This window comes from Marmota monax, unplaced genomic scaffold, assembly GCF_021218885.2.
Source record: "Marmota monax isolate L192 unplaced genomic scaffold, Marmota_monax_Labrador192_F-V1.1 WCK01_AAM20220418_F8-fsc00073, whole genome shotgun sequence".
Lineage (NCBI taxonomy): Eukaryota > Metazoa > Chordata > Mammalia > Rodentia > Sciuridae > Marmota > Marmota monax.
Window position 1 is genome coordinate 1,559,357 of NW_026692846.1, and position 70,513 is coordinate 1,629,869.

General features: G+C 52.4%; 1 long non-coding RNA gene across 2 annotated transcripts; it reads right to left on the minus strand.

The window, feature by feature from the left end:
* Positions 1 to 31,602: 31,602 nt before the first annotated feature.
* LOC131424350 (uncharacterized) lies at positions 31,603 to 33,644 on the minus strand. Of its 2 annotated transcripts, none has more exons than XR_009227207.1 (3): positions 33,307 to 33,644; positions 32,470 to 32,606; positions 31,603 to 32,264 (listed from the first exon to the last, which is right to left on the minus strand). It is a non-coding gene; the product is annotated as an uncharacterized LOC131424350 (long non-coding RNA). The 2 variants fall into 2 exon arrangements; XR_009227206.1 differs by having other exon boundaries at positions 31,603 to 32,267.
* Between the last annotated feature and the right edge of the window lie 36,869 nt (positions 33,645 to 70,513).

The following is a 70,513-nucleotide window of genomic DNA, read 5'->3' on the forward strand; positions in this document are numbered from 1 at the left end:
GGCAGCCAGGGCGTGGCTGGCGGAGGTGGGCATGGGGGTCGTGCCTTTGGGGTGTGTTTTGTGAGCTGAGTTTAGTCTGTCTCTGCTTCCTGGTGCCATGTCCCCAGCTGCCCAGCTGCTTCCTCCACCACACCCTTCTGCCGGGATGTTCTGCCTCACCTCGAGTCCCAAGGAATGGAGACTGCTGCCTAGGGACTGAGACCTCCGAATCTGTGAGCCGCCAATAAACTTTCCCTCCTCCAAAATTGATCTTGACAGGTCTGTTGGTTGCAGCAGTGAGAAGCAGTCAGACATCCTATGGCTACTGTCAGGTGGACCCCTGGTCACCGGGAGCCTGCCCACCTGGGGGTTCTGGACACATGCCTGTGAGGGAGCAGTCTGGAGCATTGCCTCTGAGCTGGAACCTCCCGGGTCCAGAAATGTCCACCCCAGCAGGGCCCTGGGACCTGGGGGGCCATGGCACGTGTGGCAGCCCTAGCTGGCTTTCTCTCCCAGCTCCTCCTGTCCTGGAGGTCTGGGTTTGCATTCTGCCATCCCCCGTGTTTGAGGACAGGACCTCTGGGACCTCTTGTCTTCAAGAATCCCCGTGGCCTTCGCAGACTTGGCGTCTCCTCCAAGGGCTTCTAGAAGGTGGCCAGCCTCTGTCTACTGGATTGATAGGTCTTAGTATTCCTCTGTCCTTGCCTTGAGGACTTTGAGTTTGAGAGGTGCCCTCACCCCTGCGCTGGCCTTGGCCCCCTCCAGGCACACACACCAGGGCAGGTTCCTCCCACTGTCAGAGTGGACAGCCTCCTGCCCTGTGGTGGAGACACCTGGCACCCCCTCTGCGGCCTGCTGTGTTGGACTGTAAAAATTAACTTAGTGATTTTCCTTGGGGGAGGGTTTCCCTCCCCTCCTGCTGGCCACCATCCACTGCTAGGTGCGTTCCCAGCAGGCCCCCTCCTGAGAAGGTCCCAGGTGGAGAGCAGAGAGTCCAGCCAGCAGGCCCTGGGCCAGCTGCTCCCCCATCCCTCCCCCAGCACCCAGGGCGGCAGCAGGTCCTGGTGGCCCTGGAACCACCTGGCCCTTTCTACCCCTGGATTCTGCCCTCCCGACCTTCAGAAGTCAGTCCTGTCCCCAAGTCTCCCTGCCTGGCCCTTCCCTCACCTCCCCCAGCGATGCTTATGGATGTCCTGGTGCTGCTAGGCAGCTGGTGACTAGCAGGGGTTGTACAGCAAGCCACCATGGGGCTTTGATGGGCTCTTTAAATTCTTTAAAACCCTTCGGAGGAATTTAAAGGAGACACTGTAGGAAACATCAGAGGCCCAGGCCTGGGGGGTGAGCAACCCCGGGCGGGCAGGGCGCTCCTGGGGCTGACAGGGGAGGGCAGCAAGAAAGGATTCTCAGGGCTACCCCTCACGGTCCTGTAAGGGCAGGTGACGCTGTTGCCGAAAGCTCGGTCCTAGTCCCCGATGCAATCCAATAATGAGGAGAGGAAAAAGAAAAAGGTTTATTGCTTTGCTAGCAAATGAGAAACTCCTGTCCTAGAGGCCATGATTCTGTCCATCAGCAGGAACCCAGGCTTTTAAAGAAGTGGTTCTGAAGTGGCACCCCTTTCTCCACCATGGCTGGCTTTAGGACTGTCAGCAAAGGAGTCTCTGCAAAAGAGTCCATTGTAGACAAACTTCCTATTTTCATGTCTCCCTGTTTTACCTGGCCACTGGCCAAGAAGACACCAGCACTCCAGGTGCTGGACATCCCCTTACTAGTTTTTCACAAACGTATCCTGTATGGTAGTTTGTAGAAATGTGCAACAAGGCCTCTGGCCTTGAGCTGGGCTTCACAAAGATGTCTACATTTTTAAGATAAGTTACAACTGGGCTCCATGGTAACAGCTGGCAGGGGGAGGAAAGAAGGGGAGAAGAAGCTCCCCCCTTCTCAGGTGTTGTCCTTGAAGGGTTAACTTGCCCAAAACAGTGAAAGAAAAAGCTGCTTTTATGTGAACTTCTGCAGACTGTGGACTTCTGAGGCCCTCCTCTTACATGCTAGGTATAAAACTCTGGAACTCCCTGAATTGGAGTTCAGGGGATTGATTGATTACAGCAAAAGCTGTGCCCTCTGAACCTGGCTGCAGCCAAATAAAACTGTTTCCTGCTGTCTTGGGTGCCAGGCCTCGTCTGTCCCTACAACAGTTCCAAGGCTACCTCCTGTTGGAGTTGTTCTCTGTTGGAGTTGCCCTCTGTTGAAGGGGTTGTGATTCACTTCTTAATTTGGGAGACACTCATAGTCTGAATTGCTTCATTCCTGTGGTCAAGGTGTGGACTCAGAGGCAGATAAATCTGCCTGGCGTGGGGAAGAAGGGTCATCCTGTTCCCCCTGAGATTAGGGAGGGGAGAGGCTGAGGAGGAGCAGGGAGAGGAAAAGAGAGAAACACGTCCATTTTAAAAATAAGTTGCAGTGGCCCAGCAGCAAGGGCTGTGTTCCAGGTGTGAAGTGGACACTTACAAAGCTAGGAGCTTGGCAGAGGGGTCTCCATGCATTTCAGAAGGGAGGCCCTTGGTGGTGCAGGAACACTAAGGTGACTTCCAACCTCAGTGTCCACATCAGCACAGGACGGGATTGAAGATGAAGCCCCCAGAATAGGGGGCCCACCATGACAGTTCCACAGAGGACCAAATAGGGCCAGAGCTCCTGGCCAAAGTGAGGGGGAATTCAACCCTGGATTGGCGGAGAGTGCAGAAGGCAGACCCCAGCACTTGAAGCAAATGTCTGGACACAGCTTTGTTCCTTTGTCATTTTCCTGCTCAGAAAGGACACATACACACACACACACACACACACACACACACATTCTCTCTCCCCCCCCTTCTCTCTCTCTCTTTCTCTCTCTCTCTTGTGCTATTTCCCTGAGCCTCACTTTACTCCACTATGAAGAAGCTATCTTGCTTGGTTTTGGTGTCAGACTTTCAATGTTCTTTCATCAGAACACAAGAACTGAGGTTTGGAGCATGTGCTCCCTGCTCTCCTGTGACAGCGCTGGGGCCTGGAGACAAGGCTCCTCGTGGCTGCTCTGGCCGGGCCTCCCCCAGGCCTGGGTGCCCGAGTGTGGGGAGCAGGCTGCACCCTGCTTGGAGGTACTTCCCGGTGTACACAACAGCAGTGTCAGGCTGCGCCGAACCCGAGTTACTCCGTGTTATAAAGCGGTGGTTTACCAGTGCATTTTGAGTGCCAGTGTCAAGGTGATGATTCTCTACACCTTGTTTGTACAAAGGAACAACCATCATCTGCTCTGCACCAAAAGGCACAAGCTAATATATAAATTAATCAGGCTAAAACGACCACCCACCTGGGCTAATGAATGCCATTCTCAAACCACCATAGAGGGTACTCTGTTATCAAAAAACGGACAAGGACCAGGTGTTTACTCACGATATCGTGGAGAAAGACGTTGGGCTCCATTGCCAAAAAACGGACAGGGGGGCCCAATGCTCCGGGGCCCATGACCACAAATATACGGGGCACTGTAGGAACCCAGAAACACCATGGAGGAACCCAGCAACACCATCAGGGTAGGGCCCAGGACACATTATCCATTAAATCCCTCATCAGACAAACCAGAGGGAATGCAGGGTTGGACATCTGTGCCCCCGCCAGAGCAGTACTAACTCCAGAGATGGGAGTTCAAATCATTCCCACAGGAGTAAAAGGACCTCTCCCCCAAGGAACAGTAGGCTTATTGTTAGGACGCAGTTCTTCTACTCTAAAAGGACTTATGATAAGTCCTGGGGTAATTGATCCCGATTATGAAGGTGAAATAAAAATTATAGCTAGTTCTCCAAGAGGTATATCAGTAATTTCACCAGGAGATAGAATAGCACAGTTACTAATAATACCCAGCCTACATGATAAATTTTCCAGTAGTAGTATAGAAAGAGGTTCCAGGGGATTAGGCTCCACAGGTGTGGATTGGGCTATGCTTTCTTTAAATTTAGATTCTCGCCCAATGCTAAAACTAAATATTCAAGGACATGAATTTAATGGACTACTGGATACAGGTGCAGACCTTAGCATCATCTCTCGTCAAGAATGGCCAAAACATTGGCCGTTACAACAAGCCACTCAAACGCTTCGAGGCCTAGGAGTGGCGACTAATCCCCATAGAAGTGCAATGGTATTAGATTGGAAGGATCCTGAAGGATGTGAAGAAACTACAGTCATATGTATTGGATCATCTTCCTATAAATTTATGGGGACGAGATGTCCTAGATCAATTAGGTTTGACATTAACAAATAACATCAATCCAAATGCACCCACTATTAGGGCTAGACAAGGTTTCAGGAAAGAAAAAAGATTAGGAGAACAAGAACAAGGTATAGCAGCACCAATTCATATAGATCAAGGAATAGATAGACAGGGATTGGGTTTTCAGGAGGGGTCACTGAGACAATAAAAATTACTTGGAAATCAGAAAGACCAGTATGGGTTCCTCAGTGGCCCCTGACTAAAGAAAAGACACAAGCAGCCCATGACCTGGTCAAACAACAATTAGCGGAAGGACATATACAACCTTCTGTATCTCCCCATAATACTCCCATTTTTGTCATCAAAAAGATACCTGGTAAATGGAGATTATTGCAAGATTTAAGAGACACTAATAATGAGATAGTTATTATGGGACCTGCTCAATCAGAGATTCCCCAATTGTCTGCTTTGCCAAAAACCCGGTATGTTTTAGCTATAGATATTAAAGATTGTTTTTTTTTTCAATTCCAATTCATCCTGAGGATAGTCCACGTTTTGCATTTACTATCCCTGCACTGAATCATGAAGGTCCTGATCAGAGATATGAATGGAAAGTACTCCATCAAGGGATGGCTAACAGCCCAACTATGTGTCAAATTTATGTTAAGAAAGCAACCCAGCCACTTAGAAATCAAAATCCTGAACTACAAATATTTCACTATATGGATGATGTATTATTGGCACATAAAGATAAAAACATATTGCTGGAATGTTATGCCACACTTACAAATTTATTAAAAAATTATAATCTAGAGATAGCAATAGATAAAGTACAATTAAATCTTCCAATTAATTATTTAGGAGTTCTATTATCCTCAACCATGGTCCATCCACCAAAAATTCAAATATGAGTATATCAACCCAAATCACTTAACGACTTTCAAAAGTTATTGGGAGACATAAATTGGATAAGGCCTTATCTAGGCATACCAACAGGAGAGTTGGGACCTTTATTTGATATCCTAAAGGGTCCATCAGATCCAAATTCACCCCTCATGTTAATGCCTGAAGCAAGAAAGGCATTAAAAATCATTGAAACATATATGGAAAATATGCATTTGGATAGAATTGATATAAGTTTGCCTTTATTATTTATTGTACTACCAACAAAAAATATTCCTACAGGGGTATTTTGACAAGAAGGTCCATTATTGTGGATACATTTATCTTATTCTCCTAACACTATTCTTAGTAGGTATCCTGAGGCTGTAGGACAATTAATACTCAAAGGAATAAGTGCAGCAAAGGGAGTGTTTGGAATTTCTCCCAATAAAATTATTACTCCATATACTATGGATCAAATTGATGAGTTAGCTAATGAGTTAAATACTTGGGCAATAATCATGTGTAAATCTAATTTTTCATTTGATAATCACTTACCATCTAATCCTTTGTTGTCTTTTTGGTCTTCGCATCTTGGAATTTTTCCAAATATGACAAAAAAAAAAAAAAAAACCCTATCATGAATGCTCCAAATATATTCACTGATGGGTCAAAAAATGGTACAGCAGCAGTAGTTACCCCTGATCAAACTTTTACATTTTTAGTACCCAAACAATCAGCTCAAAAGGTAGAGCTTAATGCAGTATTACAAGCTTTTGTGATGTTTAAAGATTCTGTATTTAATTTATTTTCCGATAGTCAGAATGTAGTTAACGCTATAGTATCCCTTGAAGATGCTGGTAGGATATCCCCTTCCTCTACTGTTTTCTCTTTGTTTTCCACTATACAAAGTCTAATCTGGGACAGAAAAGATCCATTCTTTATAGGACATATCAGGGCACATACAGGATTGCCTGGAGCCCTTAGTTTGGGCAATTAATTAGCAGATAAATCTACACATGACATACATATTTTCTCCACAATAGAAGAAGCTATAAATTTTCAAAAAAGGTTCCATGTCAATGCTAATACTTTAAAAAGCACTTTAAAATAACTAAAAAACAAGCCAGACATATAATAAAACAATGTCAAAATTGTGTGACCTTTTTACCACAAGTTAATCTTGGAGTCAATCCTAGAGCACTGATACCTAACCATATTTGGCAGATGGACGTCACACACTTGCCAGAATTTGGAAAGTTAAAATATTTGCATGTTACAGTTGATACTTCTTCCGGATTTTTGATGGGCTCCCTTCATGCCGGAGAAAAAACTAAAGATATTATAGCTCATTGCTTACAAAATTTTGCCACTGTGGGCGTTCCAAAACAGTTAAAAACAGATAATGGTCCTGGCTATACCTCTAACTCTTTTAAACAATTTTGCTCATCATTTGGCATTACTCACATAACAGGAATCCCATACAATCCACAGGGACAAGGCATAGTTGAAAGAGCTCATCAAACTATTAAAATGTACTTATTAAAGCAAAAAGAGGGAATTGGAAAGGGGTATATATCCCCCAAAGGTAAACTTAAAATAACACTTTTTACTCTAAACTTTTGAAATTTGGATTCATCAGGACTTAGTGCTGCGGAAAGACATATATATCCAAAAAATGTACATCAGCCTAAGGTACTTTGGAAGAATATTCTAACAGGACAATGGAAAGGTCCTGACCCAGTGATTGTCTGGAGTCAGGGTTCTGTTTGTGTGTTTCCACAGGGAGAACAGCAACCGATTTGGATTCCAGAGAGACTAACCAAAGTGATTTCTACAGACCAAAAAGAAGATGATTTGACTCAAATCCATAACAGCTGATATCCAGAGCTCCAGCTTGGCTATTCTTACATCTGCGACAGCGATTAACCAGGATGCTTTTTTCAATATCTATTTTATTATTGCCTTTTCCCACATCATAAAGTTCTATTTTATTTTTTGAGCTCATACAGACCTAGGTTAATGTTTTTCTGATCAGTTTTGTTTTTTGACTGTGGAGTTTTTAAACATTGCAATGGAGATTTCACCTATGTAAAGCTACAAGGCCTTTACTATTGTCTTATGTCTTGTATGTTATGTGTGCACACTTCTGTTTTGTGTTGTATGTCTGTAATAGTGTATGTCCATATATCATATATGAGGAGCGCTCATGAATAAATGGATCCAAATTTTTTTTATTATTCACATGATTTTAATGGTTTAATTTAAATTGGGTAAACAGCTGTTGAGGATTGTTTTAATTTGTGGACAAATAGGAGGTTAACAGATCTGTTTGTTTACTTTCACCTTTCCTTTTCATTATATTTAATAATTCTGTTCAGGATAATGTAAATTGTTCAGAAAATTGTTTTCTTAGTACTTGTTGAAATGTTACATAAATTTTTTTTTAGCATCATTGTCAGAATTCCTATCTTCATCCCAGTACCGGTGAAGACAAAGATGAAACCCAACTACAGCTTCTTCAATAGTTATCACAACAAACTGTATAAACTGATACATCAATGAATAATAATAACTCAACAAGTAATGCTCAATCAAGGAGTCGATTTACTTTGGGAGGAAATGGACATATTGATAGATTCCTCCACTTTGAACTACTTGCAGAACTTGCCTGGACTATGTATCACTTGTATGCATTGTGAACTATCTGTTGGTGCCGCAAATTGTGGTAGTGCTCGCATATCTTTGCTGATGGTGTCAACGGTGATACAATTTTTCCAAAGGAGCCGTCAATTGGCTTAGTGTCGTGGCATTTCTGTATCCTCCTCCCTTCTGCTAGTGATGGTCTAAAATTTGGGGGCCAACAGAGGTGAGGCAAAGAACCTCACACCCCCCCCCCGACTGGCACCAAGGCCAAATTTGGGGGCCAACAGAGGTGAGGCAATGAACCTCACCCCCCACTGGTGCATAGGCCTATCCACAGGTGTGGCTGTATGCTGGACCGGTAGTCAGTGACGGGTATGATCCAATTGCAGTGGTACCAACCTAAGACAGGAGGCTGACGCCTAGAGGTCAGTTTATCCGATGACGGGTAAGGACCATATGTTGTATTGGACAACCTAAGACAGGCACGGTCCCTAAGCCACATTGCTTGTTGCTTAATTAAACAGAAGTGGGGAGATGCTGAGAGCCATAGCCAAGTAGTAATGATGCATGGCATTTTTGGTTGAAAGGTGACGCCAACAAGCCATTGAGATGATATGATTATGATAAGATCTGCATTCAAATGGATATTAGACCCCTGCTGTCCACCTCGGTCTGCTACGGGACTCCTGGAGAGTTCCCATTGGTTGGGGAAGTGCGGTACGAGGGAATTCCAGAGGAAGGATTTCCTGTTGGTGTGTGTGTGTGTGTGTGTGTGTGTGTCGGGAGATTTCCTGGGAGCATACAGGGCATTGGCGGGAGTTTCAAAATAAAGTTTGTTCCTGTTTGAGTGGCTGGTGATTTTGTGCCCAGCCAGACTGCGCAGGTAATGCTGGAGTATCTTTGCTGATGGTGTCACCGGTGGTACAATTTTTCAAAAGAGCCGTCAATTGGCTCAGTGTCGTGGCATTTCTGTATCCTCCTCCCTTCTGCTAGTGATGGTCTAAAATTTGGGGGCCAACAGAGGTGAGGCAAAGAACCTCACCCCCCACCCACACTGGTGCAAGGCCTATCCACAAGTATGGCTGTATGCTGGACCAGTAGTCAGTGATGGGTATGATCCAATTGCAGTGGTACCAACCTAAGACAGGAGGCTGAGGCCTAGAGGTCAGCTCATTCGATGACGGGTTAAGAACCATATGTTGAATTGGACAAACTAACAGGCACGGTCCCTAAGCCACATTGCTTGTTGTTTAATTAAACAGAAGGGGGGAGATGCTGAGAGCCACAGCTGAGTCGGAATAGCCCCTGGCATTTTGCCAATAGTATTGATTGAAAGGGGAGGCATTACTATCCGCCTTGGACGCTACTTTGCAGTTCTCACGCTACTTTGAAGTTCTCATGGGGATTCCCGGGGATTTCTGGAGAGTTCCCATTGGTTGGGGAAGTGCAGGAGGAGGGTTTTCCAAAGGATATTTCCAGCTGCTGGTTCCTGGAGGAGCCGCGTGGTTCGGGAGGAGTTCCCGGGAGCGTGTGTGGAGCGTGCTGGTGGAGTTCAGAAATAAAGTTTGTTCCTGCTTCAGTGGATCGTTCTACCACGCGGCCTGCGCAATGGTTTCATTAATGAGGTTCTTGGCATAAAGTTAGTTAGAAGAGATCGAAATAAAACACACAGACTCAGTTACCTTATTTCTATTGCCAGGTCCGAGACAGCTCCCCTCTCTGGCTCCAACCTCTAACCGCCCAGCAGGGCAGCAAGGATTACTCAGGGCTAGCAGGAGAGAGAGAGAGTGAACACGCCAGGGAGTAGCCTTTTATTGGGGAACAAGAAATTCAGGGGATAATTCCATCCAATGAAGGTTGAGGGGGGACTGCACTCCAAGGTCAGGGTCAGTGATTGGGCCCCCAGGGTCAGTGGTCAGTCACACCCCCACACGGACGGGTTCTCTCATCAGGAAAGGGCCGGGAAAATTCTGACACAGCCAGAAGCCTCAGACCCTTAACGGGAGTCGCCCAGTCACGTGTCAGGATGGCTTCCCACAGATCGTGATTTGTGCCCAGCCAGACTGCGGCAGCCAAGGGCCAGTACTGCTGTCTGCCTCGGGGTTGGTCCCATTTGTGGGTGTCCACAGGGTGCTGTGCTCAGCTGAATGAGGGCGGGCAGGGGGGTGACCCAGGTTCTCTGGTGTTCCTCTTCTCTCGCACCCACCCCTGCACTGCAGGGGCACATCCCCAGGTGTCCCTGCAGAGGATGCACAGCCACAGCTAAATCAGGAAGGGAAACTGCAGGGCGCTGTGTGTGAGGAAAGTATGCCGTGTTTAGTGAAGAAGGTCGTGGAATGTGAGACCGTTGAGGGAAAGAAGGAAAATTTTAGCCAGATGCAGTGGTGCACGCATGTAATCCCAGCAGCTCAGGAGGCTGAGGCAGGAGGATCTCCAGTTCAAAGCCAGCCTCAGCAAAAGGGAGATGCTAAGCAACTCAGTGAGACCCTGTCTCTAAATAAAATACAAAATAGAAACAGGGCTGGGGAAGTGGCTCAGTGGTCGAGTGCCCTGAGTTCTGTTAGTTGCGGAGCAGGCTGAACAAATGTTAGCTGCAGGGTGGGCTGAACTCTCGCCCTCACCCTCCCCGCCTGGTTCCTTATCGCTTATTTGCTTCAAGTCTGAACACTCGACACCCCCCCCACCCCCCACAGGCTGGTGCAGCGGAACCCACATCTAGCCCCTGCCCAGTCGGCCTGAAGGCAGAGATGACACCCTTAGCAACTAGTATGATCCAATCACTGTAGCCACAAGGCAGCTTGCAACCCAGAGACCCCATTAGATTTTGGCTATAAAAACTCTCCTCCCGGGCCCCCCTCTCTTGCTCTCTCTTTCTTCTCTCGCTCTCTCACTCTCTCTCCTCTCTCTCCTCTCTCTCTCCTCTCTTATCTCTCCTCTCCTCTCTCTCTCTCTCACTCTCCTCTCTCTCTTCTCTCTTTCCTCTCTCTCTCTCCCTCTCTCTCACTCTCTCCTCTCACTCTCTCCTCTCTCTCTCCTCTCTCCCTCTCTCTCCTGTCTCTCTCCTCTCTCTCTCCCCTCTCTCTCTCTCCTCTCTCTCCCCTCTCTTTCCTCTCTTGCTGTCTCTCTTGCGCTTTGCCCCCTTGCTCTGCCCCTTTCCTCCTCCCCCCTGTCAATCACTCACTGCCACAATAAAGATCTCTCTGGGTCACTCTGAGTGCCGTGGCTGCTTTCCTTTCAAGTTCAATCCCTGCGCCCCCCCAGCCCCCCCTCCCCGGCACAAAAAGGCGAATTTTGATTCTAATAATAATCATGGTTCCCAAACAGAAAGAGGTGCAGTGTCCTCTAAGGGCTTGGACCAAGGGTGAAAGCTGGGAAGGGTGTCACCAGGTAGGGTCCTCTGGGAAGCCGTGGCCGTGCCAAGCCCCGCAGCCCCAGTTCCTGATGGGACCTGTCACTCAGAGTTACAGGCTGAGTTTATCAGAAGGGATAGGAAAGGGGACAGTCTCAGGGGAGAAAGTGGTCCTCTCCCAGAGGAGAGGCAGGCTCCTCCTGCCCTTCAGTTTTAGGGGTCCCAGGGAAGTTCCAGAGTCCTGCCCAAGTCCACCTTCTGACTTGACTGACAGCACAGGAAGTCGGTGGAGTGTTTAAGGAACCTGAGCCCCGCTGTTTTGGCTTTGACCCCCCCATTTATTACCCTTTGAATGGCCCTTCAAACTTCTTTGTGAGGGTCTTGAGGTTTTGCTTGCCCTGGGCTGGGAATTGTGGAGGTGTTGGTGTAAACAGGGTCCGGCCACCTGGAAGGGTGTGACAGGACCTCGAGACAAGGGTTTTCTTACTTGACCTTGGTCAGGACACACCAGCCCGTGCCCCATCTTCGCTCCTCTATGGAGTGTGGCTCCCTGTGGTTTTCATGGCCCTTCTAACGGTTACCAAAGGGTTTAGGACAGGAATGGATCTTGTGGGAGATGCTGTGTGTGATGGAGTTGGTGAAGCTCGAGGTTTTTCTAGACAATGGGCAGATTTCAGAGGCACATTTGTGCAAAAGGACAGTTTGATCCCATTAAATGACGAGAGTTTTCCTGGAACCCTGACCTCTGACCTACTTTTTCTTGTGTGTGAGTGTGTGTGAGTGTGTGTGTGTGTGAGTGTGTGTGGTGGTTCTGGGGATGGAACCCTGACCACTGGGCCACACCCCAGTCCTGTCATTTTATTTTGAGACAGGGTTGCTGAGTCGCGCAGGCTGTGCCAACATGCAGCTGGGTGGACTCTATCCAAACGCAAAAAAGCAGTTGGCCTCCAATGGCAGTGACCTCCTCGTGGGTTCAGCCACATCAGCGCAGCATCAGAACCACCAGGAGCATCACTGCAGGGGAAGGGACTGGACGAGGGTTTAGAACGAGCAGAATCTGCTGCAAGTGAAGAAAGACGTTCCTTGGAAAAGAATCTGCTTTTTAAAAGTAGGACCTGCAGAGGGAAGAGGGGAGAGGGTGGGCGACTGTTTCTAGAAAATTCTGTATGGGCAGAATGCGCGACGCCAGGCACAGGGCGGCTGCTCCCCGCGCTGGGAGGAAGGGAGGAAGCCAGGTGGGGAGGTCAGGTCATCAGAGTGAGGAGGTCGGTGACGACAAAATGGGCCGCGACTGTCAGCGTGGATGAGAGGGTGAGGACTGGTTTTCAGGGCGAGAACAAAGGGTGCTGAGGGTGTTTTTCCAACAAGCTCCGAGTTCCTGCCCGAGGCACTCGCGTGAGGAGGTGTTGAGGGCTGTGGGGGGGCGGGCTGTCCTCTGCCACTACGCTCGCCTCCGTGTCGGCGCCTGGTGTCCATTCCTCCTGGGCTCCTGGGCGCAGACCCCCCACAGGGGTGTGAGAAGGGACCCGGCGGCGCAGGGCAGGGCCTGAGGCAGTCTTGCCCACAGACAGCACCCGACTCGGCCAGCGCCCCAGGAGAGCACCCCGCAGCGGCAGTCCTTGGGGAAGAGGACCACAGCGACAGGAAGCAGATGGGCATGCTGCAGAGCCACCCCCGCCAGATCCCAATTCCCTTTCTGATGGTGAACTAAGAAATCAGACTGAGTCATGGCCACACAGCTATGGAACCTGCTCTCTCCCAAGTCTGGCTTCTTGTCCCGACTTCTGTTTGTGCTGGGGATGTGTGTACTCAGGGTGCTGTGCCACCAAGCCACATCCCAGCCCTTTTTATTTTGTATTTTGAAACAGGGTCTTTTTTTAAAAAAATATATTTTTATTTATATTTTTAATTATAGATGGGCACAACACTTTTATTTATTTATTTTTATGTGGTACTGAGGATCGGACCCAGGGCCTCCCATGTGCTAGGCAAGTGCTCTACCACTGAGCCACAGCAGCAGCCCCAGAAACAGGGTCTTGGTAAGTTGCTGAGGCCAGCCTTGAACCTGTGATCTCTTGCCTCTGCCTCCTGGGCCACTGGGATTTCAGGGATGTTAGGTCAGTTTGAGGTGCTAAGGGACAAAGCACCATGTGGGAGGCCAACCTTACGGGTGACTGAGTTACACTCCCCAGCTGGGTGCTGAGGCGCTCAGTCACAGAAATGGGTGTGTCTTGCTACAGCCCCATGGGTGGAGCTACACTCACCTGTTCCTTTATAATATAACCCCTTGCCCTGTTTAGGGTAGAATCTTCCATGGAAGTGCCTTGTGTGTGTCCCCTCCTCTTACTGTGCCCTTGGGTGTGGCCTACCCAGGTGTCACTCAACCTGCTGACAGTGGACATCATGAAGATAGACTCAGCCCCCTGAAACCTGACCCCTTGCCTCATTTGAATAGCTTCTCCTCAATAAAAGGGGTCAGCGCGTGCTCTCATTCTCTCTCTTTCTGTGGACCCTTAAGGTCAGAGGAGCCATTACAGCAACCCCAAAGAAAAAGGTATTTGTGTCTCTTGTGTGGTTATTTCGTGCAGCCCAGTTAGCCCAGTTTACCTGGAGTGACCCTGAGCCTTTTAGTCGCGAGAACAGAAACCCGGCAGCACCAGGCAACCCGCACGCGAAGGAACTGCCAATCAGGCACCAACAGACAGGCAGTGCCGGTGCTTCCTAACCACCTGTCAATCAGTGGGGTCTCCTGACCAATCCTGGAAGGACACGGATCTCAGCAAGACCTCTCGACCAGCACCAGGAGGACAAGGGACCCTAGAAACCTCCCTTTCCTGTCCCAAGCCCTCCCTCCCTGCCTTGAGCCCAATACAATTCCCATCTGGCTGAGCCTGGGTGCAACTCTCCTGGACCCGCTCTGTTGGACTGGAGGTCCCCCCCCACCCCAGTGAATCTCCATAAAGCCTGTTCAGCTGCTTTGAATCTGCCTCCCTCTGGTCACCAGTGCCTGACCTTACAGCGCCCTCATTCCCAGCACTTTCTACCTCTATTACAGATAATTGTGAACATGGGAAAGGGTTTTGTTGGATTTGTTGGGAAGGAACTCAAAACTGTCTGGCTTCTGTAACATGACCATCTGCTTAGTTCTCCACACAAGAATCTGTGTGCTACAAAACAGCGGGACAAGTCAAGTTGTCACAGAAAGCAGGGAGCTGAAACTCCAGACTCAGTTCTTGTGTTCTGACGAAAGAAGATTTAAAGTTGGACCCTAAAAGCCATGCAAGAGAACTTGTTATAAATGAAAGTGGAGCAAGGGGCCTCAAGCAGAGAGCACTCCCCGGGAGCACGGCCGTCTCCCAGCAGGACGAAGGAGACCCGCTGTCTCCAAACTGACCGTGGTTGGATGTTTACCAGGAGAGCTGTCTGGTCCGCCTTCACGTCGGGCGGTGGAGTTTTGGACCTTAGTTGGTCCTCTCTGGAACTGTCATGGTACCGTCCTGTTTAGGGGCTTCATCTACGAGTCCATCCCATATTAATGTGGGCACTGGAGTCCACAGCTGGCCAGAAGTCACCTTGGTGCACCTGGACTACAGGAGACTTCCTTCCCAGGCACATGGAGACCCCTTTAGCCATACATCCTCGACCCACATCAACATCCACGGGCCCTGTCAAGGGTTGGTCCCATTGGTCATTTTATTCTGCTCCTTTCCCCATTAGCTCCTTTGCTAGTTTATTTTCTACAGATTAACTGCCACCCTTTGCTTTCCCATCTACTTTGAAAGTAGTTTAAAGAAGACCCTGAATCAATTTTTTTTTAATTATTTGGTACCAGGGATTGAACTCAGGGCACTCGGCCCCTGACTGAGCCACATCCCCAGCCCCCTCCTATTTTGTATTTTATTTAGAGACAGGGTCTCACTGAGTTGCTTAGTGCCTTGCTTTTGCTGAGGCTGGCTTTGAACTCACGATCCTCCTGTCTCCCAAGCCCCTGAGATCACAGGTGTGTGGCACTGCGACTGGCGTCTCTGAAATAATTTAAAGAACACTTGTGACCTTGCCATGCATCTCACTGCTCATTGCTGGCTATTACCTAACAAAACCACCCACAATGATTTAGAGTAACAATAATTTGAACTCTGAAGGTCAGTTTTAATATTGAAAGGATAAAAGAAACTGAAGTTAAAATGTAAAGGACCAGGTATTGTAAAGTTTCTAAACTGCACTCAGAACCTGAAATTCCTGAGGCAGTTAAGACAATACCCAGAGCTGCCCATTAGATATGGGTCAAAATCCCCCCTGACCACTTAGTTGCTTAACAACCTGGACCCTGTGCAGCTCGGCACGTAGGCACCTCAGGGCCCAAACCAATCAGTTTGAATGTATCCCCTTCCTTAGGACTGATCTATCACTCTCGCCTGACCTGTTCCCTCCAATGAATGTGCTAATCATGTTTGAGAGTTGTTGTTTGATTTTCCCGTGCCTCATGATGATTTGCTCTGATGTATGCAAAGCCCCCGCCCTCCCCAAAAAGTGTACTTAAGCACTGCTTAACCCGTGCTCGGGGCTCTGGGCCGCTCTCCCTTCTTGAGTGGGCACGGAGCCCCAGCGCGCTGGATCCTCAATAAACCCCCTTTTGCGGTTGCATGAGTCGGTCTCTTGGTGGTCTCTTCCTCCGCCGTTCGCTGGTCCCTTACAATATTATTGTTATTATTTAGTACTAGGGATCTAACCAAGAGGGACTTAACCGCTGAGCCACATCCCAGCCATTTTTATTTATTCTTTTGATAGCATCTCACTAAGTTGCTGAGGGCCTTGCTAAGTCACCGAGGCTGGCCTTGTAATTGTGATCCTCCTGCCTCAGCCTCCGGAGTTGCTGGGATTACAGGTGTGCACTGTGCTGGTGAAAATCAGAATAGAGAGATACTAAACATTCCACTAGGCACAGGTGACCGTGGGTCCAGGGGACCTGTCAGTGGCCACACTGCTGGTGCCCGCAGAGAGCATGTTTGGGCTGCTGCGGAGGCCCCTGCCCTCTTGGCGGCTGTCTTCCTGGAGGCGTGGGGACTGCAGGTCGGCCAGGTGTGCTGTGTCACATGTGGACTCCACCAGAAGCAGAGGGTGGAGAAGAGGGCAGCTCAGAAAGGCCCGTGATGGTGGCAGCTTCAGTGGGACTTGGGTTTTTTCCTTGGTGGCCCCGATGACCAGCTCCCGCTCTGAAGATGCCTCCTGCCTCCCAGCCTCCCCTCCCAGCCTCCCCTCCCTTGGCGAGCCTCCCTGGCTGGGGCACTGGAGCTGTACTAGGCCTCTGTGGGCACAGGTGTGTGCCAGCCCGCGGGCACCGGGAACCGGAGGAGCTGTCTCCACGGGAAGGTCCTCGACAGCTTGACCTGGTGACTTGGGAGCTGGCTGCTGCGGCGGGGGAACCAGACGCCTCAGGCTTCCTGCAGGGAGCAGTGCCACCAGCCGCTGACCTCACCTCCTGTCACTGTGAGGCAAGACCGCCCTCCTGTCGCCAAGTGTGGCTTGCCTCCAGCCTTGAGCCCTGAAGCTAAGGACCTGCCAGCCCTGCTGTCCCCTGCCTGTGTCCCACGCCAGACTCATAAATGTGCTGATTTGTGACCTTCCTTCTGTGGCTGTAAAAGTTCCTGTTACCCTTCTATGTGGAATGTGTCACTCAGGGCAACTGAATCTGTGTCCCTAGGCCATGTCACTCTCCTTTGGCTCAGAATAAGCTATTCCTGGGCTGGGGCTGGGCTCAGTGGTAGAGAGCTCACCTACCATGTGTGAGGCTCTGGGTTCCATCCTGAAGGTATTGTGTCCATTTACAACTGAAAAAAAAAAAGCTATTCTTATTTCCCTTAAAGCAGGGTTGCTATTTTATGACTCTGAGTGGAGCTGGCAAGTGCCCTTCTCTGGGTCTGGCTCCCATCTCCAGAAAGTGCTCAGGGCAACAACGGTGGTGGAGGGTGTGCACAACCACTTTGGCCTCAGGCTCTTCCTCTAACTCACTCCCACCTCAGGGGCTGCTTCCAATCCTGGTGCAGAAGGTGGCTCCAGGCCTCCCTGATCTGCTTTCTTAGCTCCCTAAAGTCTTTTCTGACCTCTAGCTATCCCTCCCCCCCAACACACCATGGAAACACCTGGAACTTCAGTATGTTTTCTCATTGTCTCTCACCTCCCACTGGCCTTTAGGCTCCCGAGGGCTGGAGCTCATTCCCAAGTGCTCTCTGCAGCAACCCACATGTAGGCTTTGAATGGAAGCACAGGACAGATGGGAGTGTGGGGTCACAGGGCCACAAACCTAGGCTGTTAGGCAGGTGGTGAGGACAGCACTCAGGAAGCGCTCCCCAGTTCCTTCAGCCAGAGACTCCAGGGCCCTAGGACCGCGTCACAGATTGCTCCTGGCCAGGCTGCTGGGGCTGCATCTGTGGGTATCTGACCTGGTGACGTCTGGTCACCTGGCCTGCCTTCAGAAAGAATCCTGAAGTGACTCCATTTTTGAGAAACCAGCCTCCACCTCAGAGCAAAGCCTGTCCAAGGAAGGGGATGGACCCTTGTCCTTGGAAAGACCCACAGAGCACTCCTAGGCACATTCCCACCCTGCTGAGTTGTTTATCTACAAATAACAGGAGAGATCTGCTGCGCCAGGTGTCCCTGACTCAGTCAGGCTAGGTGGGGACCCATAGCAACCCCCTAGCAACCTCCAGTCAGCATGAGACAGGGAAATACCTGGGATGCCAGATGACCCCCCAGTAGTTTATGGTGGTTGATAACGTGTTGGGAAAACATGTAGTTCAGCACGTACTCCCCCGTGGCTTAAACCAATCAGTTCAAAGGAATCCCCTCTTGTACTAATCAATCACCCTTCCCCAACTTGTTCCCACCAGTGAATGTGCTAATCAATGTTAGGAGTTGTAGTTTGATTTTCCCGCGGTGTGGAATGATTTGCTGTGTGATGTTGTGACGCATAGAGTATCCCCCAAAAACCTATAAAATCTCACTGAACAAAGGACCAGGACTCACTCCCTGGGAACGCTGCGTTGGAAACGGTGAGTCCAGGCTGGAGCTTGCAATAAAGACTCTTGTGTGATCGCATTGGACTCGGCTCCTGGAGGTCTATTGGGGTCCTACGAGCCTGGCATCACACTGTGATGAGGGGACAGATGCACAACCCAGTCAGCTGCCATGGGCCCAGCTGAGAAGACACGCCTTCCCCTGGACCAGGTCTCCCTTCTCAGCAGTCTCAGCGCTGCCCCTGGCCCACCAGCGCCCTCCTGCCCAGGTCCCTCCTGGTCTTGCTCCACACTGGGGTGAAGTGAGCTGCTCTCTAGGGGCTGCAGGGCTGCAGGCTGGCCCTCCTGTCCCTGGCACTAGGTTCACAGTGGGCTCTGAGCACAGGTCAGAGCGTGGGCTGGGAAGGCCTCCTGCTGCCCTATTCTTAGGACTGGGTCCACGTTGAGTGAGCAGGTAGGGCAGGCCGGCCACTCCTGGCTGTGGGGCAGGGAGGTGTGTGATCTGTGTTCCAGGTTAGTGTCCCCACAGCCTCAGCTCTGGGACCTTCCAGGCCCATCTGTGAGCTTCCTCTAACATCCGGTTTGAGCAAGAAGGCTGCTAAGTCAATTTAGCAAGACCCCCGGGCACATCTGATCGCCCTGGGTATCTGACCTGCTGCCCCAGGTGACGTCTGGTCACCTGGCCTGCCTTCAGCAAGAATCCTGCTGGACACTGGAACCAGAACCCTTGGCAAACCTATTTCTCCTCTTGGCTGTTCCCCATCCACGCTCCGCGTGCTCCCGGCTGTGAACTTGCACCTGCTGAACCAGGGCTGAGCCTGGCCTCTGCCCCACTGCAGGACCTCCGTCCTGTGGTCCTCGTTCTGCCCACGCCCCGGCCTGAGCCCTCTTCCCTGTATCCTCAGGAAAACATTGCAAGATGCCAGGGGGACGCTTGAGATCTGGGAGAGCACTGGGCTGCGAGGGGTCAACAGAAGAGCCCTCGCCGCGGATCTCCTCCTCCACCTCCCACTTGCTTTCTTTCCTTACTATTGGGGGACTTGCAGCTTGTCCCTGAAACCTCCACCCTGGGCCCGCCCCCCCTCCCCGTGCACCCCCCTCCCCCGCAGCACCCCTGCTGTTGAACTTGGGCCACCAGTAAGTGACAAGCATGGGCACCATGAGAGGGGCCGGGGCTGGGGCCTAGAGTGCCCAGGCTCAGCAGACCCCAGGGAGCAGGAACATTCTACACGACAGCAGGGGACAGGGGGCTTTTCCAGAGGTGACTCAAAGGCTACCTGCCCTGTGCCCTCTGTTGGGGCTGTGATTCACTTGTCAAGTCGGGGACAGTCACTTCTGAGGTCTTCTGGTGCCATCCCCAAGTCTGGATTCCTATGATGGGGGTGTACTGGGGACAGATCACTGTGCCTGTTGTGGGGAGGAGAGGTCCTCCTGTTCCCCCTGAGGTTAGGGAGGGGAGAGGCTGGGGAGGAGCAGGGAGAGGAAGAGAGAAACAGCCCATTTTAAAATAAGTCGCAGTGGCCGAGCAGCAAGGCTGGGTTCCAGGTGTAAAGTGGACATGTTACATTTGGACCCTTCTTCCTGCCTCACACTTGGGTGCTGTTCAGAGTGGCTGGCGTCCTCCTCTACGGCAGCCCTGGTGTAACGGGGTTGCATGTGTTTTCTTTTCCCCAGCCGTCTCCTCCCTGATCTCCCTGACCTTCTCCTCCCCATCTCCCTCCCTGGTCTCCTTTTCTCTGACTCCCCTCTGGAAAAACCCCCTGTTCCTGCTGACGGCAGAACCACAGCCTTTGGGACGCGAGTCCCCTGTGTTTCTCCTTTGCTGGCAAAGCAATAAGCCTTCTTTTTCTCAAGACCTTGTCTTTGTTATTGGATTGGTGTCGACGAGGACTGAGCTTTCTGTTATACAGCAAAGGGACTGTGTCTCAGGGTGTGGCTCTTCCTAGGACTTCTCATGAAGGCTGAAGGATGCTTGGGGACAGATTCCAGAGGGACGGGCAACTGAGGTTCTGGCACTGTGGTTTAGGTTGAGCCACCTCAAATTGTGTGTGCATTGAATATGGCAGAGCACTTGGTGGCATTGGGGAAATGTCCCACTCGGCTGGCACAGAAGGAAGGAGAGCAGGAGACCAGGGGCACACTGCTCATGAGAACAGGGACAGTGAGCAACAAGGAGAAGAAACCCAGAAACGCAGGTCAAGCCCGCCTGTGGAGGGGGGTAGGGAGAGGAAGAGAGAGTGGGGGAGAGGAAGTACCTACCTACAGTAGGGAGCTGTCGGTCTTCAGCTGACCCACAGCGCGTGCACCCGCCAGCGCTGTCTGAAAGCCCTTCTTGTGACTCCCAGGTCCACTTCCTTCTGGGAGGTCTGACCCATATGCACAGCTGCAGTTACAGTAAGAGGCTATTGTCCTGTCTTTCAGGTCCCTGTAGGATTGGCTTTGGTTGCATCGTCCTGCAGGTATTTAAGGTCACGTTGGTCACACCCGGCCTTGTTTCTTGCTGTCCATTACTGAGTCAGCGGAGTTCTCTCAGAGGTCACTCTCAGGAACTGGTGAGAAGCCCTTAGCTTCTCTAGTGCTGTCCACCTGGATGGATCAGGATCTTGCTGACCACTGTGGCTTCCCTTAGGAGCATCAGGGACATTTCCCTCTCCGATGACATTCCTCTTTGCAGAATGTGCAAGTTGGCTTCCAGTTCTCCAGGGTCCCTGATCCAGAGGTAATGTGACCCAGAGATGCATAATGCTTTGGAGGGCAAGAGCCAAATATTGGCTATTTGTAAGGGTAAAAGAAATTGAAGTTAAAGAGTAAAAGTTAAAGGGTAAAAGACCGGGCATTGTAAAGTTTCTAAGCTGCAAGGCCTGAGTTAAAATGTAAAGGACCAGGCATTATAAACCTGCTTCTAAACTGCAAAACATGGGTTAAATTCCTGAGGCAGTTAAGACAATGCCCTACTGGCCATTTAGTTGATTTATAACATTCAAGACCCTGTGCAGCTTGTCACGTAGGCATTCAAGGCCCAAACCAATCAGTTTGAATGTAACCCCCTCCTTAGGAATGACCTATCACTCCAGCCTGACCTGTTCCCACCAATGAATGAACTAGTCATGTTTAGGAGTTGTTGTTTGACTTTCCCATGGTGTATGATGATTTGTTAAGGGAGACTGTGATGTATGTAAAGTCCTGCCCTCCCCAAAAAGTGTACTTAAGCATTGCACAACCCTTGCTCTGGGCTCTGGGCTGTTCTCCCTTCTTGAGTGGGCACGGAGCCCTAGCATGCTAGATCAATAAATCCCCTTCTGCCAATTGCATGAGTGGTCACTTGGTGGTCTCTTTCTCCGACGCTTCACCGGACCCTTACATATTTTTCCTTAGCCGTTTAATTTCCTTAACTTTGTTTTTGTTTTAACATCCAGCAGGCCAGTGTCACCAGTCTTAAAGTGGGAATAGTGGGTGTTAACTTTAATGTCTATAACTTTACACTTATTTATCCCTTCCATTTAATTGGGGTCAATATTAGTACTGGAAGTCAGCCTTATTGATAAACCCAGTCTGATTCCCTCTTAAATTGGGAGCCATCTTGCCACAAGACATAAAAAGCTAGTTTCAGCTTTACTATAAATTACTGCGAATTCTAAACTTGCTTGGAATGTCTGCCTGTGCCTTGAACTCACTGTGCCTGGCTCTCCATGACCAGATAACAACCCTCTCTGAGGCTCTAATGACCTTCATAAATTCTGATGTCTGGACCAGCAAAAATATAAACTAGCCTTTGTGTGATGCTCATCAGAGTTTTGTCATCTGTGACCCTCCTTTGTGTAACTTTCTGGGCTTTAAGCTGGGCTGTAAGAAAGCTGTGGTGCTGTCTTGTTCCTGCGGTTTTTGTGGGGAGAGGCAACGCGGCCCGTTGAAATAATAAGCTTGCTTTAATTTTATTTTAATCGTGGTCAGTGGTCTTTTCTTTGCGTCATGGTCTAACATATTTTGTCTGTTTTTTTTTTTTTTGGTATGGGGGATTGAACTCAGGGCACTTGACCACTGAGACACATCCCAGCTCTATTTTGTAGTGTATTTAGAGATAAGGTCTCACTTGAGTGGCTTAGTGCCTTGTCATTGCTGAGGCTGGCTTTGAACTCTCGATTCTCCTGTCTCAGCCTCCTAAGCTGCTGGGATTACAGGTGTGTGCCACCTTGCCCAGCTACAACTTTATTTTTAAAAATGTTTATTTGTTCTTTTTAGTTATACACAACAGTAGATTTTTTTTTTCAGATGGACACCATACCTCTATCTTATTTATTTACATGTGGTGCTGAAGATTGAATCTAGGGCCTCCCACGTGCTAGGCGAGTGCTCCACCGCTGAGCCACAGCCCCAGCCCCACAGCAGAATGTATATTGACCTCTCTTACATACGTGGAGTAAACTTCTCATTCTTGTGGTTTCACATGTTGTGGAGTTTCACTGGCCATGTATTCATATATGAACACAGGATTATTCTACTGTCCTTCCCATTCCCATCCCTACTCCCTTCCCTCTGTTCTGCCCTGTCCCATCCAGTGAACCTCTGCTCCCCGGCACCCAAGCCTATGTGAGTCAGAATCCACAAATCGGAGAGAACATTTGGCCTTTGGTTTTGGGGGACTGGTTTATTTCACTTAGCATGATAGTCTCCAGTTTCATTCATTTACTGGCAAATGCCATAATTTCATTCTTTGTGGCTGAGAAATATTCTATTGTGTATATGTACCACATTTTCTTTATTCATTCATCTGTTGAGGGGCACCTAGGTTGGTTCCATAGTTTAGCTATTGTGAATTGAGCTGCCATATACATTCACGTGGCTGTGTCACTATGGTACGCTGATTTTAAGTCCTTTGGGTATATACTGAGGAGTGGGATAGCCGGGTCAAATAGTGGTTCCATTCCAGGTTTTCTGAGGAATCTCTACTGCTTTCCAGAGTGGTTGCACCAGTTTGCAGTCCCACCAGCGATGTGTGAGTGTGCCTTTCCCCACATCCTCACCACATTTATCGTTACTTGTATTCTTGATAGCTGCCATTCTCACTGCAGTGAGATGAAAACATAGTGTAGTTTTGATTTACATTTCTCTAATTGATAGTGATGTTGAACACTTTTTTAGGTTTGTTAAATGATTGTCTTTCTTCTGTGAATTGTCTGCTCAGTTCCTTTGCCCATTTATTGATTGGGTTATTGGTTTTTTGGGTGTTAAGATTTTTTATTAACACATTTTAATGAGCTTAAGTCTAGCCTACATTGGAGCCATCCTAACTTGGTGTAGGGTAAGAGGCAGACCTACCTCAGGTAAGGCAGAGCTCTTGACACAATACAAGATTGCTTCTGAAACATGGATCAAACAAAAACTAAGAGTGCTTTTGCCAGGCACATTGGCTCATGCCTGTAATCCCAGCAGCTCAGGAGGCTGAGACAGGAGGATCAGGAGTCCAAAAACCAGCCTCAGCAACGGCAAGGTGCTAAGTAACTCAGTGAGACCCTGTCTCTAATAAAATCCAAAATTGGGCTGGGGATGTGGCTCAGTGGTTGAGGGCCCCTGAGTTCAATCCCTGGTACCAAAAACAAAACAAAACAAAAAAACTAAGAGTGCTCTTAACTTTGTTTTTGTAGAAAAATAAAGTGGCAAAATGTTTTCATCTTCCATATTGTTAACCTTTAATAAATTAGGCTCCCCTTATTATCTTCCAAAAATACATTTAAATTTTCATACTTTTTTTAAAAATATTTTTTAGTTGTAGATGGATACAATACCTTTATTTTGTTTGTTTATTTATTTATTCATTTATTTTTTATGTGGTGCTGAGGATTGATCCCAGTGCCTCAGGCATGCTAGGCAATTGCTCTACCACTGACCAGAACCCAGCCCAACTCTCTATAGGTTATTCATCAAGAAATGGCAATCTTAATGCTGGGCTCTGCAGTAGACATCATCAGTGCCAAGCAGACAGCCCTACGTCAACTCTAAGCCCTGCAGACACACCTCATCATGACAGGCTCATGACAGCCAAGCCCAGTGCCAGGTATGGAGTCTCCAGTCCAGCAGATGTGTGTCCACTCAGACCACAGTGATCAGGTCAGGAACTGGTGGAGCCTTCTCTGATCTCTTGCCTCTGACTTTATCAGGGCGAATGACAGTGACTTCACTCTGAGTTTTATCAGGGTTGTGGAAAGTGACTTATTTTATTATCAGGCTGTGCCTGATGACAATATTGGAGGGCTCCGTGGGCATGCCTGGTGGGAACTGCAGTTTTATTTTAAAATGGAGAATTAGGCTAAGGCCCTTCTTAGGTTAAGGCCATCCTTACACTGATAACAGAATATTTTTTTTATCAAATCATAAAATATTAAACAGCATAAATTAATCCCCACCTAAATCTGTTATTTCTACATAAATCTGAAAGAGACTACTGCTACAGACAATTTTAGCTTGGAGAATACCAGCTTGGCAAAGTGCTCTCCTAAGCTTTCCGTTTTACTTGAAGGACGTGAATACATTTAATATACAAAGAAGTCAGTGACAGCATCACACTGCATTGATGTCCTTATATTAACCACGCTTAATTTTTAAAGAAAAGTTTGGAATCCATAGGGTAGGGGAATAAACTAAAACAGCAGTCATTTGTTTAGCTAAAGTTATACAAACCCTAATTCCTTTAAGACTTAGCTTCCACGAGTAATAAAGCCTAACTAGACACAGAAAATTATCTTGATAGATAAGAACAGATCAATGCTCAGTCTTTGCTTTCTATTGTTAGGGGACAGACAGATGGCAGGAACATGAAGTTAAGAGAATAAGTTCATAAAATGGGCCCACTGTGCTGACCCCCACTGTGCTGACCCCCATGTGCTGACCCCCATGTGCTGACCCCCACTGAGCTGACCCCCACTGAGCTGACCCCCACTGAGCTGACCCCCATGTGCTTTCTTTTCCAAGAAGCAACTTACCTGCAGCCCTGTCTGGCCTAGTGGACAGGATATGTCACATTCCTTAGCAAACTACCTGTTATCGGCTGGAGAAATGCAGGCCCAAAGTAATGTTGATAAGTTACCCTGAAGGGAAGGGGGACACTATTATGACCAGATCCTGAAACTCTGGAAGATAAGCAGAGTCCCTCCTAACCATAAAATCTGTAAGAATGTAGTCAAGAATCCAATTAGAGGGCTGGGTTGTGGCTCAGAGGGCTCACCTAGCATGCATGAGGCACTGGGATCGATCCTCAGCACCACATAAAATAAAATAAAGCTATTGTGTCCACCTATAACTAAAAACAAATTTTAAAAAATATATATATATGTATATATATTTTAAAGAGTCCAATTAGAACCAGCCAGCATGGGCCAAGGTGACATAGATTTGTCATGGCACTGACATGGCACTTGAAAATCTGATGTCCTCTTGCTGTCAGTCAAAAGTGAAGAGATGGACCTGGGCAGAATTCTCTGGAAATTTATCTGAGATTCCCAATTAAACTTGTGTGTAGGAGAGGCATGCTGTCCCTCTCCTGAGAGGACCCACTCTCTCCCTTGAGAGTGTCCAACTTCCCCTTTCCTATCCCTTTAATAAACTCATTCCTGTTACTCTAAGGGACATGTCTGAAACCTTTATGACTTGATCACAAGAGTTGGGGTGAAGCCCCTGGCAGGCTGTCCTCGCCTGATAAGAGGGAAAGGCAAGAAGATGGGGTGGGGGGAGACAGCAGACCAGATGTTTCTGACCCCAGGGTAAATGGTGTCACTGAGAAATCCAGTGGTAGCTGATAAGGATTGAAAGGGGGGTCAAAAGCCCCCAAATGTAGTAAAAATAATAGAGCAAATGAACAGGGGTTCAGCCACCCGAAACAAGGATGCACTCGAGCTGGAGAGCCTGATGAGGACCTGACATCCCATCACTTGTCATCCTTCCTGAGCCTCTGCGTGATCCTCACCACTCTCAAACTCTGCTGGACCTTGGTGAGAGCTGCAACTCCTCCCTAAGACCCCCTCCTCAACCGGTTGTCCACTCCATGCCAGGAAAAGCCTGCTTGGTTCTGGACCTGGTCACCGCAGTCTGAGTGGGTGGGCATCTGCTGGACATAAAGCCTAAGACTTAGGACTTTTGAACTTATTCTGCAGAGGGGATGTCTGTCATTAGTCTATTGTGATTAAGAGTGCTTGCAGTACTTAGACTTAATCTAGAATTGTTTGCTGTGGATTGATTATGTCTATTGCAGTGCCCAGCATTAAGGATTGTCTTTTTCTTGATTAAGAACCTACAGAGTGAAACTGTATGGAGTGATTTGAGTGAATAAAGCATTGAAAGGGGCAGAAGCACATGGACATTCTTTATTTCTCCCCTGCATATGTCGCACTGTTGCCCCCTTGCGACACCTTTATTTCTCAGCTCTGACAGAAAACTGTCTGTGTTTCTGCCTGTCTCCTTCCTGTAGTGGGTGTGTTCAAGGGCAATTAACTCGGGGAAGAAAAGATAACACCGTCTCCCCTTGTTGGGGAGGGGGAGGGGGAGAAGAGAGAAAAAAAATAAACCTTGGAGCAATGAGGACCACATTCCCACTCTGAGGGGACCACTGCTATGCAATCACAAAGGCGGAGTGCGAGGAGCGGGATTTGTAGGGTCAGGCAGGGAGACCAAAAGGAGGCAGGCTTAAAAAGGCTGCTGAGCGAGGCTTTGTTGAGCTCTCGATCCCAGGCGGACCCTCAGGCCAGCAGGGTGGGTCCCAGGAGCAGGTGGGGGCTCCCCCCCCCCACACTGGAGTTTTTATTGGGCTTAGGGCAGGAAGGCAGGGCTTGGGAAAGGAAAATGGGTTCTTAGAGTCCCTTGTCCTACAGGGTTTGTTGGGGGAGCTGGCTAAGATCCAGCGTGGCCAGGAGACCCCGCCGATTGACAGGTGGTTCCGTGGGTGTCTGACTGGTGTTTCTTTCGCACACACGCAGGTTGTTTGGTCCTTTGTTCCTCAGTCACCTCCATTGACCTGACAGCCTGGCCTTTTTGGTGAATCTAATCTGTCTATCTCCTGCTGGCTGGGGCACTGGGGGGTGGGGAAAGGGATGGCTCGGGGGTCAGTTCCATAGGGAGGCCACTGCAGGGGTGTAGGAACATGGGTTGTAGGTCACTCTGGCAATTTCACCCACACACACAAAAAACATTTTAAAAAATAAACCTTGGAGCAATGAGGACCACATTCCCACTCTGAGGGGCCACTGGGTGAACCTGAGGAGGCAGGGAGCAGCCATTCATAGAGGTCCTACTACTAACAGGAGTGAGAATGGGGGTCGGCCATGCAATGGGGGCAGAGTTCAGCCAGCTGGCCACGGGTCAGGCTGCTTAAGAATAGACAGGTTCTCCTTTGTCTGCCGTCAGGAGGTCTAGGGCTCGACGGTGCTGTAATGAGACTTGGGCAATAGACGGGGAGCAGGAGAGGCAGCGGATGCCTCGACCGCCTCCCGAGGTTGTTGTGGAAGCTTCTGAGTAGCGGGTACTGCAGAACCAAGTCCTCCTGCCCCCAGTCCAGAGGCAGCGAGGGGGGAGGCCAGGGACAGTCCAATTACTTACTACTGGTAGGAAGACGGCCCTTCTTGTCCTGGAAAGGGAGGTGGTGACAAGCCATGCTAATTTGGCCTCACTGGACAGAGTTAATTGGGGACCAAGGTGGAAGGAACCCAAAAAAGCCAACGGCATGTTGAGGCTTAGATTTTTTGTTAAGGTACCATTGCACCAGAAAAAGAACCCCAGCAGAGCAAAGGTTGGGGAAGAAATTCAAACAATCTGGTCACAGGGTTCTGAACCAGAGGCAGTGTAGCAGCAGGGGAAATTCCCTGATGAGTTAGAAAAAAGAGGTACTTCCTCAAAGGCTGGAGAGGGGAGCCCTTGGGGTCTGGTTGAGATATTGAGAGGAAGGTCAATGGGAATCTCAGTTGATGGAGTTTGATCCAAACCTGTGCAGAGAAAACAGTCTGAAATGTTATTCACTTTGGACAAATTGAGAAGCTGAAGGCCCTGACATATTAGGGCCTCCCATGAGAAAGGGTCAGCTCTAAGATGGGCAGCTGCATCCAGCTGGTGTTGGAGTTCTCTCTCCTGCTCCTGGATGGTCATGTGAATTTGAGGGAGCACTTGTATATAAGTTCTCCAGATTCTGAGAGAGGCTGAGGGGTACTTGCAAAAACCCCAAGAATAAAATTAACCATCAGCACCAGAAGCCCATTTTGGGTCCCATGGGTCCCAAGTAGTTAACTTGGTGTATGCTCGACTCTCATAGCCAGGCTCATCTAGGAAGCGTGTCTTGCATGAATTATCAGGGCACCCACCTTAGGTGTCAGGCCGGCACTTACAGGATTCCTCAGTTTGGTCTGCTATGAAGCACAGCATTGCTGTGCACAGGTGGGACGAGGTGGCCCTGTTGAATCCAGTAACATTAGGGGTGATAGCCCGATTACAGCCAGTGAAAGGGCAATCGCCTTGGCCCATAAACTGAGAGTGGGTGGTGCCATCCTGCTGCCATGTCGCTTGGATGTAGAAGCGCCATCTGTGGGTTGGGAGAGAAGCTTGAGAGAGAGTAATGATTAGCAAAAGAAGAAGAGGGTTGGCGAGAAACCTTGAGTTGGGTGGGCCCCAATGTGGTGGAAGTCCAGGACTGGACATTTGGAACAGGTGCTTTCCTAAGGAAGAACACATGGTACCAGGGGGAGTGGCCCAAGAGCTTGGCCACCATTGGGGTAGTAAGTATGACTGGGGTCCTGTCCAGCGAGGTTGCTACAACTGAGGATGCAGCTCTCGAAGTAAGACTGCGTCACCCGGTTGAAGAGGGTCCGATTCAGTTCCTGGTTGTGCTGGGACAGAGGTAACAGATGGTGCAGGAAGACACCGGTCTGTGTGTTCCCTTAGGAGTCTGTGTAGAAGTGTGAGATAGGGCAGGTGGGACACAGGGGAGGAGTGGTGACAGGAAAGCTTTGCTTGATTAAGAAAGGGCGCCATAGAGCAGCTCAAAGGGACTCAGGTGAGGGCCAACGGCAGGAGATGGGGCCAGGACAGCCAAGTTCCATAGCAAGTTTAGTGAGATGATCCTTGAGAATGCTGTCAGTCCTGTCAACCTCACCCGAGGATGGGGGTTGGTGGGAGATGTGGAGCTTCCAAGTGATGTTGAGGCCTTTGGAGACTAGTTGAACCTGAGAAGTGAAGGCTGGACCGTTGTCTGACTGGATGGAGGTGGGAAGTCTGAACCTGGGAATGATCTGCTCGATAAAGATGGAGGCGAGGGTGTCAGCAGTTTCCCTGGGGGTAGGGAAGGCTCCTATCCAGCTGTAAGAGAGTGCTGTCCCCAAGTCACAAGCAGTTGGATCCTGTGCCAAGGCCTGACCAAGGAGGTGGCGACTGTCCCTGAACCCTTGGGGTAGGGCTGTCCATGTCAGCTGTTGAGACCTAAAGGACGCAGGGTCTTCCCATGTGAAGGCAAAGAGGTGATAAGAGTCAGGATGGAGGGGCGCTGTAAAGAAGGCAGCTTTAAGATCCAGGACAGTAAAGCGAGTGGTCAGAGAGGGGATAGGAGAAAGAAGAGTGTCAGGGCTGGGAACCACCGGGTGGAGGGAATGACCGCCTCATTAATTAGGTGGAGGTCCTGGACTAAGCGATAGGCCCCTGAGGGTTTGTGTACTGGCAATATGGGGGTGTTGAGGGGGAGTCTGTAGGAATGAGGAGTCGCCGGGCAAGTAATGGGTCTATGATGGGTTTAAGTCCCTCCCTGTGGGTTTTGGAGATGGGAAATTGGGGACAAGAAGGAAATTTAGTCTGGGGTTTCAGCTGGATATGGACTGGCTTGTGGTGGGAGGCTGTGACTGGCTTGGAGATGTCCCAGACCTGGGGATCGACTAGGTCAGGGGCAATGGGACGGTAGGTATCTGTTGGGTATTAGAGAGGAAAGGATCAGAGGCAGAAGGAGATGGGTGGTAGTCTTCTTGGCGTGTAGTCGGAGGGTGGCTCCTAGGAGTTGGGGAAATCTCTGCCTAGAAGGGAACTGGACAGGACGGAATGACCAGAAAAGAGTGTGTGGAAGGATGTCCCTCCAGGGCACAGGCCAGCCTAGCAGTTCGGTTTGGGAAGGAGGGTTTGCTGTCCATAACTGAGATATGGGAAGGAAACAGAGGCCCAGAGTGGGCAGGCAAGACAGAATAGGTAGCCCCCATGTCCACAAGGAAGGTTGTGGACTTACCCGCTACCTGGAGCGTTACCCTGGGCTCGGCGAGGGTGATGGGGGTCCTTGAGTCCGGGCTTCTTCAGTCTTCTGCCAACCCCAATAGTTCAAGAGAAGGGACTGCCTGGCTGGTCACGCCCCCACGTGGGGGTGCCTAGGAAGGGCCAGCCATGGGGCAGTCACTGCCCCAAAGTCCTGTCTGCTTACAGGTGGGGCACGGCCTGGAGGGGGGCCGTGGGTTGGGCACTGGTGGGCCGTGACCTTCGCATCCACATTTGAAGCAAGCCCCTGGTGTAGAGGAATGCTGGTCCCCCGAGAAGTTCTCACCTGAGTGGTCGGCCTCAGGCCCACTGCCAAGGCCTGGGTTTGGAGCGTTACCTTTTTGTGCAATGGAGCCTGCTTTAAAGGCCATTTTCACCAGATCTGGGATACGGGTCTGAGGGCTCTCCTCAGCTCGTTTGAGCTTTGGGTTAGCTGGTAAGAGGGCCTGGTGGGAGCGGGTGTGGGCACTGACAGGAGAAGAGAGAGTGAGTGGGTGGAGGAGTCCGTTGTGGGGGGAGGGGAAGTGTTTATCAGTAGAAGAGGTGGATGCAGGAATCATGGCTGCAGGAGAGGGGGAGAGGAGGGGACGGTCCTGGAGTGGGGGAGGAGGAGCTGTGGTAGCAGGAGGAGGGGGAGGGGAGGGGAGGAGGGAGGGGTAGGTGTGGGTATGGGGAAGGCGGGAAGGTGGGGTGAGAGCAGCCCGGGTGGATCTGAGAGTGTGGAAGGAGAGGTCGAAGAACAATGGAGAGGGCTTGGGGATTTTCCCTGGCAGGGAAGACTTGAGCAGGAGAACAGACAGAACAGAGGGTGGGGCGGAGCGAACCTCAAAACGCCTGAACGCGCCTCCAGACTTAAGGGACCTCTGCCCGCCTCCCTGTCTGGTGACAGAAATGTCCAATTCAGTGAGGATTTAAAATCAAAAGTTCCTTCTGGGGGCCATTGTGACCCATTGTCTAAGTCCCACTGGGGCCAGGCCACAGTGCAGTAAATGACCAGGCGGTTACGGTGTAGGTCTTGAGTGAGCCCTAACTTGGCAAAATTTGAATAGAGACATCCAAAGGACTTTTGGGGTCTAAGGAGGACTCGGTGTTTCCCAAGACCTTCCGGCACCCTCGGGGGTGGGTGGGAGCAGAAAAAGGCGTCCCAAATTCTGATGGCATTCACCTGAGGAACAGATAAGGGCTCGGGGGACGGTTGAGGCATCCCTGTAATCTGCCAGGAGCCCAAACAGATCAGAATGGCTCACACAAGAACTGGGAGTCTCCGCAGTCCCCAGGCCTTGAACGGAACAGGTGGGAGTCTATGGCACACGCGTGACTTACGGGCAGACCCCCGTGGATGGAAAGGGGCTGGAAGGTCAGGGGAAATGGGAACTTACCCCACTCTTGCCAGCCTGATGAAGGGAGAGGGAAGGAGCAGCCTAGGAATTTCCTGGTTCCTTTGAAGCGGGGATGATGGACCTCAATCCCCAGTTGTAAGGTATGGAAGACGCCCAAAAATCCCTCCCGGGTTTCGGCACAAGATGTAAGGCCAGACAGCTGCGACCAAAAGGCGGCAGATTTAAAAAGGCGGCTGAGGGAGGCTTTGTTGAGATTTTGCTCCAGGGTGGGACGCTCAGACCAGCAGAGCGGGTCTAAGGAGAAGGGTGGGGGGCTCCACTGGACTGAAATTTTTACTGGGCTTAGGGCAGGAAGAGAGGGCTTGGGACAGGAAAAGGGGTCTTTAGAGTCCCTTATCCAAATGGGGTTTGTTGGCAGAGTTGGCTAAGATCCAGGATTGGTCAGATGACCCTGCTGATTGACAGGTGGCTCCGTCGGGTGTCTGGTGTTCTTTTGAGCGCAGGTTGCTTGGTGGTGCTTGGTTCCTCAGTCACCTCCATCGACCTAACAGGATCTACTTAAGGGAGAAGAGGTACACCCTGCCATCAGGAGGCGCCTGATGTAGAAAAGCCCAGGTTGGTGTGCCAGCTTGGGAGCTCACCCATGGTTCTGGGGAGAACCTGAGCAAAACCCGGTAAACAGTTCTAGATCAAGGCCAGGGTCTTCCTTTCCATCTGGGTTCATCCCCCTTTCTTCCCACAACTTCCCTCTGGGTTTACCTTCTGGTTTTTCGCCTGTTGGACAAAGGAGCTGGTGGAGGTGTTCCCACAGGTGAGCCTCAGGGTCTCTTATATTTGAAATAGGCCTTGCTGGTGCTCAAGACTAGGTCTCCCTTACCCTCCAGGAGGTGCGCTCCCTGTGCTTAAAGAAGACTGACCATTGGTGTTTTTATTCACTATTACACTGAGTATTTTCTTGCTCAGTAAAGGAGAAGATTTGCACATATTGGCTCTCTCCTTTGTTTTTATTCATCCCTTGCCCTACAATTTTTACTCCATATTGAATTTCCCCATGTGCATTTCATTTTTCACCTCACCCCAACGTGTGTTCAGTCCCCCTTTTGGGGGATTTCTTCACACCCAGGACCTCACTGAAAGGAAGCTTGCAGAGTACCACAAAGTCCAAAGACCATGCCTGTTGTGAGGGGCAAAAGGTGCGACTTTGCAGTCCAGGGGGAGAAATAAACAATGTCTAGGCCCTTTTTAATGTTTTAGTCACTCAAATCACTCCATACAGTTTAACTCTATAGGTTCTTGATCAAGAAAATGACAAACCTTAATGCTGGGCACTGCAATAGACATAATCATTTCACAGCAAACAATTCTAGATTAATTCCAAGCACTGCAAACACAATCATGACAGGCTAACGACAGACATTCTCTCTGAATGCTAAGTTCAAGTGTCAGATCAAAAGTCTCCAGCCTTAGTCTTGAAGTCCAGCAGATGTGCACACTCAAGACTGCGGTGATCAGGTCTGGAACCAAGGCAGGCTTCTCCTGGGGTGGAGCTGATGGCTGGCTGAGGAGACCATGTCCTAGGGAGAAGTTGCGACTCACCAGGGTCAAGATGTGGCTGTAGAGTTTGAGAGCGATGAGAACTACACAGAGATTCAGGCAGATGAGAAGAGTAGGGATGTCAGTCCAAGTCCTCACCAGGCTCTCAGGCTCGTGTGTATCAGTGTCACCAGGCTGAATGTCTGTTCATTTGCTCTATTATTTATAACAAATTTTGGGGCTTTTGACCCCCCTTTTAATCCTGTCAGCAGCCGCTGGATCTCTCAGTGACATCATTTACCCTGGGGTTAAAACATCTGGTCTGGTGGTCCCCACCCTGATCTTTTCTCATTCCCTCTTATCTTTTCCCTCCCAGGGGCTTCACTCTGAGCTTGTCAGGGTGGGGGAAGTGACTTGTTTTTGTCTGAGGCCACTGGAGGGCTCCCTAGGTGTGCCTGGTGAGACTGCAGGTTTCAAACTGGAGTTTTAAAATGCAGTTGCTAAAGCTCAGGCCTCAGGCCACCTTCACAGTGCCACACGCTGGAACCCTGCCAGAGAGTCACTGTCAGTAGCTGGAGGCAAGCCGGCAAGGCTGTCCTCCACGAGAGCAGCAGCTGTGGACACTCAGAGCAGCTTAGAGCCCCAGGAGGGGCCTCGTAGCTGCCTAGGAGCTGCGGCCTGAGCTGGGTGGGGCTGGCTGTTTAGCAGGCCTGTTCTTACGGGAAGTTAAGCAGCTTTGCCTCAGAATCGAAACTTTGGAGCCTCTAGATAAAATGGCTCCCAGCCTAAAACAGTGACTCCGATGCTGATATTGATCTGCTGCCAATACTGCCCACATATCAACCCCCGTTGGGGACTTCTTGCTGTCTTAGGTCCCTGTATGTTCAGTTTCATTCGGGGACTCCTTGCATGTCCTCCCGTCCAGTTTTCTTGTCTTTTTTTGGGTACTGGGCATGGAACTCAGAGGCACTCCACCACTGAGCCACGTCCTGATGAACCCAGCCTAGTTCCATCTTAAGATTCTGAGCCATCTTGTCACAAAATCCTGAAAAGTTGATTTCTGTTTTACTATAAAATTCTGAGATTTCTAAACTTGCTTGGGATGCCTGCCCGTGCCTTGAGCTCACCCATGCCTGGCTTTGCCTGACCAGATAGCAGCCCTCCCTAAAACCTTAGTAGCACCTCAGAAGTCAGGCTCCCCGTGACCAGTAGCAGCCTCTGAATTTACTGCTTACCTTGAAATATCAGGCCACGGAGATCATTAACCTGCTGCCTGCCCTTGTATTGTGTTTGCCAGACCCTGTTAGCTCTAGGTTCCCAAGACACCCCCTTTGTAACTTTGTGCTATGTAAACCTTTTCTTCCCTGAGAGCTGGGCTGAAATTTAGGTGAGACAACCACTGGCCAGCTCTCTTTGTGTACACAATATAAGTTTGCTTTAATTTGGTTAAAATTGGAGTCAGTGGTCTTTTCTTTGCATTGCGGGTTCAAAATCCCCAGCCCTATTTTATATTTTATTTAGAGACAGGGTCTCACTGAGTTGCTTAGCGCCTTGCTTTTGTTGAGGCTGGCTTTGAACTCGCGATCCTCCTGCCTCAGCTCCCCGAGTCTCTGGAGTCACAGGAGTGCGTCACCCGCCTGGCTCCCATCTGCTTTTCCTGATCTTGTAGCAGGGTCCACTGCACCTGTGGAAGAGAGCGCCCCCTGGGTTTATTTAAAAGGGACAAGTTTTTCTTTTCCTCTTCTCCCTCTCTCCCTCCTTATCCTGGGGACAAGATTACCTAGAGTTATCTGTCCTCCACAGGGAGGAGATGTCACTGGAAGAACTAGAAAGTGACAATCTAACAGATTAACAGGTGAATGTCAACACAGCACCAGGGTGCACCATGACCCCGTCAGGGCACACCTGGAGGTAGCCTTTGAATAGCGTCTTCAAAAGCCCTGTTTTCCCTGCTGGGCAGAACCACAGCCTCTGGGCAGGAGCCCCTGAGTTTCTCCTTTGCTAGCCAAGAAATAAACTTCTTTTTCCTTTTTCTCACAACCTTATGCTTGTTGTTGGATTGGCATTTGTCACAAGAACAGAGCTATCAGTAACGATCTTGTGATTCTGAATCACACAGGCAACACCCTCTGGGATGGGCTGAGCCCTGGAGCCTGGGGCTAGATTCTGGCTTGGTCTGGGCAGAGGCTGCGGGGGACTTGCCCGGGCCCTTTCCCTGTGTTGCCGATCCACTTTTGAGCCTCTTTGGATTTTGGGTCCTTTGTCAGCCTCACGGATGGCAGTTTCTGCCCCTTCTCAGAGACCACCGCAAGGCAGCGGCCGTGCCTTCTCTGAGGAGGGTGTAAAGTTCTTGCTGAGCATCTGGGTGGTCTTCAGGGACAGCCGCTGTGTGAGGGAAAATTCCGCTTTCCGCCCCAGGGCCTTTCCGAGGAAAGCTCACCACTCCCTCACACCAACCCCACCCTTCATCACCCACTTTAGGACCTGCCGAGCTCTAATCCCTGAGCCACCCCCATAAAAGTCTCTGTCAGATCAGTCGGGGCAGGCAATGGCCAAAGGAGGCAGATTTAAAAGGGCCGCTGAACAGGCTTCATTGAGATATCACTCCCACAGAGGGGACAGGAGAAGGGTCTGAGGAGAAACCACGTGGAAGCTCGACCGGACTGGACTTTTATGGGGCTTACAGCAGGAAGGGAAGGGCTTGGGACAGGAAAAGGTGTTTCTAGGGTCCCTTGCCCCCTTGGAGTTGGTCAGGGGAGTTGGCTGAACTCCAGGATCGGCCAGGGGGTCCTGCTGATTGACAGGCGTTAGTCGGGAGATCTGGCTGATTGACAGGCATTTCAGCCAGCATCTGATTGATGTTCTTTTCTGGTGCGGGCTGCTTTGTTCTAAGTTGCCACTAAGTCGCCAAGTCGCCGCCACCGACCTAACAGTCTCCAACCCAAATTTGTATTGCCTTTGTTACCAGCTCTGACAAATAAACTCCGTCTCTCATCTCTTGTCCATCTCCTGGTTCCTCGATTTCCTTTCAGAGGGTCCTTTAACCCCTAGGTGGTGCATGGAATGCCATGTTGGGTGCCAAAATTGTTAGAAATACCAAGGTGTTGCAAGAAACCAAACACGGGCTGGAAAGTGGGTGGGCAAGGCAGAAGGGCTGCTCTGGACCTGGCCAGCAAGGGCTCCTGGGTGGGAAGTCCCCAGTTTATATCAGCAACCTGTGGCCCCACGTCCCTGGACTCTGATGGGAGGAGCTCTGGGTTGCCATCTCTGCAATTAGCTAATTTTAGAATTAGGGAAGCTCTGCAATTGGATCCGATTAAGGCTGAATACTAGATTTTTGGGGTACCAGGATTGAACTCAGGGGCACTCAACCACTGAGCCACATCCCAGCCCTATTTTGTTTTTTATTTAGAGACAGGATCTCACTGAGTTGCTTAGCGCCTCCCTGTTGCTGAGGCTGGCTTTCAACTTGCCATCCTCCTGCCGCAGCCTCCCTAGCTGCTGGGATTACGGGCGTGTGCCATTGAGCTCGGCTGAATACTAGATTTTGAAAAAGAACCACCAGACTTTCTATTTTGCACACTCAGGGCATCTCCTGTGGAAATGCCTGCCTCACCCTCCTGCGGCTGGGCCAGAGGCTGCCCAGACCCCTGTTACAGAAGATTTAAGGAGTCTTTTGATGGGGACTCATAATGACTTTGGGGGGTGGAAGGCAAAGCTGAGGGTGATGCCCTTGGAGCTGCAGGGGCTGACTGTGGCTGGCAGGGTGCAGGTAGCTGGGTTTTCCCTGCTCCCTGTGGGTCCGCTAACAATTGTGACAGACAAAGGGACATAGGACTGTCCCTACTTGCCCTATACCAGGCCCTGGGGCTATTAGGGTGGGAGTGTGGTGGTCTGGAGAGTGGGGAGGGGAGTGAGTGGGCTGAACTTGGCTGGCTGCTCAAGGGGGGCACTGGCCAGCTCAGCTGGAGCCTAGACCTAGACCACACCCAACAGGGTCAAAACCAAGCAGGCCTCCCCTCAGGCCAGGGTGCAGAGTCCATGGTGAGGCCAGTGGAGCAGGACTGAGCTTGGAGGGCCACGTGGCAGTCTCCCTGGCTGCTCCGGCCCTTTGTTGGTAGCACCCAATACAAGAAATCAGGCACATGCCCAGGTTATTCAGCAAGGCCACCTTTACTCTGCAGAGGACCACAGTCACAGGCTGAGCAGCACTGCCCCTTGCACTCACAGGCACCGCTGTGCGGGGCGGGAGGTGGGCGTGCTGGGTGCACAGCCGACCCTTGGCTAATTCTAACACTGGGGCAGGAAAGGCAGCGGGGCTGTGGTTAAAAAGGCTGCGAGTGGCTGTCACCAAGTGGCTGTCACCGAGTGGCTGTCACCGAGTGGCCGTCACCGAGTGGCTAGCTGAGCACTGTATTCTGAGAAGGGACCCAGACTTTCTGGGTCTCACACCTGCACACTCACCCCGCCTACCACCCTCACAGTCTCCCTGCCCCTCTGAAGGGTAGTGCAGCTTGGGGACCCCTGGCCAGGGGCCTGTCCTCCTAGGCACTGCACTCCCCGTGGGCAAAGATGTCCCCCTTTAGGCCACTTGCTGGGGTCAACTGCCAATAACACCCTAGCAACAACCAGCACCTCTTGGCAGGACAGTCCCTGTTCCCACTCCTCCTAGTGGGGTCTTCCTGACCGGGCAGTGGGGCTGGCCAATCTCCAACCCCAGCCAGCACACGGTTTCTGACACCACTTGGCTGTGGGGAGGGGTTCTAGGGTGGAAACGGGCTGGCCAGGTATGCAGGAGGCGTTTGAGCATCCCCTGCAGCGGTGCTCTACCCCCCAGCGGCACCCTCAGTCTCCATAAGTTGCCCCTGCCCGCCGAACTTCCGATCCTCTGGCCTCAGCCTCGGGGCGGGTGGGCTCTGAGGCTTGGTCTTGAGAAGCAGCTGCAAGAGCAGGGGTCGCGCTGCTGGGCGGGGATGGGGGAAGGTGCCACAAGCGGCCAGGTCTCATCCCTTGCTGACGGCGCGGGGCCCTTCGCACCCAGCCTCATTGTGTAGCGGAGGAGGCTCCTGGCCTCGAGGGGAGCAGGGTCTCCACTGGGAAGGCTGCCTGTGCACCGCCTGGCAGTTCAGGAAGGAAAGCTCTTGGGCCAGGGCGGCAGTCGCTGCTTTTAGTTACTGAAAGTCACTGAGTATAATTTGAAATGGAAAATAAGAATTTTAAGAGACCCTCATTTTCAAGGACCTTTGAGCTGCAGGTCAGAACAAGAGGCTGAGAATTCTTTAAGAAGCCATAGGGCCAGTTGGCACAGGCCTGTGCTCCCCAAGGTAGGGAGGCTGATCAGGAGGGTCAAGTTTGAGGGCAGCCTCCACAACTTCAAGACAATGCCTCAAAATAAAATAAAAAGAGGCTGTGAAGGGCCCCTGGGTTCCATTCTCAGCACCAATGAATTAATCAGTTAAGTAAATTAAATAAAGATAAATAAAGGGAAACCTCTGCAGTTGGCGGCAGCACGGCCCAGCAAGGAGGCTGTGGAACCCAGCGGTGGCTGGGACCGCCAGCCCAGGAGGGCTCAGGGCTCTGATGCTGGAGGCTGGAGCCCAGGCCTTGGGCAGGCCTGGTGGGCACAGCCTGCTCCAGAGACTTCCCCAGAGCCTGGAAAGCAGAGGGGCTCCCCGGCTGGAGGCCAAGGCTGCCTGGACCCTGCTCAGGGCTCTGGGCTGAAGGCAGCAGCAGGAAGCGGTCCCCAGGAGCCAGGTGGACAGGCTTGGAGACAGAGCTGGCCCACAGGGCTAGAGGGAGGGGGAGACGGGGAGTGCCTACAGCCTTTGGAATTTGGAGAGCCAGGGGACAGGCTGAAGCCAGCTGCCCCCGCAGACTCCAGGGGCAGCCACAGGAAGATTTGGACAAAGCAAACAGAACTGTGGGCAGCAGAGAGCAGGAGGAAGGCCTCCAGGGCTGACCTTCCAGCAGTTTCTCTGCCCATCAAAAAGGCCACCTCCCCTACTCCTCCCTGCAATGGGCCCAGGAAGGAAAGGGAAAGGACAGGAAGGAGGGTGTGTGCTTCTTGGTGGCTGCTGGGGGCTCACAGCAGCGTGCTGTGGCTGGGGTGCGGTTGGGGTGCATTGCGAGTGTCCCCTGGGAGTGCAGGCTTGCTCTGCAAGGCGGCACCATGAGGAGGCGGGCATCTTTGGAGCTTAGCCCAGTGGGCAGTCCCTGGGTCAGTGGAGGGTGGCTCTTGGGGAGGGTTGGTCAGAGCCTGCTTGCCCTGCCTGGAGATGCCATGCTTGCTCCAACACCCCCCCCCGCTGTCCCCATGCCCATTGTCATGAGGCCTTCAGAACTGGGCCGAGGCAGGTGCCACTCAGCCTCTTCTCTGTGTGAAGTCGCCTGCCCCAGGCGTTTCCTCACAGTGAGGCCGGACTGACCAGCAGGCAGCGGACACTCGTGCTCAGTTCTGCTGGCTCACAGTCCAAGACCACGCCACTGACAGCCTTGGTGTCTGGAGAGGGCCCCTTTCTGGTCTGTGGACATCTCATCTGGCTGTGCTCCAACATGGCAGAGCCTGAGCCCCTTGGGCCTCTCTTCTGAGAGCCTCCCACAGGGGCTCTGCCCTCCCCACCCAGTCCCCCCTCTGGTGCTCCAGGAATCTGACATTAAACCTGGGGGAGTGATAAGGCCATGCAGTCCTCCTGAATACACACCCTCTTAGGCCGAACACGCTCTTTCCCTTCCAGAGTCCGCTGAGTAGTCTCCGTCCTGAGTCTCAGGTGAGCCTGTCCATCACAGCAGGGTGGGGCCAGGCCCGATTCCTCCTGAGTCAAGCTGGTCTCGCTGGGTGGCTGGAGGTCCCACCAGGTATGTGCTTCCAAAGCCCGAGAGGGACAGGCACACACCTGCGATTCCAGTGAGTTGGGAGGCTGGGGCAGGAGGATTGCAAGTTTGAGGCCAGGGTGGGCAACTTAGTGAGACTCTGTCTCAAAATAAAATCATAAAAAGGGCTGGGGGTGTAGCTTAGTGGCAAAGCATCTTTGGGTTTAATCCCCAGTAACAACAACAGAGACCCCACAAAAGCCCCACAGCTTTTTGACTTAATGCTCCGCCCGTAGGGATAGACCCTTTTCAGGTGTCCTTTTCGAGCACCTTCAAGGATGGGCCCACCTTCCAGACCTGGTGGCAGTCGGAGTCCTCCTCAGGGGTGTCAGAGGAGACCGCCCTGACCCCCTTGCTCTGTGCTGGGTCACCGGCTGTCCCATCTCAGGCTGGAACTGTATGCCAGTGTCCCCACTGGCTTGGGGAGTCGGGGATGGCTCTGCCTGTGTGGCTCGGCTCCTGGGTTCTGTCACGGCCTGCCCATCGTGGGTCTCCGTCTGGGCTCACAGCTTGCAGTCCAGGTGGTGGCCATGTGCGCACAGAGCTGAGGAAGGCGTGTGGGTGGAGGGCCACGTGAGGGGGACCGGGCAGCAGCCCTCCTTGGGCCCACTGTCCTCCAGGCCTGTGATGGCAGGGGCAGGCCAATGTCTCCAGTGCCCTTGGGGTCACTCTGCACCCTCTCAGGGCAGATCAGCCTCCATCTCCTGAAGTAAGGGTCACACCACATGCTCCTCCTCTCTGACTCCCTCTCGCCCCTCTGGGAGTAGGCTGAGAACTTTCCCAATGTTTTCGTCACACACCTTTAACTCCCTCCTTCTCTGTTCCACGAGGAGCATTCGGCAGCTCCGAGCCCCACCCTCAGCACGTGCAGGGAAATGTCTCTCTGCCCCCAGGTCCTGCTGCCGTGAAGCCCTGGGCAGGGCGGTGGGGTCAGTGCCTGCCCGTCTGTAACAAGGCCAGGCCTTCCTCTGTCCATCACGTTCCTCACTGCCGTCTGAGACCCACCAGAGTGGCCTCACTGCCCACATTTCCCAAGGACTCGGGTGGCCTGCCGCAGGCTGAGGCTCCCTGCACGCCTCGTCTTCCTGGGCGCCCACGAGGGGGCCGAGGTGCTGTGTGGGCTGCCGGCCTTCTCCTGTGCCCGCTCTGGGCTTCCTTTAGGGGCTGGCTTTAGCAGGGCTCTGTCGGTCAGTTTGGAAGGGGCCCCCTCATGTCTGATCACCTGCTGATCTGATGAGTCCCTTCTCCCCCAGGAGCCCCAGGTGCCGTCTGGTCGCCCTGGTCTGCCTTCGGGAAGGCTCCTGATGGGTCCGTGTAGCCAGAGTCCTCTCGTTCCTGGTGTTTCCCGGTCGTTGTACCCGTCAGCTTCTCGTTGCTGTGACCACAGTGCCTGACAAGGACAACGGAGAGGAGGAAATGTTCATTTTGTCTCATGGTTTCCAAGGTTCGGTCTGTCGTCAGCCAACTCCATTGCTCTGGGTCCAAGGTGAGAATGTCCTAGCAGAGGCACATGGCCCAGGAGAGCTGCTCTGCTCTTGGCAGCCAGAAAGGAGGGAGAGGGGGATGGGGCAGGCCAAGGGGACAAGATGTAGTCCCCAAGGGCATGACTCCAGTGACCCACTTCCTGCAGCCACACGCCTGCCTGCACCGACCATCTAGAAGCCCATTCGAATCATTAATCCATCGAGTGGGCGAGTCATCCGATTAGGTCAGAGCGGGGATCCTGTCACTTCACCTCTGAAGGTCCCTGCACTGTCTCACACATGAGCTCTAGTGGACACCTCATGTCCACACCATGGTGGTCACTTTCCACCCATTGACTCCTCCTGCCCTGGACTGTACATCCCCCTTGTCCACGCAGTACTGAGGGCTGAGACCAATCTCCTCTCCACCACAAAACCTGGTGGCAGTGGTCCCCAGACCTGCCATGCCCCGAAGAGTCCACCCTGTGTTACTTTAGTGAGTACCATCGACTCTTCTTTTCCTCCCACCCCGGCCTCCGCTTCTCTCTAGACCCGAGTCTGAGCCCAGGGGTGCTCAACCACTAAGACCCACCCCAGCCCTCTTTATTTTTCACTTTGAGACAGGGTCCTGCTAAGTTGCTGAGGCTGGCCTTGGATGGGCCGTCCTCCTGCCTCAGCCTCCAAGGTGCCACGGCACCTGGCTTTTTCCTTAGCGGAGGTGTGTGTGTGGTGATGCGGGCTTTCTCCAGCACGCACCTCTGAACTCCTCGGGTCTCTACCCTCCACTCAGCTCCAAGACTACCTCCACATTTCACGTGTTTGGTCCAGCCGGTCTCTCCCAGTGCCAGTTCTCTGAACCTAAACGGGCAGCTCAGAAACAACAGAACTTCCTGTCCAGGGTTCCGGAGGCTCGAGCCTAAGACCAAGGCACAGCAGATTTCGAGCCTGGTCTCCCCAGTGTGCTCACTGTGGATGGGGCAGGGAGCTCACTGGGCCTGTGTCTGAGGCACTTAGGAAGGGTCCATCCTCCCGCCCTAGGACCTCCCAAAGGCCCTCCTGGTAGCATTGTGCTAGGGTGGAGGCAGCGATGTGAGTCTGGGGCAGACAGACCACAAAGGGCAGGGGAGGGGTTCAGTTGGGGTGATGCCACCTCCAAGACGGGGACCAGCTGCAGATGTGCTGGGACGAGTCTCAGGCCTTGGGATACCTGACCCTGTGACCCAGGTCAGAGACCAGTGCCTGCCCAGCACACGGATGACCACATCTGAGCCTCTGCTGCTGCATGCCTGCTTCCTGCAGGAGGCTGTGGGCGCGATAAGTGTCCACCAGAGGCTCATTTGGTGGCTGGTCCCAGCTGTGGTGCTGTTGGGAGGGGTGAGACCTTGAGAAGGTGGGGCCTCAGGAGGAGGTGAGGGCTTTGGGGACCTGGCCCTTCCTGGGTCTTTGTGTCCCAGCTGCCATGAGGGACTCAGGCCTCCTCTGCCCCACAGAAGCAGGGTCAGATGCCGTGGACTGACCCGCTGCATCCTTTTCCCGGTGAGCTGTGACCTCAGGTACTTGTCACAGCAGTGGACAGCTGACTCTCATGCCTTTAACCTGCAGTCGGCTGAGCCCTAGCAAGTGTGTTCTGGACCTTGGAAGGAAGGTATTTGCATGGTGACTGGTGCGTGTAGCCCTGCCTGCGTGTGCAGAGCCCTGGTTTCTATCCTGTCAGTGTGACCTCATGTTGTTCTATTTCTCATTTTAAACACCAAATCCAAAGCCACTGTGCTTTCCAGATCCAATTAGGAAAGCGATGCCCAGCCCATGGGATGTTCGTGTGTGAGATGACAGATGGGGCTTTCTGCAAGGAATGGGCTTCATCTGTGATGAAAATAAAGTTGAGAATCAAATGATCGATTGAAGGGAACTCGGTGAGAGCCATAGCAAAGGGCCCTTCCACAGAGGGCCCTGGGGACCCCTGCCACTGAGGGCCTGGGGACCCCTGCCCTGGGGACCCCTGCCACTGAGGGCCTGGGGACCCCTGCCACAGAGGGCCCTGGGGACCCCTGCCACTGAGGGCCTGGGGACCCCTGCCCTGAGGGCCTGGGGACCCCTGCCCTGAGGGCCTGGGGACCCCTGCCACTGAGGGCCTGGGGACCACTGCCACTGAGGCTGTGGGGACCCCTCTGAGTTGTCCATTGCACTTCCAGGCTGTGCATGTTGGCACGTGTCCATGCGAGTGCCCAAGGGTGTGTGTGTGTGTGTGTGTGTGTGTGTGTGTGTGTGAGAGAGAGAGAGAGAGAGAGAGAGAAGAGAGAGAGAGAGAGAATAGCTGCTGGGTCCCGGGGCTATCTGAGGAGGTCCTGTAAGGAGGACTGAGCCGACCCCCTCCTGGAAAGCTCAGGCCCAGGTGGACGCAGGCCTGGGGCCCACTCCAGGACAGCAGGTGCTGTGCGTGGCAGGGCTTTGAACGAGGTTGTGCATGGGGTGAGGGGTCGGCTGTGGAGGCTGCAGGCAAGGACAGGAGAGGACAGGGTGTGGTCTGTACTGGGCGCCGCCTGGGGCCCAGGTCAGGTGGGCAGCAGACGTCTGCCATGTGAGTGGATGAGTGACGGCCATGCCTCGGACAGCCAGGCAAGCAGTGTGCCACAGCTGGTTGACTGCAGGGTGGCTGGAGGGCCTGTGAGGGCCTGTCCCACGTCATCACGTCCCCTCAGTCCTAAGTCATTACTTGCTGTTCATTCATTCATTTCCCAGAATCTCACTGGGTCAGGAGAAACCAGACAGAGCAGCCCACAGCCTGGAAAGAGAGGGCAGCTGGGCCCGTCCTGTCTGCAGGTGTGGTGTCCCTCCCTGTCTGACCCTGGGCTTCTCTGCTCACACCATGTCGTGATGGGCTCAGGAAGGGGGATCCCCACCCCACCTGCCCCTGGAGGTCAGCTGAGGTTCTGCACGGGGCTCTGTAAAAAATACAGATCAAAACCAAGCAAAAGCTGGATTTTCCTGTGCATGAAAGGAAAGTGGCGGCCTTCCTTCCCGAGACCCACCTCCCCGCTGGTGGGTGGGGGCCGTCAAGGGCTCAGGATGCCTGATGTTCTCGCAGCCCAGACCATTCTGCCAGGCCCTGAGCTCGCTGAAGTGCAGGCCCAGGGTGGACAGGCCCCTGAGCTGAGGCCTGGCTTCCCTAGGGCGGGGGCCCGGCTGCAGGCGGCACACCAACCGAGCCGTAAGACCGTCGGTGGCCCACAGGCTGCCGCAGCCACCCGGGAGCTGAGGCACGAGGACCACCAGCTTGAGGCTGGCCTCAGAAAACTACTGAGAACTTGGCTCAAAATTAAAAAAAAAAAAAAGAATAAGAATAAAGAGAGGAACTGGGTGTGTGGCTCTGTGTCGGAGTGCCCTGGTTGGTCCCCAGCACCAGGAAAAGAACCACCCCACAGGGGAGGCTTCTTCTCCCTTTGAACAAAGGCATCCCACACAGAGGTCCCAACCACCAGGCGGATCCAGGGCAGGCAGCGCGGCCTCGGAGGCCTCCTGCTCCAGGTCCTGCTGCGGGAACCTCAACAAAGACAGCCGCTGAGCCTCCCAGGTGTCTCCTAGCCGATGGCCGTGGGCCCATCTTGTCCTGCTCTAACGCTCGTTCAAGACTCAAACTGTCTCCTTCCCCTGGTTTTGTGGGGGCTGTTCCTGGGCTGCAGGAGACTTCATCTTGACTCCATCTCCCAGCAGAGCTGTTGGCTGCCAGCCCTGAGAAGAGCTACTCAGGGGCTGCCCCACCCGCCGCCCAGACCCTTCAGACTCCTCTGCTCCTGTCGGGACCCTGTCCCCAGGTCCCCACAGCCAGGCCTGCTTTCTCTTCCCTCAGCTGAGCCTGCAGCCCCTGCGGTGGAAACTTCCCCTGGTCTGGGGGCCCTCTCCCTGGCCCCCACGCCTTCCTCCTGGAAGGCCCAGAGGCCCCGGCAGTGACTCACTGGGGAAGGGAAGTGGCCTTGGAGGGGTCTGGCGGAGGCCCAGCTGGGCTGAGCTCCACACTGTTTCCAGAAAGCCCCTCTCCCCTCCCACAGAGACTGCCTCTCCTTTTTCTAGGAAGCCCCTCCCGCAGCCTGGGCCAGTGGGCTCCCATGGGGAGGTGGGAGGGCAGGGTCCTGCCAGAGCCTCTGGTCTGGGGGGGCTGGGGCAGCCCCTCCCACCACCCTTGCCCTGGACTGGCTCCACAGAACGTCCAGAGGCAGCCCGTCTGCCATCCCTGCCCCCACCCACCCTGGGCCTTTGGCCAGACACTGGAAAGAGAGGGCAGCCTCTGGACCCCTGCCTTTCCTTGCCCTGCCAGGGCTGGCCTCCAAGCCCAGGGTGGGAGGGGAGTCAGCAGGGGAGGTTTCGGAGACTCAGGGCCCCAGGGCACAAAAGAGCACTTCTAGGGCAAACCCGACTGCAGGGTGGCCAGGGCTGCACACTGCACCACCAGGTTTCAGGCCCCAGGCCCCTTCTTGCCACTGTGCACACCACACACTCACCCAATCCTCAACCAAACCCACACTCACAGTCACTCCTGTGCACACTCACACCCACTCCTCTTGCACACCACACCCAGTCCTCTTGCACACCACACTCACTCCACTTGTATACCAACCCCCAATCCTCTTGCACAACCACACCCAATCCTCTTGCATACTCTCACCCACTCCTCTTGCACACCCACAACCATTCCTCATGCACACCCACACTCACTCACCAAGCACACCCATGCCCACTCCTCATGCCCACTCTCACCCACTCCTTGTGCACACCACACCCACTCTGGGTTGGGCCCAGAGGCAAGCCAGGCCACCAGCTGCCATGGGGACAGGGACTGGTGCTAACTAGCAGCGCTGGTCCCTGGTTGTACCACAGTACTGGTGTGGCAGAACTGGAATCCAGGGGGATGGAGTTCATTTTGCCTCAAGTTCACCCACATTTCTGAGGCCCCTGCTGAGTGGCAGGTGGCCTGAGAACCCCTCAAGTGGGTGTGTCATAGTACACTGTGGGAGCTGCAGTGGCAGTGGGCTGGGTTCAGGGCTTCCCGGGTGCAGAGCCCAGGAGCCCAGGAGCCCAGCATCCAACTCGCAGACAGGTGGGTGAACCATGGAAGGCTCCTGGTCCAGCACACTGAGGACGATGCTTAATCTGGGGCTCTTTTTTTTTTCTTGCTATACATCATACATTTATTAGTGAATATCCCTCTGAAATCAGCAACAATATCAAAAAAAATAATGATTGCACTACTTGGTCAAGCAGAACTAGCAACTTTCATTAAAAAAAAAGTACAAATCTGTTAAAAATTTCAATCAGTATACACTTATATATATAATACAACATACTAGTTATGTTAAATGCTACAAACCAATGTGAATCCAATGGAATGGAAAAAACCACACATTTAATCTTTAAGAACCATTTTTTTCTCTCTATATTAGCATTTTCTCAAATACATACATGGGAAAAATGAGGTAACTGTAAAATGTGCAAGGAACAGGGCCCCTGAAATCATATATATATAAATGTTACTCTGTCTATATAAAACCTTTCTAACACAGAACACAGGCGCTGGGCCCAGCCAGGACTGGGGGAAGGTACCCACTGTCATGCCTAGGCCAGAAGTTGGTAAATAAAAGGGTAAACAATGACAAGCCCCCACCACAGGAAATCATTGGTAACATGGCATCTATAACAAGGTCGGCAAATCACAAACATCCCAAATAATTGTTTCATAAATCTTTTTTTATGATGATTAAAAAAAAATGTTTGTTTCCCCCCCAGTAGCTGCTGTTGGAATCATTGTTGCAGCCAACACATAGTCCGTGAGCCTGTTTCCGCCTGCCCCAGGAATGGTAAGGGTTTGGAAAACCTTTTGTTGGGGTGGGAAGGGAGGGGGGTTTTGGAAAGGGTGGTTCTTTGTGTAAAACACGTGGGTTTTCAACACTGCTATAAATATAGAAACGTCACCTGGAGTTATATACAGTAGGACTTTGGGTTCTCCATGGGGGTAGGACCAGGCTGAAGGTCCCCTGGCAGGCTGGGCGGGTGGGAGGCGGGGAGCCAGGGCGGCTGCGGGGAGAACCAGGGTGGTTGGAGCATCCCCGAGGCAGCAGGCGCAGAGGGCTGCCTGCTAGGATGTGCCGGCCCCACACGCGGTTCGTTCAGGGCAGCCACCCCAGCTGAGGGTAAGAGAGGAAAGAACAGGATCAGAGAAGGAAGGTGGGGAGCTCAGCCAGACCCTACAGGGGCTTCCTCCAGACCTTGGAGGGCAGGGATCAGGCTTAATCTGGGGCTCTTAAAACGGGGAGGGTGGAACCCTTACGATGTGAGCCATGGGCAGTGCAGGGGCCATGAAGGGCAGGGTGAGGTGGAGGCCCTCCCGGCTGGAAATAACCAGGAGATGGGCAGGAGGTGCTGCCCAGCCTCCCAGATGGGGACATCCAACTCCATCTGTGTGGAGCTAGTGGAGCCCAGCGCCGGTGCCCCCTCTGGACGCTGGTCAGCACCATCTAGTCACGAACATGCTGGCGTGTGGGAGCCACAGAAGCAAAGAACCAAGCTATTGCTGCGACTTCTGTGCCGGTGTGAACTGATCTCAAGACTCCATCAGCGTGGGCATTGGCAGACTCGCTGGGGGCTGCTTAGTGGGGTTCTTCTGGGGAAGCTGGCCCAGGTCAGTGGAGGACAGGGCAGTGCCAGGCAGTCTTGGAGCAGAGGCACCTCTGAGCCGAGCACTGTAGGACTGGGTCCCATGGAAAGGCCGCTTCTGCAGGCCAAAGCCCAAACTGGGAACTGATCATCGAGAACTCGTGGATCTTAACATTGAAATAGAGGGACATCTCTTTATGTAGAGAAAATATTCCTGAGTATCAGATAGAGATATTTAAACTTATCAACATTGAGAAGTGCCACATGAGACACTGGGTGGCATGTGAGTGTGTGCATATCTGTGCATCGTGTGCACGTATGTGTAAATCTGCACACGTGAGGAAGTAGGAGGGGGCTGGAAGCTGCATTTCTGGGTGGGGCTCAGCAGGTGCCTGTTATTCTCCTACCCTGTTGGCCAAGGGCCTGCCCCTACCTGGGGGAGAGGCCTGGTGACCTCCCTGGGGGTCTGTTCCCTCTCTTCACACCAGCTTGCTGTGGAAGGATGGAGTGTGTATTTGCTGTGTCTGCCACACTACGCATGAAGGCTTGGTCCAGGTCAGTCACCTTGGCTAGGGATGTAGCTCAGTTGGTAGAGTGCTTGCCTCACACAAGGCCCTGGGGACAGTCACCTCTGCCAGGCGGGTGCAGTGACTCAGTTTATAATCCCAGAGACTTGGGAGGCTGAAACAGGAGGATGGTGAGTTCAAAGCCAGCCTCAGCAACGGTGAGGTGCTAAGCAACTCAGTGAGACTCTGTCTCTAAATAAAATACAAAATAGGGCTGGGAATGTGGCTCATTGATTGTATGCCCCTGAGTTCAATCCCCAGTACCACTCTTCACCCTAAAAACATCAGTCACCTCCACACCCTCAGTGATCAGATGGGGAGAGAGACCCCTTGCAGCAAAGCAAGGTCCTGGTCTTGTCACTGAGGTGGTGGTGTTCGGGTCTGCACAGGACTTGCACAAAGGGATGGCGGGGTCTGCCCCGAGGGCCGAGGCCGATTCCTGTTTGTTTAATGGCACAGGGGAGCTCGGCGTTCATGGGTGCAGGGCCTGCAGTGTGAAGGGAGCACAGCTGCAGGGGCTGGGCACACCCTGGGTGAACTCCGACCCCTCTTTGGACCACAGGCAGCACCCAGCACAGTCCCAGGCTGTGGAAATCCTAGCTACACTGTGCTGCCCGGGAGCGAGGGCAAGGAAGAGCACCTGCGTGTGTTGGGTGAAGATGAATTTCCCCCAGACATCTTCCACTTGAGACTGGTTGCCCGCCCCGGGAGCCTGTGGATGGGAGCGCCTACTGGGTTAATCAGACACGAAGTTGGGAGCAACGCCCCGTGAGAATGTCACCACAGCCCACGAGAAGACCACGCCTCGGCTGTGGGACGCATGTGCAGCCTGGCCCTCACCATCTGTGGTGTCTGGAATAAGGCGAGCCCCTCTGAGAACTGTGTGAAGACCCCTCTTTGGTGAGGTGCGGAACAGGCTGGGCACCAGGGCAGCCCAGCAGGGTGAGCTCCCACCACATTTCTTAGGCCCCAGCCCGCCTGCGCCAACTCAGCCTCCACTGCCTGCACTGGGGCCCAGAGGTCTGCACAGCCTGTCGGTGAGTCCTGCCGACGTGCCGACCAAGACTGCCCTCTTGCATGGGATCCCCACAGATGGCTGCCGTCTGCCAAGGAGAGTGGGAGGGCCAGGCAGGTCCTGAGCCCCGGGAGGACCTCCGTCCTGGATCAGCAGCTGTGAGCAGGTGGGGTCTGTGGGTCTGCCGGTCACAGTGCCCCTGGGTCAGCAGCTGCCTCCACAAGGGACCAGTGCTTTGGCCGCCCTGGACCCCTGGAGGGGCCACTTCTCACCGAGGCATTTCAGGGCACTCTTGGGTAGCGGAACCCACGACTGTGGCAGGATTTTTGGAGTAATCTTTCTTTAAAGAACCATGGCTGGACGGCAAAACCTGGCAAGAAGACAGGGCATCGAGGCTCTTGGGCCTGCTGCCTCTCTGAGACTGGAGACCCAGAGAGAGCAGAACAGGAGTCCTGCCTCCCAGAGGCAGGGCCCGTGGTGAGGAGGCTCCTTGGGAGGCAGGAGGCCTCCCTGAGGGTGCTCCTCCCAGCTCCCTGACTCACGGTCTGGGTGGGACCAGCTAGCATCCTGGGGTGCTGCAGGTCCTGTGGGAGCTCGGGATCCCTCAGGGCCCTGCAGCCATGCTGGGTGGGGATTGCAGGGGATGGGGCTTTCCCTGAGAATAAGCAGGTGTCCCATAGGGAGGAGCTGGGTCTTGGGGACCCTGGGAACCTCTGGGCTTCCCAGACCTGAGATTGAAGAGCTGGGGTCACTGGGGGCTGGTGCTTGGAGGGAAGGAGCCAGGTGACAGAAGGAATCAGCAGGCAGCACCTGACTCTGCTAAGGGGCCTCCTCACACCACCTGGGGACATGGGCAGGTGCCCCCCATGGAGGGAGGGGGCCAACCTTGGAGGGATAGGAGCTATTATCCTATGCTTGGGGACAGAGCTGGACCTGGCAGGGGCGTCATGGAACCCTCAGGAATCGGCCACTCAGGCTGAGGCTGAGGGGAAACCTGGTTGAAGCCAAACCTAGAGGGACCCCTTGCCACCTCCTGAGAGACCGAAGGACATTCATGGGAGAGGCTTGCTAGACAGCATTTATTTCTCTAGGCAGGTGTCCTGTTAGAGGGCCTGGGCCTGTTGGGTGGAGGTTCACCCACAGTGTCTGCAGAAGGCAGGGGCTGCGAGCCGGGTGCTGGGGGGCAGGTGGGCAGGAGCCAGGGCCTGAGCCAGGCTTCCCTCAGGGTCTTGCAGTGCAGGTGGGCGTGCGTTTGCAGGGCCCGTGGTGCTGTGTGCGGGTGCAGGTGTGCGTGCCTGGAGGTGGCCAGGTGGGCTGTGACAGTGCCAGTGCCCCACCCCTGCTTTCTGGAGGAGAGCGCCAGCCCCCTGTGCTGTGTGTGTGTGTGTGTGTGTGTGGAGATCCTCACAGCAGGGCCCAGAGGAGGGCGGGGGCCAGGATGAGCAGAAGCCCCCCTGCCGGGGGCCCTGGGGCGCGGCCCACCATGAATGGCCTCTGCAGGCCGGGCCTGTTGCAGAGGTCTTGCAGGCAGCAGCTCACATCCCCCAGCTCCAGTCTTGGGGGTGTCTGCTGACCCAGCCCCTCCATCGCGATTTCAGGATGAGTCCCCAAAGTCTGCCTCTGGAAGTTCTGAGAAACGGCCTCACAGGAGGGAGCACAGCCACTGTACTCCACCTCGTGTCCTTTGGGAGAGGGAGAGAGGAGGCGCCTGGCCTGGGCGTCCTCAGCCCCCCCCCCCCCCAGCCCCAGCCTACTGCTGCTTCCTCTGTAGGAAGCCGCCGCCCAGGACTGTCCTCCAAGCTCTCCGGCAGATGGGGACCCCCGGGCTGGGTCTTTCCCTGATGCCATCTGCCCTGAGGACAGAGCCCTCTGAGCCTTCCCTGGATAAGGTGGTGGCGTTCGAGACCCCCACCCCACACCCTTCGGCCACACTCAGGACGGCCTTGAAGCAGACGAACCCCTCGGGACGCTCGGTGGGCAGGCCCTGGCTGCTGTCCTGGGTGCCATGGCAGGAGTGGCACTGCAGGCCCAGCGCTGCGCAGGCAGGAAGGGACGGTCCCTGAGAGAACCACAGCCAGACCGCCGCCTCTGCCCACCCTCTGGGGTCCTGCAGCAGTGACCCCACAGAAGTGCAGACACACAGTCCCTGGATGCAGGCCCCTTGCCCCTGGGAGAACTGCGGGGCGCCTGGGTCACTCACCCTGCCTGGAGCACAGCAGGGACAGCAGCGGGAGGCAGAGCCCCCTCGTGGCTCCGGGACTGCACAGGAGGGGGTCGCTCCTGAAGGCTCCTATAGGGATGCTGGACCAAGCCCCCACTGCCCCCAGAATCCCGGCCCTCTCTGGCTCTCGCAGTGCCAGCTGGGCCTGTGTATGCAGGGCCCTAGGAACCAAGGGTTCCATCATGTCCCTGCCAGGTCCAGCTCTGTCCCCATGGGCAGCTTAATAGCTCCTATCCCTCCAAGGTTGGCTCCCTCCCTCCACGGGGGGCACCTGCCCATGTCCCCAGGTGGCCCCTGCCTGCAGCCCAGCTTCCCTGCAGTCCTGCCCATCCTGCTCACTGGTCGAGGTCTTCAGCAGGCGCCAGCATCTGGAACTGCTTCCCCCGTGGCCCAGGGATAAGTATGGCCCACATCCTGGCTGCCCCCCCCCCTCAGGAATGCTGGATGCGCCTGGGCTACACCCTCAGCTACTGGTTCAGCCTTCCTTGGAGGGAGACAGGGATCTGGGTGCTCTGAGGCCAGGCTGCCCTGTGGTTGGGGTCTCCTCAGCCTGGCCCCTCCTCACCCCAAAGCTTTCTCCTAAGTTTGGTGGGAGTGACAGGCTGGAATCAACCTCCTCCTGAGCCCAGGCCAACAAGCAGAGATCCCAGGAAGCGGAGGTGTTTCTTCTCCACGCCTGGCCTGGGACGTGGGACCTGTGCTCCCCCTCAGCTGCACTGAGCTCTGGAGCTCCGCACGCCTGCAGGCTGCCTTGCCGATTGTCCACCCTTCACGTCCTGCGCATGAGGCCAGCAGGAGGCCCCTGCTCGGCCCCCTGGCTCCTGCTTCTTTCCAGCAAGGCCCTTCTTGGCAGCCTCCCGGTGGGCAAGCTCTGGCCAGGCCTGTCCTCATCAGTTTCTGCAACAGCACGTCCAAGAGCTGCTCTGCCATGCCTGTCCTGGGCTCTTGGGGCCACAGGCTCCTACCCCAGAGGTCCCTCTGAGGGCTGTGGCCTCTGTCTTAGGGCCAGATGGTCTACGGTGGTGTCCAAGTCCTCTGGTGGCGAGACCTTTGTCAGGTGTCCCCAGCAGATGGGGTTCTCCCCCTTCGTTTACTAAAAAAGAGTTTCTTTCAACCAAGATGACTTTGTCATTGAATGTCCGGTGGAACCATCCACAGGCCGCTGGGCCTGGAGTGTTCTTTGATGGCTATTTCAACTAATTTCTTTTGGATACAAGCTTAGGTTTTCTTGCTAGTTTTTCTTCGTTGGTTTTCTGCGGTTGTGTTTTTCAAGGGTATTGTCCATTCTGTCTAGGTCACTGAAATCGTTGGCTTGGGCTGTCGGGAATGTTGGGAGCTCAGCTGAGGGGGAGGGAGGGCAGAGTTGGTGTTGGAGTGGTCCGTGTCGGCGACCGGGCCCTCAACGAGAGCACTGCCCAGGTCCTAACCAAGAAGCAGCCTGAGCAGAGCCTCCTGCAGGTTCATGGGACTGGGCCTCCCTGGAAACGCCCTCCTGGGCAGCTGGAGGCCCTGCCTCTGCTGGGAGGACCCAGGCAGTGGGTGGAGATGCCAGGTGTGGACGGAGCAGCGCTCTGGGTCCAGCGCTCTCTAAATGTCACTCTTGACCTGCTCCAGTCTGCTCTGTCTTGGTCTTTCTCTGAAGCTGTGCCATCATTTGAGGTGCTTTTCTTGTGGGTGGGGACAGGTCTGCCTGGTGACGGTTCAGTGAACCTGGGGAGCCTACTCATTTCAGTTACTTGCCTTCGTGTGTTGTAGATCTGGGTACGGCAGGGGGCCACGTGTCCTTGGGCTCTTCTAGTCTGCGTGGGAGTCTTTAACTCTCCTGTTCTGTTACAAAGAGAGAGGCCGGACCCTCCAGCCATGCTTGGGCTCTTCATTTCCCCTTACTTTACACCTTATTCCTTCACACGGTTTTGTTGCAGGAGCACGGGGAGCTGAGGTTCTTGTGTTTTGGTGGCAGGAAGTCTGGAGCCAGACATGGAAGTTGTGCAGGAAAACTTTGGTGGAGTGGAGGTGGGGCGCAGGCCGGGGGAGCAGGGAGGGAGCAGAGGGCACTGCAGGGGGCAGGGGTGGGCTCCCAGCAGGGTTGGCTTCTTCAGCAAGCTTTGCCACTCAGCTTGGCCAGGGGAGCTCTGGATCCAGTTGGTCCTCTGTGGAAGTGACACGCTGTCTCCCCCTCCTCTCATCTTGGGGGCTTCATCTTCAAGTCAGTCCTGTGCTGATGTGGACACTGGGGTCAGAAGTCACCTTAGTGCCTCCCTTCTGAAGTGCATGCAGTCCCCTCTGCCGAGCTCCTGGCTCACCGGCCTCGGAGGACCTGTCTGGAGCTGCCCCGTGAGGTCTTTTTCTTGCTGCCCTCCCCAGTTAGCCCCCAGGGAGCTCCCTGGTCCTATTCGCTCCTCCCAGGGCCTGTGTTCTGATGTTTCCTGCTGTGACTGCCACCGTCACTCACCCGTCTGTCTTGGCAGTGACTTAAAGGAAACTTTGAGAGGAACCAAGCAAACTGGTGCCTTTGGCGGGCACTCCACCGCTCGGCACTACCCCATGTTCTGAGGACATCTGTGGGGCAGGCCTCCTAAACACTGATGTGTCTCGTGGCCCTGGAAAGCTCTGGCTTTGCCGGGCTGTGCCCTGCTCCAAAGGCCACTCCTTCTCGCATCAGTTGGCTCACAAAGCTGGCAGCTGGACTGTGCCTAGGCCGCCCACTCCCTTTCAGCCTGTGACTGTCAACAGAGACACAGGCAGAGATTGATTCAGACAGGCAAGCCACAGAGTGGGGTCCTCACCTGGGATGAGGCGTGCTTTTGGGGTGTCACCTCCTTGAAAGGGAACCCTGTGGGTGGTGAGCATGAGGGGCAGGGGTGGCGTGTCAGCCTGGTGGCTCCACTCCTTGGCTCCAGGGTGCAGGGTGAGGCTTGGCATCTGATTTCCCCTCGGGACTTTGGGTGGATGCTCTCTAGCCAATGTGCAGCACCTGGACTTGAACAGTCTCTCCCCAGGCTTCTTGTAATCAGTCTAAAATGACTTGCTATAGAGTAACCCAGCTGCTCAGCCTCTGTCCTCTCTCCCTGCCGACGGTACCGCAGTCACAAACACACACCCAAAGGGCCCTTTCAGAAAGACTGTTCAAGAGGAACCCTCCTGGACTCGAAAGAGAGGCCCCCAGTAGGTTCAAGGAGAGACCCAAAGGCAAGGAACAGGCAGAAGGGGTCCTCACACCCTGCTGGGGAGGATTCACTGTGGCTGGACTTTGGGACCGGGTCATAACTCATCTCTCCTTCTTATCCAAAGCGGTGATGAAATCAGCATTGGCCCCGAGGGACAGTCAGGAGGCAAGTCTGAGCTTTGCAACTGCAGGGACCATCTTTACCTGTCCTTCATCTTGGACCAGCAGCCCTGGGCACAGCCTGGGAGCTGTACCTAGTGACTCCAACAGAGGGCTCTGGTCCCCACAGCGTGGCCAAGTTCTGTCCTGGGCCCAGGCCAGAGGCCTGAACCTGGGGTCCCGACCGCTGAACTTGGTGACCAGCCTGCATCAGGAGCAAGAGAAAGACAACATGAAAAGGGAAAGAAAGCAGATTGAAGAGCAGCCCCGTCCCCCTGGACCACAGCCTGTCCCCCCTCACAGGAGGGGCATGTAAGGTGGGGGCTGCTGTCCAGGGGGGAGCGAGCAGAGCTAGGGGTGCAGTCCCCTGAGTTCTGCTGCACCCTGCTGGCCTCAGGGACAGGGCTCCCATCCTCAGCACGAGGGCATCGCCTGTGGGAAGCCCTGGCGGAGACAAGAAGGGACAGTCAGTGGGACAATGCTTAGGGCTGGGAAAAGCAATTTGTGGCTTCTTCAAAATTCCCAGTTTTATGGGATCCTGTTATAAGAGGAGCCTGGACAAAATTTGGTCAAGGACAGGGTCCTTGTCAGATGTGACCTGAAGAAACAGGAGTCTGTGGGCAAGGCCCCTGGGTGCTCAGCCTCCCTGTGACCTGTCAGGGTCCAAAGCAGGAGAGCTCTGAGCAGGGCAGGCACCTGGCACCCAGCCCCCAGCAGCACCCTGGGCTTGCCCTGCAGAGCTTCGGTGGAGAGTTCCTTAGAGGAACACGCCCATAAGCCCTCTCTGTCTCTCCCAGGAGACCTTGCAGGGGGTCTTGTGGGCTGGGGGGCCTCTGAGATTTAAGGTTCCAGACTGTAGAAGGTAGGTCACACTAGGGCCTGGCTCTAGGATGGGAGGAACCAGCCCACCGACGGGTCCTCTTTGGCTACCAGCACCTACCTGTGCTGAGGGGCCTCCTCACAACAGCTCCCTCCAGAGGACCAAACATGAAGGGTCCCATGGAGGGTCCTGGGTGGGCTCCTGGAGGAGGCTGTGGAGGGAAGGAGCCCCTACTTGGGTTCCCTAGGACAACAGGAAATCCCTCAACTTGGCAGAGCTAGGCAGAGTCCTCAGGAGTGGGTATGGGGGCCCTGCTGGGAGCCTCCAGTGGGGCACCTGACGCCAGAGTGTATCTGGTGGTGCGTTAGGACGGAGAGGACCCTGAGGGCCCAGAGCCCAGCTGGAGGTGTGCCTTAGGACGGAGAGGACCCTGAGGGCCCAGAGCCCAGCTGGAGGTGTGCCTTAGGACAGAGAGGACCCTGAGGGCCCAGAGCCCAGCTGGAGGTGTGCCTTAGGACGGAGAGGACCCTGAGGGCCCAGAGCCCAGCTGGAGGTGTGCGTTAGGAGGGAGAGGACCCTGAGGGCCCAGAGCCCAGCTGGAGGTGTGCCTTAGGACAGAGAGGACCCTGAGGGCCCAGAGCCCAGCTGGAGGTGTGAGTTAGGAGGGAGAGGACCCTGAGGGCCCAGAGCCCAGCTGGAGGTGTGCCTTAGGACGGAGAGGACCCTGAGGGCCCAGAGCCCAGCTGGAGGTGTGTGTTAGGAGGGAGAGGACCCTGAGGGCCCAGAGCTCAGACAGGAAAGCATTTCTCCTCTGTCAAGTTCCCGGCCACAGATAGGGCCCACCAGTGGGACTCATCACAGGACCCCCACTGGACATGCTGGGCCTTCTTCCTTTCTGGGGCCCAGAGACCACTGTGGGAGTTTTGTGTGACCGGCCTGCCCCAGCCTGGAGCCCCTTCAGGTGGGTCTGGAAGGGGGGTGCAGCCATGTGAGCACCTGGGGCCGTGCTAGGTGTGGGCTGCCCCTTCAGGGCTCTGTGCTCGGTCCTTCTCAGAGTGGGTTGGCCAGCTTCAGCCTCAGGCACACTTGTAAGCATGTGTGTGACTTTAGACCCACTGTGTTCCTGGCTGGCCCAGTGTGGGTGTGACTCCTGTAGGACCCCAGGCCATTGTGAAGAGCGGCCTCTGTTTACAAGAAGGGGGGCTGAGGTTGGCACGTGGCCCAGCCTACAGTCCCAGCTCCTCAGGAGGCTGAGGCAGGAGGATCAAGTTGGAGTCACCTTGGGCAACTTAGAGAGACCCTGTCTCAAAATAAAAAACAAAGAGGGTTGGGGTGTCTCTCAGGAGTAGAGCAGCTGTGAGTCAAGCCCCAGGGCCTGTCCCCACGCTGACAAAGGAGTGGTGCTGCTGGGGAGACTACTCAGGGCAGGTCCAGGCTCGAGGCTGTTCCTGGACACACATGAGTTTGGTCCTTTGAGGATAATAGGTTTGGGAGCTCTGCCCTCTGAACCACCTCCAGGATCCCTTTGGTTCTTGGTAAATCCCGGGAACTCTGAGGGGAGAGGAAGAGGGGAGTGAGCGGGAGAGGGCACCTGGGCCCTCTGCACTAGGCACCTGCCCCAGAGCTGGAACTGCTGTCTGCTGCCACACCAGGGTCCCTTTCTGTCCCCAGGAGGCCAGACATCTCAGCCTCCTCTAAGACTATGGCCCTTGGGGCAGCCTGTGGGGTAAGGCATGGTGGTGAGGTTACCGCTGTTTACGGTGACGGGTCCTCGCTTCCCCGAATGCTGAAGTATAACACCAGAGAAGCGGCCCAGGCCAGGGGAGAGTGGACAGTGGAAGCTTTATTAAAGGACAGCAGAAAAGATTTCTTCCCGGAGGAAGAACGGGACCCAAAAGGCAGAATCTGTGGAAGGGGGAGGTCTTCCCTTTTTATAGCTAAGTCATCTTTCAGTCCTCCCACACTCCTGTCCCTTGTTGCCCTCTGTCCTGCAGTGACAGCATGCAGGTGGGAAGGCCAAAGGTGGGAGACGGGGACTGGAGGCTGGTCTGGGCAGAAAGGGCCTGGGGGGATTGAGATTAGCACCTCCCTGTTTGCTGCCAACTGTTTCATTAACAGTTCCTTAGGATGGGTTCCGGCCTTGGGTGCCGCGGTCTGGCTGGGCACAAATCAGGAGCCACTCAAGCAGGAACTCACGCGAACGCCACCCACGCGGCTCCTCCAGGAACACACCACACACCAACTGGAACTCCCTTGGCCCCCCAACTCTCCCGGAACACCACCGGCTGCCACCGAACCCCACGGGAACTCAAAGGGAACTCCAAAGTAGCGGGCGCCCGAGGGGGACAGTAAAGGTCTAATATACAACTGAATACACAGCCTGTTTCAATCCAGCATCATCCAGTCACAGCAATTATGGACAGCTTAACTTAATATCATCATCTTAATGGCTCGCCTCTCAACCATTACTTCTGGCAAAATGCCAGGGGCCATTCTGACTGGCTGTGGCTCTCAGCATCTCCCCCCTTCTGTTTAATTAAACACCAAGCATGTGGTTTAGGGACCGTGCCTGTCTTAAGTTGATCAGTTCAACATATGGTCCTTACCTTCATCGGATGAGCTGACCTCAAGACGTCAGCCTCCTGTCTTAGGTTGGTACCACTGCAATTGGATCATACCCGTCACTGACTACCGGTCCAGCATACAGCCATACTTGTGGATAGGCCTATGCACCAGTGGGGGGTGAGATTCATTGCCTCACCTCTGTTGGCCCCCAAATTTGGCATTGGTGCCAGTGTGGGGGAGTGAGGTTCTTTGCCTCACCTCTGTTGGCCCCCAAATTTTAGACCGTCACTAGCAGAAAGGAGGAGGATGCAAAATGCCACAACACCAAGCCAAATGATGGTTCCTTTTGGAAAAATTGTACCACCGATGACACCATCTGCAAAGATACGCCGGCACTATCACAATTCGCTGCACCAACAGATAGTTCACAATGCATACAAGTGATACATAGTCCAGGCAAGTTCTGCAAGTAGTTCAAAGTGGAGGAATCTATCAATATGTCCATTTCCTCCCAAAGTAAATCAACTCCTTGATTGAGCATTACTTGTTGAGTTATTATTCATTGATGCATTAGTTTATACAGTTTACTGTGATAGCTATCGAAGAAGCTGTAGATTGATTTTATCTTTGTCTTCACCGGCACTGGGATGAAGATAGGAATTCTGGCAATGATGCTAAGAAAAAATTATGTAACATTGCAGCAGGCACTAAGAAAACAATTTTCTGAACAATTTACATTATCCTGAACAGAATTATTAAATATAATGAAAAGGAAAGGTGAAAGTAAACAAACAGATCTGTTAACCTCCTTTTTTGTTCACATATTAAAACAATCCTCAACAGCTGTTTACCCAATTTAAATTAAACCATTTAAATCATGTGAATAATAAAAATATTTGGATCCATTTTTTCATGAGCGCTCCTCATATATGATATATGGACATACACTATTACAGACATACAACACAAAACAGAAGTGTGCAAACATAACACAGTACATACAACACATAACATAGTAGTAAAGGCCTTGTAGCTTTTCACAGGTGAAATCTCCATGGCAATGTTTAAAAACTCCACAGTCAAAAAATAGAACTGATCAGAAAAACCTTAACCTAGGTCTGTATGAGCTCAAAAAATAAAATAGAACTTCATGATGTGGGAAAAGGAAATAATAAAATAGATATTGAAAAACGCGTCCTGGTTACCACCTGGGTTTGACTCTTATTTGGATATCCCATCCTTTTTCCTGCAACTTGCATATGGGTCTGAAGGTATTCCCACAAGCAAGCCCCAAGGTTTTTATTGCATTTGAAATAGGCCTTAATGGTGTTCATTATTCATTAGCCTCCAGGTCTGGGAGAACCACTGTTGCAGATATAAGGGTAGCCAAGCTGGAGCTCTGGATATCAGCTGTTATGGATTTGAGTCAAATCATCTTCTTTTTGGTTTGTAGAAATCGCTTTAGTTAATCTCTCTGGAATCCAAATCAGCTGCTGTTCTCCCTGTGGAAACACACAAACAGAACCCTGACTCCAGACAATCACTGGGTCAGGACCTTTCCATTGTCCTGTTAGAATATCCTTCCAAAGTACCTTGGGCTTATGTACATTTTTTGAATACATACGCCTTTCTGTAGCACTAAGCCCTGATGAATCCAAATTTTAAAAGTTTAGAGTAAAAAGGGTTATTTTAAGTTTATCTTTGGGGGATATATACCCCTTTCCAATTCCCTCTTTTTGCTTTAATAAGTACATTTTAATAGTTTGATGAGCTCTTTCAACTATGCCTTGTCCCTGTGGATTGTATGGGATTCCTGTTTTGTGAGTAATGCCAAATGATGAGAAAAATTGTTTAAAAGAGGTTGAGGTATAGCCAGGACCATTATCTGTTTTTAACTGTTTTGGAACGCCCACAGTGGCAAAATTTTGTAAGCAATGAGCTATAATATCTTTAGTTTTTTCTCCGGCATGAAGGGAGCCCATCAAAAATCCGGAAGAAGTATCAACTGTAACATGCAAATATTTTAACTTTCCAAATTCTGGCAAGTGTGTGACGTCCATCTGCCAAATATGGTTAGGTATCAGTGCTCTAGGATTGACTCCAAGATTAACTTGTGGTAAAAAGGTCACACAATTTTGACATTGTTTTATTATTTGTCTAGCTTGTTCCTTAGTTATTTTAAAATGCTTTTGTAAAGTATTAGCATTGACATGGAACTTTTTATGAAAATTTGTAGCTTCTTCTAGTGTAGAGAAAATATGTATGTCATGTGTAGTTTTATCTGCTAAATCATTGCCCAAACTAAGGGCTCCAGGCAATCCTGTATGTGCCCTGATATGTCCGATAAAGAATGGATCTTTTCTGTCCCAGATTAGACTTTGTATAGTGGAAAACAAAGAGAAAACAGTAGAGGAAGGGGAAATCCTACCAGCATCTTCAAGGGATACTATAGCATTAACTATATACTGACTATCGGAAATAAATTAAATACAGAATCTTTAAACATCACAAAAGCTTGTAATACTGCATTAAGCTCTACCTTTTGAGCTGATTGTTTGGGTAGTAAAAATGTAAAAGTTTGATCAGGGGTAACTACTGCTGCTGTACCATTTTTTGACCCATCAGTGAATATATTTGGAGCATTCATGATAGGTGTTTTTCTTGTCATTTTAGGAAAAACTACAGGATGAGAAGACCAAAAAGACAACAAAGGATTAGATGGTAAGTGATTATCAAATGAAACATTAGATTTACACATGATTATTGCCCAAGTATTTAACTCATTAGCTAACTCATCAATTTGATTCATAGTATATGGAGTAATAATTTTATTGGGAGAAATTCCAAATACTCACTTTGCTGCTTTTATTCCTTTGAGTATCAATTGTCCTACAGCCTCAGGATACCTAGTAAGAATAGGGTTAGGAGAATAAGATAAATGTATCCATAATAATGGACCTTCTTGTCAAAATACTCCTGTAGGAATATTTTTTGTTGGTAGTACAATAAATAATAAAGGCAAACATATCAATTCTATCCAAATGCATATTTTCCATATATGTTTCAATGATTTTTAATGCCTTTCTTGCTTCAGACGTTAACATGCGGGGTGAATTTGGATCTGATGGACCTTTTAGGATATCAAATAAAGGTCCCAACTCTCTAGATAAGGCTTTATCCAATTTATGTCTCCTAATAACTTTTGAAAGTCGTTAAGTGATTTGAGTTGATCTACTCGTATTTGAATTTTTGGTAGAGAGACCATGGTCGAGGATAATAGAACTCCTAAATAATTAATTGGAAAATTTAATTGTACTTTATCTATTGCAATCTCTAGATTATAATTTTTTAATAAATTTGTAAGTGTGGCATAACATTCTAGCAATATGTTTTTATCTTTGTGTGCTAATAATACATCATCCATATAGTGAAATATTTGTAGTTCAGGATTTTGATTTCTAAGTGGCTGGATTGCTTTGTTAACATAAATTTGACACATAGTTGGGCTGTTAACCATCCCTTGAGGGAGTACTTTCCATTCATATCTCTGATCGGGACCTTCATGATTCAGTGCAGGGATAGTAAATGCAAAACGTGGACTATCCTCAGGATGAATTGGAATTGAAAAAAACACAATCTTTAATATCTATAGCTAAAACATACCAGGTTTTTGGTAAAGCAGACAATTGAGGAATCCCCGATTGAGCAGGTCCCAAAATATCCATCTCATTATTAATGGCTCTTAAATCTTGCAATAATCTCCATTTACCATATTTCTTTTTAATGACAAAAATGGGAGTATTATGGGGAGATATGGAAAGTTGTATATGTCCCTCTACTAATTGTTGTTTGACCAGGTCATGGGCTGCTTGTGTCTTTTCTTTAGTCAGGGGCCACTGAGGAACCCATACTTGTCTTTCTGATTTCCAAGTAATTTTTATTGTCTCAGTGACCCCTCCTGAAAACCCAATCCCTGTCTATCTATTTCTTGATCTATTTGTATTGGCGCCACTATACTTTGTCCTTTTTCTCCTAATCTTTTTCCTTTCCTAAAACCTTGTCTAGCCATAATAGTGGGTGCATTTGGATTGATGTTATTTGCTAACGTCAAACCTAATTGATCTAGGACATCTCGTCCCCATAAATTTATAGGAAGATGATCCAATACATATGGCTGTATAGTTCCTTCACATGCTTCAGGATCCTTCCAATCTAATACCATTTCACTTCTACGGGGATTAGTCGCCACTCCTAGGCCTCGAAGCGTTTGAGTGGCTTGTTGTAACGGCCAATGTTTTGGCCATTCTTGATGAGAGATGATGCTAAGGTCTGCACCTTTATCCAGTAGCCCATTAAATTCATGTCCTTGAATATTTAGTTTTAGCATGGGGCGAGAATCTAAATTTAAAGACAGCATAGCCCAATCCACACCTGTGGAGCCTAATCCCCTGGAACCTCTTTCTACAGTACGACTGGAAAATTTATCATGCAGGCTGGGTATTATTAATAACTGTGCTATTCTATCTCCTGGTGAAATTACTGATATACCTCTTGGAGAACTAGCTATAATTTTTATTTCACCTTCATAATCAGGATCAATTACCCCAGGACTTATCATAAGTCCTTTTAGAGTAGAAGAACTGCGTCCTAACAATAAGCCTACTGTTCCTTGGGGAAGAGGTCCTTTTACTCCTGTGGGAATGATTTGAACTCCCATCTCTGGAGTTAGTACTGCTCTGGCGGGGGCACAGATGTCCAACCCTGCATTCCCTCTGGTTTGTCTGATGAGAGATTTAATGGATAATGTGTCCTGGGCACTACTCTGATGTGTTGCTGGGTTCCTCCGTTGCCCCATATATTTGTGGTTGTGGGCCCCGGAGCAATGGGCCCCCCTGTCTGTTTTTTGGCAATGGAGCCCAATGTCTTTCTCCGCGATATCGTGGGTAAACACCTGGTCCTTGTCTGTTTTTTGATAACAGAGTACCCTCTATGGTGTTTTGAGAACGGCATTCATTAGCCCAATCTCCCTCTATGGCATTGTGGGCAAATACCAGGTATTCTACTCCTTTGATACCTAGTTTTGTTAAACCCTCCTCCTATGGGGCAACTCCTTCTAAAATGTCCTGTTTGTTCACAATTGTAGCATGTTTTTGGCCTGGCATCTAAAGCATGTTGTACTGCTGCTGTCAAGACTTGCCCTTGTTCATTAACGTCTCTACATAATTTAATATATGTGTTTAAATCTCCATGTTTCCACGGTCTAATGACCTCTCTGCACCAACGATTTGCTTGGTCATAAGCCAGTTGTTTTATTAATGGCATTGCTTCTTCTGTATCCCCCAAAACTCTGGTAGCTGTTTGAATAAGCCTATCTACAAATTCAGCGTAAGGTCATTAGCTCCCTGTATTACCTTAGATAATTGACCTTGTAGATCTCCATTTCCTTGTAAAGTCTTCCATGCCCTAACTGCATCTGCAGCAATTTGTGAATATATGGCAGCATCATATCTAATTTGTTGCTGCTGATCCTCATAAGGTCCTTTTCCTAACAACATATCTAGATTTCTCTGAGGATAACTGGCTGCTGCATATCGCCTAGCCGTCTCCTTGCAAAATTCCTCATTGGCAACCTTCCATAACAGATATTGTCCTCTATTTAGCACAGTTTTTCACATATTAGTCCAATCTGCTGGCGTCATGTCCAAGTTGGTAATGGATTCAACCATGCTTGCAGTGAAGGGTGCTTGGGGACCATAGTTTGTTACAGCCTCCTTTAACTGATTCACTGTTTTGAAATCTAAAGCATGGTGAATTCGCTGCCCTCCTGCCTGCTCAAGTACAGGGCATGCTAATCTTTGGGGTCCTGTCTCAGGATCCCATCTATCAACTATGGGAGTTGGGGGCCCCAAAGGTGGAGCAGTTGGTTGGACACTTACGCCCTCTGGTGATAGAAAGGTTTTAGTAGCAGCCTCCTGTTGTAACTTTTTCCCTGATAGTTCTTCCTCCTTTAAATTTTCTTCCTCGGTCTGACTAGCTCGAGAGACCTTCTCTTTTACTTGATCTTCTACTATAGTCTGAACTGAAGGCTTTGGACTAGGCAAACAAAATCGTACCAACGTCCATAATGGTAATGTGCCAACTGGCAGAGTTCCTGGGTTTTTCTTTTCCTTTTTCCTTAAATCTTCACCGTGATGGTCCCATTGTGATATATTTAACAACTCCTCCTTAAAAGGCCATGGGATACATTTTTGTATTGTATCAACATATGCCCTGTTTTTGGTTTTACTGGGGTGCCTCCTTCCTCTAAGAATTTACTTAACATTCTTTTGGTTTGTTTTTTGCTAATTTCTGACCCCATATTTCAGCTACAAGGATAACGCAACTCAACAAGATAACTCAAAACAAAACCGTAGCAAAACGGAACAAAAAATCATTGTATCAATTTTCCTATTTTCTTGAAATGTATATTCGTGGTCTATCTCTATCTCTTCCTCAGGGCCAAACAACTTCAAACCTTGAGCCAACCATTTTTCCCATTTTGCCTGAGAAAGTTCTAAGGATAGGCAGCTTGAAACAAAAACAAAACAAATCAAAACAAGAACACACTGTTTTTTGAAATGGTCACCTATTCTCTCGCCTTCCCTCAGGGGCGAGCAATTTCACTTACCTCCGAGCTTCAGGCGTTCCCCACACAGGCCACCAAATGCCGCAGTCTGGCTGGGCACAAATCACGAGCCACTCAAGCAGGAACAAACTTTATTTCTGAACTCACGCGAACGCCACCCACGCGGCTCCTCTAGGAACATACCACAGACCAACCAGAACTCCCCTGGGAACTCTCCCGGAACACCACCGGGCTGCACGCACACTCACTCTCGGAACCCGCAAGAACTCAACTGGAACTCCAAAGTAGCGGGTGCCGAGGTGGACAGTAAAGGTCTAATATACAACTGAATACACAGCCTATTTCAATCCAGCATCATCCAGTCACAGCAATTATGGACAGCTTAACTTAATATCATCATCTTAATGGCTCGCCTCTCAACCATTACTTCTGGCAAAATGCCAGGGGCCATTCCAACTCAGCTGTGGCTCTCAGCACTTGGGGACATTAACATTTCACTTTCCCCAAGTGCTGCTCTGGTTTCCTGGACTCCATTCCTGATTTTGCTCTCCATTTTCTTTATCTTACTCCATATTAGACCTGATTTACCCGACTACACTAACTACCAATCTGTAAATCTGGCTTCAGTAACAAGGACAGCCCTCTGGACCACACTCTGTGGAAGACTCTCGTGGGGTGAGTTCTGAGGTCTCTTCTGAAGTGACCTCTGGCGGGTTCTGCAGTCTCCTAAGTCTTTGGAGGACAGTGGAGCCTGGGTAGTTTTTGTCTTGGCTGGGAATGTGGCTGCAGACCAGGGCTGAGATGGTGGGTCCAGTCCCTGGTTGACAGGAGCAGAATCACGGGGACGGTAACTAGAGAAAGGATCTGACCAAGTGGTTTGAGGAATGACACTCACCTGAGGCGCTTCTGCCCCTGCAGGGAAGAAGTGGTTGTAGTGAAAGGTCAATAAAAATATATGCCATCCCCGAGGTGCAAAGGCAGCGTGGGCTCTTTGGAAAATCCAGACAGCAGATGTCCCCTGCCTCCGTGACAATGGCTTCTCTCAGCCCTGCCGAGTGGAGAGGAGGGAGGATCTTGTCCAGCCTGGTCAGGGGTGGAGTGGTGGCATCTTCCAAGAGGCCAGGCTCGGCTGCTTCCACTGGCCTCCATCCCTGTGCTTGCAGACCACAGAGATGCCCACGTGGCTTGAGGCGAAGGTCTCATGGCCTCCGTGCAGGTCACGGCTCCCTCCTGCTCTGACCTCCTCCACCTTCCCCAAGGCTTCCCCAGCAATGGGTGCTGTTTTTGTAACACAGTAAAGAAAAAAAATTTATCTGCCGAGAGAATGCTTTCCAAAGACCCTGAGTGTGTTAGCAGCCAGGTCACCTGGTCACTGATGCCTTGTTGACCCCAGAGCTGGGGCCTGTGGGAGCTTGTCCCCATCACAGATGGACTCCCAGCTAGAACTGCTGGATCCACATGTTTGAAGAGGGAGGATGAGGAAGAGGAGATATGGGAGCTCTCAGCTTTGCTGTTAGAGAAGGGGTCTGGGCATGGATGAGGGGAGGGCGGGGGCTCACATAGGAAAGTTCTAGACCACAGGGGTTGGGAGGGCAGGGAGTGAGACAGTGAGACAGGAGGGTGGGGAGTGAGACGGGAGGAGGGAGAGTGAGGCTGGATGGTGGGGAGTGAGAAGGGAGGGTGGAGAGTGAGAAGGGAGGAGGGAGAGTGAGAAGGGAGGAGGGAGAGTGAGAAGGGAGGAGGGAGGGGCCATGAAGGGAGGGTGGAGAGTGAGAAGGGAGGAGGGAGAGTGAGAAGGGAGAATGGAGAGTGAGAAGGGAGAATGGAGAGTGACAAGGGAGGGTGGAGAGTGAGAAGGGAGGAGGGAGAGTGAGAAGGGAGGAGGGAGAGTGAGAAGGGAAAATGGAGAGTGACAAGGGAGGGTGGAGAGTGAGAAGGGAGGAGGGAGAGTGAGAAGGGAGAATGGAGAGTGACAAGGGAGGGTGGAGACTGAGAAGGGAGGAGGGAGAGTGAGAAGGGAGGAGGGAGAGTGAGAAGGGAGAATGGAGAGTGAGAAGGGAGAATGGAGAGTGACAAGGGAGGGTGGAGACTGAGAAGGGAGGAGGGAGAGTGAGAAGGGAGGAGGGAGAGTGAGAAGGGAGGAGGGAGAGTGAGAAGGGAGGAGGGAGAGTGAGACGGGAGGAGGGAGAGTGAGAAGGGAAGGCGGGGAGTAAGACAGGAGGAGGGAGAGTGAGAAGGGAGGGTGGAGAGTGAGAAGGGAGGAGGGAGAGTGAGAAGGGAAGGCGGGGAGTAAGACAGGAGGAGGGAGAGTGAGAAGGGAAGGCGGGGAGTAAGACAGGAGGAGGGAGAGTGAGAAGAGAGGGTGGAGAGTGAGAAGGGAGGAGGGAGAGTGAGAAGGGAAGGCGGGGAGTAAGACAGGAGGAGGGAGAGTGAGAAGGGAAGGCGGGGAGTAAGACAGGAGGAGGGAGAGTGAGAAGGGAGGAGGGAGAGTGAGAAGGGAGGGTGGAGAGTGAGACGGGAGGAGGGAGAGTGAGAAGGGAAGGCGGGGAGTGAGACAGGAGGAGGGAGAGTGAGAAGGGAGGGTGGAGAGTGAGAAGGGAGGAGGGAGAGTGAGATGGGAAGAGGGAGAGTGAGATGGGAGGAGGGAGAGTGAGAAGGGAAGGTGGGGAGTAAGACAGGAGGAGGGAGAGTGAGAAGGGAGGGTGGAGAGTGAGAAGGGAGGAGGGAGAGTGAGATGGGAGGAGGGAGAGTGAGAAGGGAAGGCGGGGAGTAAGACAGGAGGAGGGAGAGTGAGAAGGGAGGAGGGAGAGTGAGAAGGGAAGGCGGGGAGTGAGACAGGAGGAGGGAGAGTGAGAAGGGAGGGCGGGGAGTGAGAAGGGAGGGTGGAGAGTGAGAAGGGACGAGGGAGGGTGAGAAGGGAGGAGGGAGAGTGAGACAGGAGGGTGGAGAGTGAGAAGGGAGGGTGGAGAGTGACAAGGGAGGAGGGAGAGTGAGAAGGGAGGGTGGAGAGTGAGATGGGAGGGTTGAGAGTGAGAAGGGAAGGCGGGGAGTAAGACAGGAGGAGGGAGAGTGAGAAGGGAGGGTGGAGAGTGAGAAGGGAGGGTGGAGAGTGAGAAGGGAGGGTGGAGAGTGAGAAGGGAAGGCGGGGAGTGAGACAGGAGGAGGGAGAGTGAGAAGGGAGGAGGGAGAGTGAGATGGGAAGAGGGAGAGTGAGATGGGAGGAGGGAGAGTGAGAAGGGAAGGTGGGGAGTAAGACAGGAGGAGGGAGAGTGAGAAGGGAGGGTGGAGAGTGAGAAGGGAGGGTGGAGAGTGAGAAGGGAGGGTGGAGAGTGAGAAGGGAAGGCGGGGAGTGAGACAGGAGGAGGGAGAGTGAGAAAGGAGGAGGGAGAGTGAGATGGGAAGAGGGAGAGTGAGATGGGAGGAGGGAGAGTGAGAAGGGAAGGTGGGGAGTAAGACAGGAGGAGGGAGAGTGAGAAGGGAGGGTGGAGAGTGAGAAGGGAGGAGGGAGAGTGAGATGGGAGGAGGGAGAGTGAGAAGGGAAGGCGGGGAGTAAGACAGGAGGAGGGAGAGTGAGAAGGGAGGAGGGAGAGTGAGAAGGGAAGGCGGGGAGTGAGACAGGAGGAGGGAGAGTGAGAAGGGAGGGCGGGGAGTGAGAAGGGAGGGTGGAGAGTGAGAAGGGACGAGGGAGGGTGAGAAGGGAGGAGGGAGAGTGAGACAGGAGGGTGGAGAGTGAGAAGGGAGGGTGGAGAGTGACAAGGGAGGAGGGAGAGTGAGAAGGGAGGGTGGAGAGTGAGACGGGAGGGTTGAGAGTGAGAAGGGAAGGCGGGGAGTAAGACAGGAGGAGGGAGAGTGAGAAGGGAGGGTGGAGAGTGAGAAGGGAGGGTGGAGAGTGAGAAGGGAAGGCGGGGAGTGAGACAGGAGGAGGGAGAGTGAGAAGGGAGGGTGGAGAGTGAGAAGGGAGGGTGGAGAGTGAGAAGGGAGGAGGGAGAGTGAGATGGGAGGAGGGAGAGTGAGAAGGGAAGGCGGGGAGTAAGACAGGAGGAGGGAGAGTGAGAAGGGAGGAGGGAGAGTGAGAAGGGAGGAGGGAGAGTGAGAAGGGAGGGTGGAGAGTGAGACGGGAGGAGGGAGAGTGAGAAGGGAGGAGGGAGAGTGAGAAGGGAGGGCGGGGAGTGAGAAGGGAGGGTGGAGAGTGAGAAGGGAGGAGGGAGGGTGAGACAGGAGGAGGGAGAGTGAGAAGGGAGGAGGGAGAGTGAGAAGGGAGGAGGGAGAGTGAGACAGGAGGGTGGAGAGTGAGAAGGGAGGGTGGAGAGTGAGAAGGGAGGGTGGAGAGTGAGAAGGGAAGGCGGGGAGTAAGACAGGAGGAGGGAGAGTGAGAAGGGAGGGTGGAGAGTGAAAAGGGAGGAGGGAGAGTGAGATGGGAGGAGGGAGAGTGAGAAGGGAAGGCGGGGAGTGAGACAGGAGGAGGGAGAGTGAGAAGGGAGGGTGGAGAGTGAGAAGGGAGGGTGGAGAGTGAGAAGGGAGGAGGGAGGGTGAGAAGGGAGGGTGGAGAGTGAGATGGGAGGAGGGAGAGTGAGAAGGGAGGGCGGGGAGTGAGAAGGGAGGAGGGAGAGTGAGAAGGGAGGAGGGAGAGTGAGAAGGGAGGGTGAAGAGTGACAAGGGAGGGTGGAGAGTGAGAAGGGAAGAGGGAAAGTGAGAAGGGAGGGTGGAGAGTGAGACGGGAGGAGGGAGGTCCTCACAGACTCCCAGTGACCTTCTTGGTCGCCACTCACAGAGCCCTGGAGAGAAGTGCTGCCCCCTGAGGTGAAAGGGGTCCTGGGAACTTGGACAGGGCAGTGCCTGCAGCCAGGGCACCTGGGCTGGGCAGGAGGGCTGGTGCTGACCAGGGCTGCTCCTCCACGGAAGCCCACCGTCTTCTGCACCTGGAGGACCCCGGGCAGGCGCTCCAGGACTCCAGGTGTAAGCTCAGCCTGGGAAACACTCTCTAAGCCCCTGTTGATCTCAAATTTGGCTAAAAAGGGGGTTTTGACACAGACCCCTAACAGTCTGTCAGTTTCCCTCTAAGGAGGGCCCAGATCAGACCCAGGGATGGGACAAGTCCGTCCTGGTGACACAGGCCCAGACCGGTTGGTGGACAGTCAGAAGTGTCTTAGAAACA